This window comes from Prinia subflava, chromosome 3 (genome assembly GCF_021018805.1).
Source record: "Prinia subflava isolate CZ2003 ecotype Zambia chromosome 3, Cam_Psub_1.2, whole genome shotgun sequence".
NCBI classification, from domain to species: Eukaryota; Metazoa; Chordata; class Aves; order Passeriformes; family Cisticolidae; genus Prinia; species Prinia subflava.
In genome coordinates, this window is record NC_086249.1 from 58,727,664 (window position 1) to 58,799,752 (window position 72,089).

The 72,089-nt window shown below is 39.2% G+C and overlaps 1 protein-coding gene and 1 long non-coding RNA gene across 2 annotated transcripts; one reads left to right on the forward strand and one right to left on the reverse strand.

The window, feature by feature from the left end:
- The first annotated feature begins 1,406 nt into the window (after positions 1 to 1,406).
- On the forward strand, positions 1,407 to 30,018 carry LOC134548006 (uncharacterized). The gene is made up of 4 exons (XR_010079676.1): positions 1,407 to 1,590; positions 19,167 to 19,264; positions 29,038 to 29,114; positions 29,835 to 30,018. It is a non-coding gene; the product is annotated as an uncharacterized LOC134548006 (long non-coding RNA).
- Positions 30,019 to 30,572: 554 nt separating this feature from the next.
- EDNRB (endothelin receptor type B) lies at positions 30,573 to 48,396 on the reverse strand. The gene is made up of 8 exons (XM_063392275.1): positions 48,263 to 48,396; positions 47,571 to 48,050; positions 37,972 to 38,084; positions 37,600 to 37,804; positions 37,107 to 37,256; positions 36,037 to 36,170; positions 35,374 to 35,482; positions 30,573 to 33,868 (listed from the first exon to the last, which is right to left on the reverse strand). The coding sequence occupies exons 2-8, from the start codon at positions 48,003 to 48,005 to the stop codon at positions 33,737 to 33,739; spliced, it is 1,278 nt and encodes a 425-aa protein (XP_063248345.1). The 5' UTR covers positions 48,006 to 48,050; positions 48,263 to 48,396; the 3' UTR covers positions 30,573 to 33,736.
- Between the last annotated feature and the right edge of the window lie 23,693 nt (positions 48,397 to 72,089).

Consider the following 72,089-nt stretch of genomic DNA (forward strand, 5'->3'; position numbering starts at 1 on the left):
ATGTTCTTTGATATAATTCTCTGCTTGAAGCACTGTCAGCCTAGAGCAGGTTGCTCAGGATCTTGTCCACTTGGGTTTTAAACATCTCCAGTTTTCTGTACGACTGAGACAGGCACTTGGCCTCTTATTTGGACCTGTTAATTTGTCCATTGATGTGGCTCCTGGTTTCTTATTTACAGTGTTATGCTTTTGACTGGGAAGAATATTTCAGGCTTGTTCACACCCCCTTTGTTGGAGGAAAGATATCTATCAGATGGGCAGACCTTGTCAAGATGGATCCCTCTTGTTTTCAGTGCTCTCAGACGAGGCTGTTTTGATGGTGACACAACCCTTTATCTCACTTTGTCAGGAGGTCAGCCACAGATTTTATTATTGAGGAACAGTTTTTGATGAGGGGGACACTCTAATGGCAGCATTTGGGCTGCTCAAAGCACCTCCAAAACTCGAAGTTAGGAATGGGAACATATGAAGTCCCATATAGGGGCGAGTTCATTCGTGCCCTGCAGTAACAACATGGCACCATCAGAACCTATCTGTCATGGACAGAAAATGGCCCTGGGGAGCTGAACACCCCACAGTGGTTTGGAGAAATTAACTCAGCTGACTAGGAGGAAAGATAAGGCAAGACCCTTCTCCTGTTCTCTCTGTTTTGGGCTCTTGGCCTTTCTGAGGCAGTAAGTGCATCCTCCCACTTCCCATGATCTGTTATGACAGACACTAAAGGGACACTTTCCTGCAGATTTCCTGGTGCTAAGACCTAAAACTGTGTGAGTCAGTACAGGCATCACTTCCTGATCCTGAAGAGCATTGATGATCAGTGAGGAGATTCATGAGTGTCATGATTGTGTGCTTGTGGACTTATCTCTGAGGCCCTCATCACCATGGTTGCCACCACCTGGAGGCTAATCCTGTGGGATGTTGCACAGCTGGGCCTTGGATACTGTGGAGATGCTGAGACACAGACCTGTGTCTTGGACTCTAGCCCCTCGGTATAGGGTGTGTCCTGAGCATGTGGGATCATAGGCATGTTCCATAGCTAATTCTCCATCCAAGATGTTGTGCATATTTTAGAAATACTGAAACTTCCCTCAAATTCCAGCTTCCTTTTTTGGCTTCAGATGATGTTTTCAGAATTTGAAGTGGCAAAACCATGAGTGTTGATCTACTCTTGGCTCCAGCTTCTTTAAATGCTGTTTGGAGCCATTCTGTTCAGCAATGGACACAAACAAGACAAGTGCCTCACAATCTAACACGGGAATGTTTTGTAGCATGTTGCCAAGGTTAAAGCATGTTGTTTTTGTCTATAGCATGAGAATCAGGAAGGGCACACAAGGCCGTGAAGCCTTTAGGCTGAAGAAACCAGATCTGCCAGGATTGTTTTTAATGTTTTATATAGGAAAAAACTCTTGCCTTCACTGTATTCCAGTTCATGCTTGCACCTTTTATTTTTTTTCACAACTCTTTAGGCTTCAGCCCTTCTGACATGACCCCACAAGGAATATTGGATGATAAACAACACGCATGTGGCAGGAAGATCAATAGACTAAGACTGGAATGTGAAACGTGGGATATAGCAGCACAACAGTAAAGGTATGTGGGAGAGTCTGTTCCCCATTGCTACAAAGAGATGGCACTATTTGGAACTAGGCAGCAGCGAGGACTCCTCTATATTCAGTGCTCTTCCTAAAGGACAGAAAACACAAATCCTGTCCCAAAATTATCTGAGAAAAGAACCGAGATGGGGGTATGAAAAGATATGAAAATAAAGTGAAGCTATGACACAATATTATCCAGCATAACAAATACGCAAGCTATCTCCTTGATTATGTAAGAGACAGCAGAAAATTTCCTAGTATTGGATTCACTCCATGTGAATATCCTTTTTTCAGGCAGTCATGTAGTGGAAGAGGACAACTGAGCATTTCAAGCTACTATCAGTGCAGAAGCTGATATCAGGCCAGTAAATTAAAAATTTTGAGAACTTGTCTGCAGGAGCATGATCTGTTAGAAAAAGTGTGATTCAAATGAAAAAGTAATAGTAGCAACACATCAGTGATAAATACAAGACAAAGAGAATATAGAAAGCCTGAGCTAAGAAGAATCAAGAAAATAAATATTTGTGTTCATGTCATAAAAAATTTATTTAAAAGGGCTTGGAGAAGACAAGAGAAAAGTTAGCTGATTTCAAGTGGTTAACTTCAACATTTAATGAATATTAGTCCAGAAAACCCTAGCTCCCTTTACAAGAGCCATTAGTAGAGTGAATTTCTGTCAAAATCCAGCATCTAATACCAAAAAGTGTTAACTTATCTGCTTCAACTAACAAATAAATCAACCTACAAAAAGATTTTCCAACTACTGGTTTTTGGAGTGACTCCCAAATATATTAATGGCATGAGTTCTTTCAACTTGAGTCTTTTGGAAAGGCTCCCAATAAAGTTAATGACACAAAGTTCCTTCAACTAGTGTCTTTTGGAATGTGTCCCTGCAATATTATTGTCATTCCCTCAACGCATTCATCTTTGTAATAGCATAGTAATTACACATTCATTTTCCTATATAGTGAACTACCTTTCTTTGTAATAAAGTGAAATTTTAGATAATTAAACAGCATTTTGATTTAAACTATATTCAGTAATAATATATGCAGTGTTTGCAGCCAAACATGAAGGACTGAATTAGTGAAACAAAAATTTCATTAAACTGAAAAAAATGGAAATTTTCAGACACAGTATATGCCTTAATGAGAAACTCTATTATAGGAATTCAGGTATGCAGAATGTGATGCAAAGACTTGTTTCATGATTTACCCAGTTGAGTTGTCAAGCTAATTCACATAACAAAATAGTCTGACTTTTTTGAGTGGCTACATGGAAAAGAGTCATAAAAGACAATATATCTTTTAACAATTTTAGAGTGCCTATCTCTGAAATGCCTAAGTTGTTATGAGGTGGACTTATTCATTGATGTTGATAAAGTTGAATCTTTTGGAGTCATCCATACTGAGTAAATTGTGGTTTATTGTGGACAATTGTAACTTGCCTCTTTATACTCCCTGTCTGAATGACACCTACTGAGAACAGACTGCTTGCCTATCTGGATCATGCTTAGGACTTCAATGAAACACCAACAACGGACCCAGGCCAGGTTTTTCCTAAACATTTACTTGCTTTAATTGCTCTGCCCTGGTCTGGGGCCTCCACAGGCAACTGTCCCTCATGGGCATGTCCACACTGGCACAGGCTTATCCATGGGCTCCAGTCCTCTGGCAAGTAGTGCCTCCTTCAAGTGCCTCTCCCCCCATGCCCTTCAAAATGCCCTCTTCTCTGCCCCTTCTCCAGTCTCTTCACGTGTCCCCTCCTGTGCCTCCTCTTGGGCCTCCTCACATGCACTTTGGGTATCTGGCAGCTCCTATCCTTTCCTAAATGTGTCTGAGCAGAGGCACTGTGTGTTCCTCTGACCAGCTGAGGTTTTGGCACAGCTTGGTTTGATGGTTGAGCTGGCTGGAAGTGACTTTGCACAGGATAGTTCTGGCCTTCTCCCAGACAAGTCACTCCTGTAGCCTTCTGCTACCCAGACCTTGCCAGTTATGCCCACCACACCTCCCCAGAATTTTGGGCTAGTTCCACTCTTGCATACACACACACACACACACACACACGTGCTCATACTTACACATGCACCCACATTTTCTTGGCAAAGCAATTCCTGCTCACACAGATCCTGACATACCCATGGGCAGTGAGGTCACCCTCAAAAGGCGCTGCCTTGGTCCTACTGGCCACACGATTTCTGAGACAGGCCAGGATGCCATGGGTGCCATCAGCCTTCTTGGCCTCCTGGGCACACTGCCAGCTGATGATCAGCTACTGTCAATTGGTATTCCCAAGTCCTTTTCTGCCAGACACCTTTCCAGCCACCCTGCCCCGAGTCTGTAGCTCTGCAAAGGATTGTTGTGACCCCAGTGAAAGTCCTCACTTGGCCTTGTTGAAGGCTTGTACAAATGGCCTTGGCCCCTCAATCCAGCTTGTTCAGAGTCCTCTGCAGAGCCTTCCCACTTTCCAGCAGGTGAACATTCCTGCACAGCTTGGTGTCATTTGTGAACTTACTGAAAGTGCACTCACCCCTCATTCAGATCATCGATAAACATATTAAACAGGCCCCAGGACTGAACCCTAGAGAACACCATTTGTGACTGACCACCCACTGGATTCAACACTGTTCACCACAACCCTCTGAGCTCATCCAGACAGCCAGAATATCCATCCAATAAAGGATGAAGATTCTCTCTCTCCTTTTTTTTTTTTTTTTCCCTCACCTATTTATAGAAACCTTTCTAATTGTCTTTTATGGCAGTAACTGCATTAAGTTCTAGTCAGGCTTTGGGCCTTAAAATTTTCTGCCTGCCTAACCTCACAACATCCTTGTCTAGAATTAGTTGTTTTTACAAGCTGTATGTAATTCAGCCATATGGACTGCCAAATAAGGTATTTTATTACTAGCAAGGGTTAGATTGTTTAGAAACATGGAAAATACATGTAGGGCTTTTAACCTTGAGGTCACTGGTTTGAGCTTGGTCCAGTCTGATAAGAAACCATAAATTCTGTATGTTCTCATGCAACTCTTCCAAACAAATATTTCCTAAAATATAAGAGGGAGGTCATTGCTGTTGTTTTTCCTTCTTTTTCCTGCTTTCCCTTCTGAGTTTAAACTTGAACACTGCCTGGTAGGATGATCTGTTTTGGCTTTTTGAAGAAATGCAGCAGCAAATGTTCTTCTGTAGAAAGTATTTCTCATTCTCATATACATTACTGTATATGAATATGTATATGATTATCCAGTTGATTTCAGTGAGATACTTAAGTGGCCTTTCCCCTAGGTATTTTTCACTGTGAACACCCCTTTGTCCAGGCCATATGTTCTGGATTTATTTCGCATAAATGCAGATATCTAGTAGAATCACATAATTTAAGCAAGGTTTCCTCTATGTCCTACCATGTGGAGGAGAGAAAAGCACTAGGTTAACATGTCTGAAGTTTTACGTGTACTACCTTATCTGTATTAGCAACACATTTGTACAATTTTGTCTAATACATTTTGAGAACTTGTATAGTTTGGGATTATTCTTAGGTGCAGAAAGGCACACTCAGCGTTGGATTAGAATGTTCACACTGAGATTTGAGATGTATTCACCTGGATTCAGGTTGAGTTTTAATGCCAAGGTTCAAAAGAGAAATGAAGAATATCTGCAACAGATAGCTGACAGCCCTTGCAAGTCTCTAATTCTATTAGACTAACAACTTGTAGTGCAGGCTTCCCTAAGAACTCAGGATCCCACGTAACCTCGAAAGATTCCCAATCTAGACCTGTGGGATTGAACTCTAGACCTGAACTCCTGGAGGCTGATTTACCATGATCAGGGTGGTTAACACACCTGGAGAGAACTCATTTCACTTGAAAATGCACGACGAAGGTGGTGGCACTGCATAAAGACTATTTGAGACTGTATATATCTTTGGAGTTTGGGTCTTCTGTTACTGGCACTACTCTCAGCTTCTTATGCTTTTGGTGGCTTCCTCTCCCTTCACTGTGCAGTCCTGGGTTAAACTCCAGTATAGGCATGAACTGCAGCTTTCTTATTAGCTACATGCATACTGTTCAGGCTGTCAGATTTTCTAAGATGATTGTATAGTGAATGGCATTACAGAGGTAACTGTCCTTATCTTCTCTACTATTTTTCTACTGTTATTCTGGATCCTTCATTTTTGACACCTATTGCACTATGGCTGTTGCTTTTCATTTACAGTGGGGCATATTTTTAATAGATACCTAAGGGTGTATTTCATGGTTACTGTCACAGTGATTGTTGTATATTCTCCTTGTTTCTAAAATAAATACTGAACACAAGTCCCATTTCAGAAAAACTGTTCTCACTACTCCCACCAGTTAGACCAGTTAGACCTCCTTCCACCAGAACTCACCACTGCTTTGATCAAGGTTTTGCTTAATTTTGAACCCGTTTTTCCCGGCTGATACATGAAATACCAGTACTAGGGATGACCAGCTACTCAAACTGCTTGTGAGCCCTAATCCAAATAAAATTTGAGGAAGAAACCGTCAGCAATATCTAGGTTTTCAGCTCCATGTTCTTCAGAGTCAACAAGCAGCATAGACACAGTGCTGATATGAGCTAATGCTGATCTCTCTTAGTCCAGCTTGTATCTCCATATTGCTCAGTGTCTCTGAAGCAGCTGAGTGTGTCTGCACTACTGTTTTGCTAAGACCGTGTGAAGGCATTAGCTTTATACTCCATAAAAATGCCCACAGTGTTCAGCTGGCCTCCTTTTGTCATTTTAGCAGCTGAGTGGAGGGGAAGCAGAATGGGGATAAGAATACCTCCCTTAGTGTCTGAGCAGTCAAGTGAATGGGGTGTGTGTTACTTTCGACTACCACCAACAATAGGGTACTGTTGGTGTTACCAGAGTCTGTGATATTTCCAGAGATTTGAAAACGACATTTTGTTTTGGCATAGCAGCAGAAGTTTATCCTTTGAATTGCTTATACTTTCCCATATCACAAATATTGCTGATACAAAGAGGGAATAATCAGCTTCTTGTGGGATTTGCAACCATTAACAGAGAATCCACATAAATTTGCTTGTGAGATTTCCAGCATTGGTGGTGCCCTGTATGCAGCTCTGGGAAAGATGGGGTGGGCTGGAACGGGACATGGGAGAATGGCATCTGTCTGTGCAGCAACTTTAGGTTACTTTATAACCCAGTTAGAGCATTGCTTTAGATTACTGTAGTATGTGTCTGTGCCTGTCATGGCTTGATTGCAGACAGTGAAGATTTTGAGCTGTATTTTATCCCTGATCACAGTACTGAGCAGTTACTGTGTTCTATAGCATATGCATAAGCATTCAACTTTACATCTGTACATGTGGCATAGCAAGTTGCTTACCCTGATTGCTGATTATACTTGGGATGATGTCACATGTTTACTGCTTCAAATACTTTTTGTAATTGAGCCTTCTTCCCCTCCATCCCCACACGAAAGTATGGTGTTGAGTATACAACAGAACAACCATTGCCAAATTGCATTTTGCAGCTGGAACTGGGGCTGCCAACACTCATTTTTCAGAACTGTAAGCTATATCTCTCAGTCACAAAATAATCTTCACATAAAGGCACAGGCATGATTCAGACAAAGAATCTGTCTCACACAGTACCCTGCCCTACCAGTGTCTATGTCCATGTCTGGACATCAAAGGAAGGAAAACTTGGGCAAAATTTTGTCAGGTCCTAATATCTCTTCTACCATGAAGTCAGCAAAGCTGTACACAATATTTATTCAAGGTGTGAATGAATGATGGATTTAAACAATGACATAAAGATTTTTCTATTATGTTTGGTTATCCTTTCCTAATGTTTCCTAATATTTGACTTGGTCTTTGAATACTGAGTTGGTGTTTTCACAGTGCTATCTGGCCTAAGCTTTACTTCAGAATCTTTCTGGAGAATACATCAGCTCATGTGATACACCTTTTTACATGTGATATCAGGTCTGTTTTTCCAAATGGTTTTCCTCATGACTTCATATTTTTCTGCATTGAATTCCACCTGCTATTTTACTGCTTAATTACTCAGGATGCTTCTCTTTGCTTACACTACCTCAAATGATTTAATATCATGCACAGGCTCCACCATGGCACTGTTGGTTCTCTTTGCCAGGCTGTTTACAGAACGTATTGCACTGCACACGTGACCAAATCTGTGCTGGCTCTGAGACTGTTACGCTCCTTGAATTGAGGAGGTTGCACAAACCCATCCAATAGCCAGAAGAACTTTATTTGCAGGGACGGAGTGTCCTCTAATTACTTGTTCCCTGTGAAATAAACCAGTAAACCTGCACTGCGCTGTTCTTGATGTGGAAGATTTAGAGGCTCTAAGAAAAGATAGGTTAGATACCTTTTCCTGGATAAGCTTCAGTATTCAGATACTCTTCAGGTATCTTAGGCTGAGACCTCTCGCCTGTCAAGAAGTTTTTTAGAGTTTTTAGTGTATCAGTATGACGTGTAGCACTGGCTTGACAGTCATTCTGAACTCCCTTTTCATATTTGTGTGTCTTTGGTTTTCATCATCCCTTTATGAAATTCTGAACCAACAGAAATTTTCAGAGAAACCTAAATGACTCATTGGGCCACGATGGAAAAATCTACAACTTCCTGCCCTGAAGAACAGTGCTGGGGAGTTCTGTATGGTTCATACTGGACATGGTCCCAAATTCATCAGAAATATTGCTAGAATTGTAAAAGTGGCAAGTCATTGTGGGGGCCTGGACCCTGCCAAAGGCTGAACTGGAGAAGCTGTGGCTCAGCTAGTGTTGAGTCAGCTCGACTTTGCTGTCATCAGTAGAGCATTCCCGTTTTACACCAGCTGACAGCTCCATCACAGCTATCAGTTTGCAGACCCAAATGTGATGGGATTGGAAGCAATCACCGTAAATTACTGCTTTGTGCAGAGCAATCGGGAGGCTCAGCAACGGATGTGCATAGGTAGCACGGAAAGAATTAGGCAGCAGAGACAAAAAAGTAAAAAACAATGGCACAACAATGATCATATCAAATTATCAAGATAATGTATCTTACTGGGGTTTACTTTCCTTTGTTGACCAGCAGTTTGTTTTACAAAATGTTGTCTGGCATGCAGGAATATTCACCATCTCGTTAGCTGATTTGATTCTTTGCAATGAGAGATTATTCTGTCTGCCGTATTTGAATTCATTTTCTATTCAGTATGGAAACAGTCTCCCTGGATCTGGGTTAATCCATCTTCTGGTGGACATCATGAAATCTGAATGAACCCAAAAAAGAACAAATTGCAGCGGGCATGTAACAAGCCCCTCTTCTTTCTGTTAAACCTCCGTTAATAACGTGTGAAGGAGTGACAACAAAGAGCTTCTGTCCTCTTTATAAAAGACCCTTAAGGGCAGAGGCAAGCTGTAAGAAACTATTCTTTTGCTAATGATTGCTGAATTACTGAGAATGCTCAGTGTTAAAAACCCACGAAAAGGATCTTGTACATGGAAAGGAAGCATTTCCTTGGATGACTTTCTAATGACTGTCAAACATTTGCAGCCCGCACACAAAAGGAAGCATTGTGAAGACAAGGCACAAGCAACCTACTGCTACTGCAGTAGTACTGCTGTGGTTACATCTGCCAGTAGTTGTGAGCTGTAAGCACTCAAGTAGTCCCACAAATTAAAAATGGACTCCTGATTCTCAATTTTCTTTACTTCACTCTTCCTACTTGTTTCTTTACTTTTTTATTTTTTCCTCAAGGGTAGCTTGGTTGACAATGATTTTATTAGAAAAATCTTAGAGCCTTTCAACCACGTACAAGTCTTTCTGAGTCGTATAACAGACTTTTTCATGTTAAATTGTTCACTTGTTCAAGATCCTTACATTTCTATGTCACTATAACTCTCTCCTCAGCTGAAAACATACCCATTAATATATGTACTATATGTAAAAATTAATGACTTGAAGAACATTCTTGCTCATAGCTACACATCTTTTATGTGACTCAAAGGTTAATAACTTTTCCTGTGTTTTAACACGTATTCCAGTGTCTAGTTTATAAGGGGCAATTTAGTCCCAACCACACATTTTTTAAACTTTCAGAAATTTCAGCAAAAAAAAAATTATCTCCCTCTATTCAGTTTTAACTAGTATTTTGTGGTTTGGTCTTTTCCCCACAAATTCAAGTCAGGAAAAGAACAAAAGAATTCATGGTTCAACATGGGGTATAGCAAAGGAACCTCATCACAGTGTCCACAAGTGAACTCTCATAATAGTAAGTGTTTATAGCAGTAATATTTTGTCAATAACACAGAATTAACAGCTAAACTGTGAGGAGGAAAGATCATTCCTGCAGCTCATGTAGCATGCTAGATTCAAACAGGTGTCACACTCTTTTCAGCACTGTGGTAGCATCAAGGGACAGATTTTTGGGGTGGAACTTCTATAAAAATGAATACTTAGAAATGAGGCAATATTTCTTATCCTGGTGTAAATACTGAATACTATATATACATTAAGTTTTCTTTTTGTTTGGTTGGCGTTTTTTGCCCTTACAATAATTTTATTACTAAAGCTCTGTGGGCAAAATTTTAGGTAAATTTTTTTTATGGTCTGTGACGGAAAGTTTTTCTGTCAGTATGACGTCTCAGCTGAGCTGGGGGAAAAAAAATCACACACCCTAAACTCATTTATCTGTCCACACAATATGCAGCTCTAATCTTGGCTTAGTGAGCACCATTAAAGTAGGCGTGGTGGACACATTGGTGGAAAAACATCAGTATTTTGTTTTGCTGAAATAGCTCTGCTAGCAGAGCAAATTCACAGACTCTTCAGTGGAGAGAAACAGGTTTATAGTACAACTAATTATGAAGCATTCACTGTGGGAAAAGTGAATGTAGACCATATTACTATTCAAGGATACATGCCTTGAAAAGCAGCAGGCCTAAAAGCACTGAAGAGTTTCAGTGAACAAATTATCTATGTGCTCCTCACATACTCCTATGATTAAAAGGGTAAATGCCAGCCGTGCATGTAAGGACTCCAAATTTTTAGAGAGGATTTGCATCAAATACTGAAGAAGTTATGAAGCCCTGCCAGAGCTGGAATAATATGTTTAGTAATAAGGATAATTAGTCACAGGAATAACCTAACAAGACTTGTGATTATAGCTCTGTAATTCAAAATATGTGTATAAAACCAGTTGCTTTTCCCTAAAATATGTATTTGAGTTTAAAGAAAAAATTAATTTTCAAAACCAACATGTTATGCTCCTTGCATCTAGCCTTAGAAATGTAACTGAACACCATCACAGTAGAGGTGAATTACCTACTTTCCAGGGTGCCTCTTACAGTTTTAAAAAATCTCCTGTAAGGGGTGAGATATATCTGCCTTAATTATAGACACCTAAACATGAGATATTCGAGTTATCCATTCAACCAGTATGATCAATGGCGAGACATAAGCATCAGAAGAAAGCTGTTCATCTCAGCTGAAAACATGCGTGTAAGACAGACAGATGAATTGCCCTCTGGAGGTGACTCTTGTACTGTAAAGGGAACTTGAAGAAGTAGACTCTAATATCTAGGCAAGTTTATTAATGCAGACAAATCCCTTCAGAGGTGTAGATTTGGCAGAGTGAAGGGCTCCAAGATTTTGCAGCTTAAATATTTTCTTTAACTTTTCTTAAAGTATACAAGATACTCTGCTCTCAATAAGAAAGAGACACAAAGGTATATTTTTCACAGTAAGTTGCACTGATTTCTATCTTTCACCTCCCATTGCAGCAATATATCTACATCATGAACACACATTCATAATTTTCTGTCTGTGAATGACAGAAAGGACACAGACACTGAGGATTAAAGGCTCGATTTAAATCCCATTAAAATGGGAGAGACTTGCATTGACTTTAATGGGATTTAGATTGAGTGCAGAGGAGGCTGAATGCTGAACTGCTGTCAGGTTTGAAGTACAGGGGGTATTAAAGGGCAAACTAATAATGCTTCTGTTAAATGTTAAGTACCTGTTCTTCAGAGAGACTTGCTAAACTGGTCATTCAGTCTCTTCCAGGATGACTCAAGTGACTCAGCAAGCAATAAACAAAATTATTAATGTAATTGCTACTTGTCTTCATGTCTTTCAATCTTTGTTACATTCCAATAAAGTAAGATGGTGTTTAAGATATGATGTGATTGCTAGATGCTGCTAACTGTTTTATATGATAGTTTTTGCCATCTGATGCATCAAGGAATCTCTCTCTTCTATCGATGCATTATTTGATCAATGTACAGGCCAATGAGAACATGTAGGGCTACATTAAGGTAGCCCTACATTGAGGTATCTGTGATTCCTGTGGACTGTAAGCTCTTCTATATCTGGAAAGTCCTCAGCTACCTGCATGAAATGAAGATAAAGCCCTCTGCAGTTGATAGTTGCCTGTGCTTCACCGAGCACATGGAAAACACTTGGTTGACTTCGCTGTGTGAACGGAGACAGGACATGGAACTCACGAAATAGGAAATGCTTTGAAAACTTTATTTTCTGAGTCCTTCTTTTTACAAAGAGCTTTGAATCCTTAGTTGCTATTTTATATAATCACTGCCAAAATAAAGATGCAGGGATGGTCCTCATCTGCTGTTAAAGCTGAATCTCTGTGCAGGGATGAAGGTACAAGGCAACGTCACGAACTCAAACATCAATGCTACTCTTACTGAGAGGAAGACTGAGCACTGGAACAGGCTTCCCACAGTGGTTATAGAATCTCTCCCACTGGAAAAGCTGTCTGGACATGGTCCTGGGCAACCAGCTGTAGGTGGTTCTGCTTGAGCAGGGGTGGTGGACCAGGTGACCTGCGGGTCCCTTCCAGCCTTAACCCTTCTGTGATTCTGCGATGAATGGCAGCGCCTGTGAGGTAATGGGGGTGTCAACAAGGTCACTGCTTCTGAATCCCTGGGAGAAGAGAAATTTGTGGAAGAAGGGCATCCTGGATTCAGCTCAGTTCTGCTGGGATTGCTCAAGCACTTTTTCTTAATCAAGGGATTACAGCAGAGCTTGATGCATGCACCGTAACACAATCTCCTCTGGGGAGCATTTGCATGCCTGATCTAGGAAATGTCCTAGAAATGTGAGTGTTCCTTGTGTCCCAGGAATGGAGGAGGGGTGAGGGGGTGCATCCACAACTTCAAGCAACCTATTCTAGTGCCTCACCATGCTCGGAGTAAATCCAATATCTAATCTAAATCTACCTTCTTTCAGTTTGAAATGTGAAAATAAAGATGAAACATGCTGCAAATGGGATGTGTTCTCAGTGAACCTCCTGTGCAGCTGATCTCCAGTCATCTGCAAACAAATCCAGGTTATGTAGACAGGAGATCAGGATATCATCCAGGATTTCCACACTGAATCTTAGACATTAAAAATTCTCTTGAATCTACCATGATCAAGTTTCCAGGCAGAAAATGAAGCCGTGTGAAGCAACATGGCCATTGATAACTATGAGTATTTTCAGGAATTCTGAGGAACAGTAAAGATCCTGCACACTCCTCTGTTGGCTGCCTGGACCAGGCAAAAGCTGTGTGTAATGATAGCCTGGGAAGTAATAGTCCTCTGTCGCGGAGTAGGAATGTTGCCTGCTTGCCTGTGGTCTGCTCTCTATGACCTTAGTGAAAGACCAGATGCCAACACAGATAGAACATTGCTGGTTTTAAGGTGACAAGAGTTTCCCCTGGTTGCCGAGGCTGGATTTTCCCAGAGGTTTTGTGTGATGTTCTGCAGAAATGTACACACATATGGATTGACTATATTTGGAACTGAAAACACCCACTATATCATACTCTCAAATTAAGTTAATCTATTTAAAAGAGCCCAAAGAACCTGTATACCAAGAAGGCATAATGTTCTCCACTGATCTCATTAAAATTTAAAACATTAAATAAATTTATTAAAAGAAAAAGAACCCAGACGTGCAATTCTAGGTTTGAAATTTTAGACATTTTATTGTTTGTTTTGTTTTATGGATATATGGTACTGGAAATGAAACTGAATTAATTTTTTTTTTAATTGCTCAAAATATTGCACACACACCCCATTCCCCCAACACATTTTAGAAAATTTTCTAAGTGTAGAAGAAAAAAAAAACCAGAAATACATTGACAGAAATCCCAGATTACCAAAACAATCTTTCACATGACATTTAGGTAGATGCAGTCTAATTTTGTTTTAAGAAAAGTATAAGACCTTTTCCATCAGCAATTTTAGATTTGTGTGTATCTGTGCCAGTGTTAACACTGATTAATCTTTGCTCTCTATGTCACCCCAAAAGATATGAATTTAGAACTAATATCTAATCTCTTACAAGTTGCAGCTTAAGGTGTTTCTTCTCTTTTCATACATAACAAGAAATACAAATAGCAATCTAGCAATCCAAAGTAATTTGATTTCTGAATTAAATACTTTTGCTGACTGACTTGCCGTGACCGTACCATCCTTGTTCTAAATAGAGACTCGAATAGAGCCTATTTAGTCTCAGACAGCAAATCCAGCTTTTTTTGTGATGACTTTTGAAATGTGTTGGTGAGATATTTTTCTGGTGAAGAAAGACAGATTTCATTAGGGTTTTTTTCTTTACATTCAGGGCTTTGCAAAATTTAGCAAGAAAAGAAAATCATGAATGCACCCAGTGCTCACGCTAGCTAGTGACTGTTTCATGTCAAATGCAGACATTCGAGTAGGAATGAGAAGCCCATATGTGTGAGTGAATGTCCTAATTGCTGGAGAAGAGTAATCAGCTTCTGGTGTTTTCCAGAGTAATCAGTCTTGGCTGCTCTTATGATTTATGTGTAGTGGCACAGATGAACATCAGGGATGGATAAGCTTTGCTTCTTGACATAAGCAGCCTCCAGCCTGATGTTTGGTACATGTTTTGGAGGTGAGAAAAGGCAAACTGACATCTGAAAACTGTGTTGTCATCCCCTGCTCTTTAGAAGGTATTGTGTTTCTTGAGTTGCTCTATAAAGGGTTGGGAAGAAATCAGACTGTACATAACTTTTTCTTTTTCTTTTTCTTTTTCTTTTTCTTTTTCTTTTTCTTTTTCTTTTTCTTTTTCTTTTTCTTTTTCTTTTTCTTTTTCTTTTTCTTTTTCTTTTTCTTTTTCTTTTTCTTTTTCTTTTTCTTTTTCTTTTTCTTTTTCTCTTTCTCTTTCTCTTTCTCTTTTTCTTTTTCTTTTTCTTTTTCTTTTTCTTTTTCTTTTTCTTTTTCTTTTTCTTTTTCTTTTTCTCTTTCTCTTTTTCTTTTTCTTTTTCTTTTTCTTTTTCTTTTTCTTTTTCTTTTTCTTTTTCTTTTTCTTTTTCTTTTTCTTTTTCTTTTTCTTTTTCTTTTTCTTTTTCTTTTTCTTTTTCTTTTTCTTTTTCTTTTTCTTTTTCTTTTTCTTTTTCTTTAGTAAATACCAATTTTTTGCATAGCAAATACCCTGGTTTTGAATTTTAGAAGGAAGGTAGTCATGACTGGAGTATTCTTCATGGAGTTTATGCCTTAGAAGTGTGTTACATGTGCACAGAGACTACCTGCCAGACTGGGTTTCTGGGAAAACAGGCATAATTTAAAATCCCAATTATGTGTAAACATGAGATAATATGCTGAGCTGCTCAGCTATGCCAAAACAGTAGCAATCCTGTGCCTGCTTAGAAGCAGACTGTCACAGGACATTCACTGGTGTAGATGTGGGACTGTATCCAAAATGTCACTGCCCATGTAGAGTTGTTTGTTGGGTCAGTGACTGCGGGGGGAGGGTGGTTGGGGAGGGGATCTGTGGGAGATGAGCCAGAGACCTCAGAGAGGTGTCTCACCACGCATTATACTGAGCACATCAACTGTGCCATGCAAGAAGACACTGGGGAGAGCAGACAGGACATCTCCAGCTGTTCCAGTCACTGGTGTTTAGGCAACTGAAAACCTCTACTTGGGCCTTGGCATGACTGTAGCAATAATCTGCTCTTTGGTTCCTGGCTCCTAGCATACCTCAGTGTACCAAGTTATGCTCAGGTTGCAAAACCATAGATCTAGCTTCGGCTCTTAGACTTGGGCTTGTAACATATTTTCACAGCTTCTTAAAACAAATGGGTTAAATCCCCCTGATTTTAATCCGATTACTCCTGTGTCTAAAATGATTCATGCTTTGAAGGCTTCCTGCCACAATACATAGGCCTAGTCTGACTCGTTCTTCCTCTTTCAATTTTTCTTTTAAGTATCCTAAATGATGGTTGTCACTAGAACCAGGAATCCAGACACATTGACATCAAAAGCAATTGTAATATGGATGTGGCAACAAGGGTGGGGGAAGAGTGGAAGGAAGAGGAGCACTTTGAAGATGTCATGATAACTCAGGCATGTTTAGATTCAGTAAGTAGGTGTGCCTTTTTCTGTATCCTGCTCATCTGCAGAGTAGGATGTTTGAAGAGAGGGAAAAATGAAATGTTATTTCCAGTTAAGGGGAGGAGATTTAACAATGGCAAAATGATTATGAAAAAAACAAGTGGTGGAGGGAACATTAGAATTTTTAGCCAGGATATAACTGGGAAAAAGGTGTATGTATTTGAAAGAAAGAGGAATATTGCTGCTTTTGTTTTCCAAAGCACTGGTGCTTGTAATTTATTTGTGACTGAATTTTATAAAAGTGATGCAATAAATATAAGGCTGGAACTGAATAATATTTTCTCCTATTAGTTTGGCTATTTGCCAACAACATGACTGAGATATAAATGCATGTGTAAATTCAGCTGATACTTGGAACTAACAAAATTTGGTTGCTTAGTTGGGAACAGATAGATGGACTCTGTCCATCTCTTGGGTTTTTGGCAGAGGTATCACAGGGGACCCCTGTGCTTAGGTGGCCTCTGGTGTATCCCACAATCAGGGGAGCAGTCATTAAGCCTCCCCCAACTTTTGCTTGCTGTGCCAGCCCTCATGGTCCCAACAAAATGAGAGCCAGGATGGAGGTGCACCAGCAAGTGTTTAGTAAAAGCTCTGTATCATGTCTGCTGAGAATATGGGAGAAACCATTTCCCAAGTGGATATCCATCACAAAATTGTGATCAGTAGGACACACCACTCAGAGAAGCATTTGTGGCAACAGGGTAGTGGCACATTAAAGGCCGGGAGCTGTGATTTTGCACAATGACAATGCCCATGTGTAGCTGCAGAGAGTTTCTTCCAGCTCTACTATTCTTCAACCTTTCCAAGCCTGCTGGCAAGGTTGAGGACAACCAGAAATCACCACAATCACTGCTGGAGTGCTTGTGAACTTGGCTCCAGGAGTATGGATATCCAGTGGGACTGCAAGAAGGGGATAGAACTAGTTCAAAAGCAGTTAGTAGCTACAAGAGTAGTTTTTATTTTTCAGATGTCTTCAGGGCTTTATCTGTTAAAAAAAAATGAAAAGTGCTTCTACTTTTTTCTGTATTTTTTTCTTCCCTGAGAGTTAAGGATTTATCCTGTAATCCAGACCATGAAACTGCAGCTTCAACATATTACCCTTTTCTGAGATGATCTTGACTCCTGCCACTCATTTGGCTGAAACTCCATACTTGGACTGTTATAAGAACCTTTCATTCTCACACATGAAGAATTGAAGTATTTAAGAGAAAACGAAACAGTGTTAGTAAAAGACAATGAAAGAAAGTATCAAAATACCCTAGATATCTAAAGGTATATAAGGTATTTAAAATATCAAAATGAATTTCAAATTATTTGTTCAACAATTGCATATACATATTATATCTATGAATATATATGTATGAAAATATCAATATAAAGCTGTGTGCTGGGTGTGGGAGTTCTGCCTAACTTGAAAAACATTCACTTTGATTGGTGGCAGATCAACCTGTCCTAATTTTACTCTAAGTATTGCCCATTTGAACCTGGGCTGAAGAGAGATTCACCAAGATTCAGTGGTCTGTTTCCTTCCAGCTGTTTGATACCACTTCTATGCTACTTACTGCCTTATATCCAGCCTTAAAGAAATTTGTGAATACTTAACCCCTTTCAGGAAAAATTGATGGGATTAATTTCTTTAGTTTAAGCAGTTTACCTGATTTGCTTTTTCTGAAGTGGATTAGGAAACCCTAATATAAACTGTTCTTCTAGCAGAATTGTAGAAATGCTGAACTCTTTGGCAGTGACTTCCGTAGCAAGACCTCACTCAAAGGAGCAGGGCAGGGCATTGATCTCCAGGGACAACTCCTCAAAGCACAAGAGGACCATCCGGATGTGCAGGAAACAGCAGGTGTGGCAGGCAGCCAACTCGGCTGGACAGGGAACTTGAACTCCTGGCTGAGCTCAAACACAAAATGGAAATACACAGAAAATGGAAATGGGGATCAGCTGAGGAGTATGGAAATTAAGGCTTGAGGTTGAAGGGATGAAGTAATGAAAAAGCAAGTCAGGCTGGAGCTTAAACTGGTGAGTGATAGGAAAGGCAATTATAAGTACACTGGGAGCAAAAGGAAAACCAACAGGAACACAAATATGCCACTGAATAGGATGCATGACTTAACGATGAAGGATAAAGACAGATTTTTGCTGCTTCCCAAATCTCTGTGGCAGAGTCTGGTGGGAGAGTCTGTTACGTGTAGTGGGGTGTGAGGAATTAGAGACCACTTAAACAAATTGGACATGTGCATTCTCTCCATGGGGCTGGACAGAATGCCTGGAAATTGCTGAGGGAGATGGTTTATGGCATTGGGATACTCTTCAGCATGGTCTTTAACAAGCAGTAGAGAGTGCAGGAGGTTCCTAAAGATGTGAGAATGACAAATGTCATGAACACCTTCAGAATGTGCAAGCAGGAGGACCTGGGAGTCCACAGGCAGGTCTGTTTCACTTCAGTCTGTGGAGAAGTTCTAGAGCAAATCCTCCTGGACACCATTTCCAGGTACATGGAGGAAAATAATGTGATTTACTGAGGGTAAATCATGGCTAACTGAATCCGATTGCCTTCTGTAATAGAATGGCTGGCTGCGTGGTCAGAGGGAACGGAGTGGGTGTCCAGGAATGCTGAAAAAAGTGGAAGGGATCTCTGGAGGTACTGGCACATAGACAAGAGACTTATAAAAAGGCAAAAGAAAATATATTACATAACTTTTATAAAACATATTGCTTTTTATTTTTTAAATACATGAAATAATTTAATCTATGAGAAAGCATGAAGGGTTTTGGTTTGCTAAATTTATTATTAAGTGATGCTTGTGTTTCTGTTTATCCTTCATTTTCTTACCAGCTGATTGCCAAATCATCATATGGTAACAAATCATCAGACAGTAACAGATTTCACTGGTGTATTCTGTTCTAAGGAACTCAGATTTTCTGTATAGGCACATCATTTTTTCAAAATAAAACACTTCATGTTTAACAAAAGCTGTGGTTTTAGGTTAGGGGAGATTATTTCCACCTGGCCTCTGTCACCATGCTGCTCTGCCATGAAGCTGGTTCTGACAAAAGCAAGTTGGCATGGAAGGCTAATGGGAGGAACACCAGAGCCACACATCAAAAGAACAACTGGGATTTGTAACAGTTGAATTCATTTTTGCAGAGATGCTACAGGAAGTGTTCGTGCTGGCAGCCTAGATGTGTGGAGCCAAGAAAAAGAATGGAATGATACTCTGCCCTTTCCTGGGATCAGACAACAGGGTAAGTTGTAGCCTTCATATTTGTGTCCAAACACGCACATTAAAGCTTCTACTTACCACAACCAGAGAAAAAACAAACCAAATACTGTATGGGAGATTTTTCTTTTTATTTTGTTGTTTCCTCTCATTGCCTCAAAGTAGGTAATAAATATAAAATAAATAAAACACGTTTTAAGCATGCACAAATAGTACACATTATTAAAAAGACTACCAAGGTCTAAAACTAAATCTTAACAGAACTTGGTTTTTTTTTCATGTCCGACACTGGTCTTGTGTATGCTGTTATGAAGATGCAGCAGTTGAATTCTACATGAGTTCAATTCTTCAGTGTCAGCAAAGCTTTCCTATATGTCTTTTTCTGCTGACAAGAGGGTGGTACTGCTGTCTGGTGATGGGGAGGCTTTCACTACTTTCTGTGCAAAGCAATGGCCACTAGATCCTTCTGAGGTTGTTTTCTCTCCTTAAACCTGTGCTGGTCCACTGCCAGACAGCTGAAGTGGCAGGATGCCTGATTCATCCGGGAGTGGCAGCCTTTGCTATTCTGTCTGCATCTCCTAGTTGTATGCAAAGTACTGATTCTTATCACTCAATGTGATATACATATCCAGTTAGAAGAAAAAATATGAAAAGAAATATGAATAACTAGAAATTGCTTTGAAATATGTTACTAGAGGTTGAAAAAGCTACAGTATCCCAAAGAAAACAGTGTTGTAGCTAAGAAAAGAAGCAGTTTCTATGTATGAGAAGTCGGAGCAGAACAAATAATAAAAAAGAAGACATATTTATGAGTGATATCAGAGATATATTTATGAGTGGTGTCAGTGAACAGCATAGAAGACAGCAAATAAGGAAAGTTAATGAAAAAGATTATGGAATGAGAGACTAACCATCTGGATTAAAGATAAAGAATTTTCTGATCCAAACAAAACCAATACTAACAATAATAAAGGCAGGATGACCCTAATAGAATTGCAATGACTGACATAGAGAAGGCAGAAGCATTCCATAAGTGCTTCAGTTCTTTATTATGGACTGGGGAAAAAAATAAATTATGCCTTCCTGTTGGATGATGCTGATCTAATATCCTCCAGTGGTAGCAAGCATAGCTAGCAGGTGCAAGACATCACATGATTTTAAGTTAGCAGTTCCAATAATCTTGCAACCAAACCCTTGTCAAGATTAATGTTGAGATTAGTGTAAAGAACCTCTGGTTGCTTTTCAAGAAGCCTTGGAATTTCCAGAGGACTGCAGAGAAGATAACACTGTGCCATTATTTTAAAACAGAAAATGGATAGATGCCCAGATCTGAATAATGCAAGTCTGGCAGTCAGAGCACAGAATTAGCACAAATAATGGAGCAGTATACATACACAGATTAAAAATATTTAGATATGTTAATATAATTAATTTCAGTTAATAAAATTGAGAGAAATATATCTTGGCAAAGTAACTGAATATTTTGAATAAAGATCTGAGTTTGGTTGGAGAACTGAGAAACTTCTGGTAGAGGTCTGACTTGATACCGTGTGAGATTTTCACTAATACACCACAGAAAAACAGGTAAATGCAGCACACATTACACTAATGCAAAACTGTTTATGTCCAAACATAATTGTTAATATGAGTGTATCTGTATCTTGTTTGGTTAACTGTGTTTTCCAAGAGGTGCCAGGGGGACAATTTTTGCTCTATGTAATTGAGCATTTTTACCAATAACGGGGCAAAAGGACACCACATTTTGTCTTAAAAAAATTGGAAATGACACAGGATAATAGGAGCGAAAAATGAAGAAGAGATGGATCAGCAACAAAGAGTGTCCAGGGAGAGTGTGTAAGCAAGAATAGGAAAAAAAAAAAGGAGACACCTCTGTACAGCCAAATAGAGGATCTATCATATAGGAATAGAAAAGTAAGCCATATAAACAAGAGAGAGGACTTTCCTGTGAAATAGAGATTCTGAAGAAGACATTTATTTAGACCATATGGAAAAAAAATTAGCTAATACTATCCTTAGGTATATCCACCAGACAGAAGTGGAAGGTTACAGGGTTGCCACACTTGGCAGAGAAGCAATTGCTACTGGAATAGAGTGTCCAGTTCTAGTGCTCAGAATTCGTGATGGATGTTAATAATTTGGAGAAGGGTCAACAAAAAGCCATGGGAATATTAAGGACCTGGAAAGTCTCCAGCAGTGCAATCTACTCAGCTTATCAGCGTGATGACTTAAGGATGACTGGTCACGGTACACAAAACAAGGCAAATAGCAAAGAGCTGTTCAGTCCAGCAGTGAGAGGTCTGACAAGTTCCTCTGTCAAAAAGGTGAAGTTAAAACTCAAACACAAAATAAGACACTTTTATTTCTTAGCAATCCATTAAATTAGTGGCTATATTCACTCACTGAAGAAGTGTAGTATCACTGGCAGTTTTTAAATCTAGATTGGGTGTGTCTCAAAAGGCAAGTTTACTTATCCTGAAGCAGAAATAACCCTGTGAGACTCTGTGGACTCTGTCATTGATGGGATCAGACAGTTGAGCCCTGCTGCTCTTTATCTCTGACTGCATGGATATGTGCCCTGAGAGAGCTGGTTATCTGTGTGCCGTGACACGGGGATGATGCTACCTTAGATCTGATAAGCAGTGCAGCAGTGTTATTCTGGTGATGAGCTCTGGTTAATTAACCGTGTCTCACACAAGGGCCAGTCAATCATCTGTGGTAATGTGACTCTCCTGCTTCCCTTTGTGGAGCTGGCTCTACACAGTCCAGGGCTGTGCAGCTGTTTGATGTATGTACAGTTCAATATAGACCCTAAGCAAGTTTGTTTTCATGGACTAAAAAAAATGGTCACAATAAAGTGCTTCTCTCTTTAATGAAGGTAGAGTCATTACTGTAACTTGTACTGTGGTATTTTAAACTCTTTTATGTATCCAGATATAGCCGAGACATTACAGGGTGTCTGGTTTCCTCTGCATATTAGCCATATTATTCCTGGTTTTCTTAGCTGTTTTTTTGGCTCTGATGTTCCTATTTGTATCATTTAATGAGAAACATTGAACTGAGGTTTTATTGTGACATTGTTCATACTGAGAAAAGGAAATAGATGATGAGGGAATGAATAACTCTTCTGTGAAAAACTGTGAAATGACAAAAATCTAATGGAGACGTTTTCACAGTTGTTTGTAACTGTTTATCAAATCAGTCAGTAGCTGAGTCATTGCACCAGAACCTCTCTTATTCTTTATGTACTCCAGATAAATATTTGCAACATGCAAGTAATTATTTGTGTTACTGGGTCTCATCCCTGGACTTTTCCAGAGATGTTCCCTGATTCCATGACACCTGTGTGGGCTAGGGGTGTATACTGTATACTCTGCCTTTAACAAGGCTTTCCTACATGTTATAGTCAGTTGAAACTTTACAACATCTTTCTGAAAAGGTTTCCTTAAACAATACCAATTCACAAATATATGATGAAAACTCAAATTTAAAATTACAGCCTTCTCACTAAATTCGAACACAGAAACACTTCAGTAACCTGAAAAACTAGATTGGAATTACACAAAAAATAGGTGAGAAGGCTGAGAATGGGTGTAAAAGTACTGAACACATATGTAGGTTAAGTCATGGTAGACTAGGGAGTCATCTGTATTTAAATTTAAGATACCTCCTGAATTATTCTTCCTAAAGTAAATGCTTCTGTATCTTGTCTACAGCAGTTTGTAAATAAGCCCCTAAATGTTCTTCACTTGCTGGGGTTTGGTCACGTCCTTAGGGCAGTTTCAGTTGTTTCAAAGTGGATTAGTTTTGCAAGAAACAATATCTACCTCCATTTGAAGTGTCCTCCAGTGTCTGATGGGGATATTAGTGTGTGAACTTATGGAGTCCATGTCACACCCCATGCATATCTAACAGACAAGTGGCAATACAGGGCTGCTGAGAAATCCTATGTCATCCCAGAGCGGGTTTTGTGCTATATTAAGGGTCATATGCTGTGACTGTGCTTTTTAAAACCTGAGGACCCTGAGGTACAGAATGTATTCTACAGAGCACCTATCTGCACCAGGAAGTGTTCCCTCTGCTTCTGCCTTTAGTTCAAGAAGGTATTTCTGATACAGTTTCATGAACTGAATGAGCTGCTCATGTGGCAGCCCTGAAAAAAAATTTTTGACTTCTCCTTCCCCTTCCCTCCCCTCCCCTCCTTTGAATACTATTCGCTTCAGCACTGAGAATCCTGCCCCTCGCACACAAACAAGCCATTTCTTCAGGTCCAGAACCTCCAGCTGACTCTGCTCAAAGCAGTAGCCATGACAGAGACACCAATTCTGCTTACCTGTTGCTTCAGAGAAAGGGATATCCCAGAAATGAGCTTTTTAAAAGAGGTGTTTTGCTGGGATAGTCAGGGTGGCCACAGGACTGTTTTCAGTCCTTCCTTCTTGTGTCTCACAATCCATGTTGTCCAAACTCAGAGTGGGAAGGCAGTTTCAGCAGACAGCAGCACAGAATCACTTGGATACAGCATGAACAGGAACAGAAAGAAGGGTCTGTGCAAGAGATCTCTATATTCAGTGGTGGCTTGAGCAATGATGCGTTTGATTTATGTGAGACAGAAATAAGGACTAGCTTAGAGTTTGGACTTCAACTTTTCCTTGACCTTATCTCACGTAATGTCCTCTTGAACATCCTGAAGAAGATAAATCTAAAAAGTAATCACTCTAAGCTTGTTCTGAACTCATCATGTTCTAAAACCATTCTTGAGTAGGATCTATCTGTCAAGATGGTAGATCATTTCAAGTAAGACTTTGTGAGATTCATTTGTGTGTGGGGTTCTTGGCACTTTTGCAATTTTGGGCTGTTTATACACAGTGTACACTTAAAAACTTGAGTATGAAATAGACTCTGGAAGCAGTCTGGGAGATGGTACTAGAATGCAAAACTGTCTTGATGAATCAGAGACTACTAGGGTGGCTACAACCATCAGTGTGAAAGTTCGTAAAGGTGAGTAGTACACAATGCTGCAAGAAGCAAAGATCAGACCAATGTATAGAGATAATCCAAAGTTTTTTATCATTGTAAAAAGAGAAAAATCTCATTCTGGGACATACGGAAAGGAGCATCATATGTATGATAAATATTTTGTAAAGTTCCAGTGTGAGATAACTTTGATTTTAATATCTTTCAAATATTGTGCAGTAGTTTTCCACTGTCTGTCACGTGCCTGTTACAGCAAAATGTCACAGTCCTAAGTGCTTATGCTGCAATTGCAGCTGCAAATCTATAATCCTGTCTTACATAGAACTCTGGTGGGTTTTTAATGTGGTGTATATTTTCAGGAGTAATGTAAAAGTGTATTGATATAAACAAGGTGAAGGAACTGCCAAGACTTGTCGAGTAGGGAGCCTTGAAGAGAAAATTCCTAATCAAAGTGGACAGTGTGTTCCCTCCTCCTGTTTAATTGGTATTAAGGAATGCATCTGCTTATCTTCATTAGCTGTACTTGACATCTGTATATATGTGATGTGTGTTTCACAGCTTCCTTCCTGCTTTTCAAGAAGTGCAACAAAATCAAAGGTTTCTGAACAACAGTTACTACTTCAACGTCACTTGAAATGCATACAATTGTTTATGAGACAAAATGGAGGAGAGCGTATACACTATCACTAGTGTCACCTTACAAATAAGATATGCCTTTGCTTCTCACCCTCCAAAAGATTCAGTAGGTTCATCTTATTTAATCAGGTTATAGAAAAAAAACCTTTTCAGAAAAAGAAATTCTTGAGACATCAGGGCTTTATATTTTGTATACAATGAAATAATAATGCAGTGAGAGGCACCATCATAACTTAATTCCTGTTGGAGGATATAAAAGGGTAGACAAACTCCAGATAGTCCACAAGAAGAAGACATGCAAACTTTGAGTATTTAAATTAAAAAGTAACATACTTGCCTAGTATTATTAGTACTATACCTGATATGCATTTGCCCAAACCGAACAAAATGAAACAAAATGAAACTAAACTAAACTCAACTCAACTAAACTAAACTATTATCTAAGAAAGTTCAACATATCTTTGTCTGCCAAATGTCCATTGATTTCAGCTGTCCAGCTATCTCACAATGAAGTCAGTTTTGGTGTGTCATAAGAGAAGCTTTCCAAAATATCCACTCAATACCAGCAGGTATATGCATATCAGTTATATCCTCCCAAGCCCTCTTTTATCCAGGGTATGGAGTCCCATTTCTCTCAACCTCTCCCTATCTGTCAAATCCTCCAAAAGCATATTTAAGTAATTAGATACCTTAAAGCAAATATTGCCAGGTCTTTGTTGATTATTTCAAACAAATGCAATCAAATATATTGGAGAGGCCCTGCAGAGGGCTTCTCTATATAGCAATAGAAGCAGGAAGTATAGCTTCAAACTGAAACTACAGGTTTAGACTAAATATTAGGAAGAAATTCCTTTACAGTAAGGGTGGTGAGGCACTGGAACAGTTTGCTGAGAGAAGTTGTGGATGCCCCACCCCTCAAAGAGTTCCAGGCCAGGTTGGATGGGGCTTTGAGCAACCTGGTCTAGTAAATGCTGCTCCTTCCTAGTGCTGTTTCCTTCCAACCCAAATCAGTCTATGAAATTTCTGAATATAAGTAAGCAACTATTTTTTTTTTTTTAAATACAGGCAATAAATGGTGATGAACTCGTTATCCTTGTATAGTCTAATGGTTCAAATACTTAGTTTTGCCTTTTTAAGTAGTAACCCTCACTTAGGATCCACCTGCACAGTACCTGCACCTGTCAGCAGACTGACACTAGCTCAGTCTACCTGAGTGGAATAGGAGTTAGTCTGGTTTGCTCTGGAAGTAGTGCAACTACTTCAGCCTGAGCTTGGAGAACACTGATCTCTACAGCTCATGGCTTTCTACACTAAACCTTGCACACATCCTTAATGCCTTTTCAAATATTTGAACACTAACGATTTCCAGATCACAATAAATCTCTCCAACTATACAAATAAAGGATACAGAAAGTTTTAAAAGCCTTTTAAGACGTGTATGTAAAACTTAACAAAGTCAGTAAAGAAGGAGTGATTTAGATTCACTTAACCTTGAGTTGACATATGCTTAAAGAAACTCTCAGATACTGATTTTACATTTAAATTTCGCTTTTCATTCTGAAACACTCCCAAATACTCTACAAGCTGTCAACAGATTTGGGAGGCTCCCACTTTCTAGCGTGGAAATGTGGTCACCTCCAGCACACAACAGAGCAGATGTCTCCATGCAGAATCTCAAACTGAAGAGTGAGGCAGGATGCTCTGCTAACCCATGCTGCAATTGGCAGGAAGAGAGAGGAACAGAGGAAACAGAGTGTAATTATTTAATTTTGAATTTGGCCAAGACACCACGGCTGGCATTCCTGCTCTTTTGTAAGAGTGCCATGAAATGTCATTCTACTGCAGGTTTTGCAACTGTTTGGAAAGACTGGAGTAAGGATGGTCAAACCTTGAAGAGCTGGAAAATTTGGTTACTTCTAGCTGAAAACTGTAAGGTCTTCAGTTCAGGCAAAAGCAGAGTAGAAGTCTCAGCAAATTGCACAATTCTTGTATTTTTAAACCCAGCTATGCCTCCTCTAGTTTTTCAGTGTCTTTTATATTGTGACCATTATCCTGAATTATGTAATTTATGTATATTTGTAAATGTATATTTAAATGTAAAAAGTAAAAATGCATATATGCATGGATATGTTTATAGAGTAATTTAAAGGCATTTGACTTGCACATTATTACAATATCAATTTATTATTTTTCAGTCAACTAAAAATAAGTTGTTGAATTCTTGCATAAACTGAGTGTATAGGTAAACAAATATTAAATGGCTTCAACTATTTGTGTCATGATGTTTTTCCTCTGAAGACATTTGTGATATAGCTCAGCTTCAGTATGAACACTATTATACAGATCAAATGCTTCCAAGATGCTGAATAATGAGCTGCAAATATCAAGAAGCTTGCCATATTCTTTGTCAATTGGTTCCTTAGCATGAAATTTGGGCAAACTAATTTAACAAGAGAATTTAAGTAGATAGTTTGACTGGAAGTGTCTTCATAACCTATGTGGAGGTGCTCAATGCAGAGCATTAATGTCATAGGTCATTTCACAATCTGTTTCCATCTCCTATACAAATATAAAGTCTTTAGTTTTTTGGAAAAGTATCTTTTCTGTTATCATTTAATGGCTAAAAAAGTTACAAAATTTGATGGTATGAATTATTTAAATTATAAATTATTAAAAATACAAAATTATAAAAATACTCCTAACCAATTCTCTTGGGAATTCATGAATACCACTTAATAAATGTTTATACATATTTTCATTACATTTCATTACATTCATTACATTTCATAGTTTAGCCAGTGTGAGTAGTGCATGATTTGTCAGCATTTCAAACTTTTATTAATATAAACTAATATCCACATCAGAAAACAATAAAAATATTTCCATCAGTGCTCGGCAGTCTTTCTTATTCATGCTGATGAACACAAAGTTTAAAACGCAATAGACAAGTCCAATGGTTAGGCAGACATTCACAGATTGCATGAGTGACGTACATAGCTTACATTACTCATATTATGGCATGAACTAATGTAAGATTGTCTCCAAATATATTAAAACCCCCTTAAAATTCAAAATATGAGATTAAAGTGATAAAAAATTAAAAGTGGTGTGTTTGTGTTTTTTTAAAGACAGTGGGCTATGTTTTTTTCAGACTGATATGATTTTTAAAAAACCCTTTAATTGAAAACTTTTTCAGATAAAATTAATGAAAAGCATTCTGTATACCACACAACTTGTATTATATAATATGAAATACATTTCATTTGTATATGTACAGGTATAAATAGATAAATGCATTTGTGTTTTTATCTATATACTCATATAAATACACATCAAAAGTGTATGCACCTGGTTACCGCATGTGTTGAGCATTTGACTAAAGCAGATATGAACCTTTCATTCTGTATCTATGCTAGTACCTCAAGACCAAAGGGGCCAAGTTTGTAGGATGTGCTACCTCGTGTAGGTGCATTCCAGGAAGAAGCTTCCATTCTGGTCCTGTCAAAAGCCATTAACAATTATGATGCTCCAGTTTAATTAAAAAGAAAATTCCAGTTTGCTTAAAATTGGCCATTTCACTTGCAGCTCCAACTAAAACTTCTCAAATCCACCAATTTTGATTTTGTTAACTTGGCATGTTTCCCTCCCACTCCTGCAAAGGCTGCACGTGTTGAACCCATTTATCTGGGGAAGATGTGAGCTTCCTGGGGATCTGTCATTATTGTTTTCCTGATAGCTTCTAGGGAGAGGTATTGTCTGACTCCCTTGGTTTCACCATTTCACCAAGATCTGTTTCTTCAGGGTAATCTGGTGTATGAGTTACTCACACAAACTTTCGGAAATGAAGATCATGAAAAGTCAAAAGGGCAACAAATGCTTCCCCTCATCCCACTCACCCAAGAGCAGAACAGGTAGAAGCAACTTCTGGAGGATGTGGTTTCTGAAGAAGGTCTGGTTACCCTAATTCCCTTATCAGTGTGACCTTTCAGGTTTTACTGGGTTTTGGGATTCGACTCCCATTTTTTTCCAAAGCACTACAGATGCACTAAGGCAGCTACACCAGTTGCAAAGTTTTATAGCAACACTGAAGATATCTACTGATGAGTATCATACATATAGATATGGATGTGTCTAGCTACTTGCCACATTGTACTTTAAAATTCCTTCCAGATGCTACCTCCCACAATCAGGACATCCTTGGATCGTCAGAACAAGTTTATGAAGGTTTAGGATACTGATCACTTAAGGTAAAACAGTAATTTCTGAAGGTTTTACTTTTCATTCCAGTAGATTTTTCTTACTGATAGTAAGAAAAGGGGAGGGGTGCGTGGTGCCTTGTTACTGCCAGCATAGCTAAATGACAGTACGTAGGAAGATTGACTAGACCAAAGAGATGTCATGGTTTTATTTAATGACACCATTTTGAAGTCCTTTTGTCTGCCTTGGTTTTCTGAAGTGTTCAGCAACTTGGCTTAGAAACTTGAACCCAAGAGAGCAGCACGTACGTGGTAAACTCTGCTGCCTTCTGGAGCAGAGTACAAGAATGTTGAGGTCAGAGCACCAGGCTGCAGGACAGTGCAATAAAATGTGAGCCACTCTGTGGACCAGACCCAGGTTACCAGTTGGACCATTCTGCTCCACCAACAGCAGAGTGCCCAACCTGCCCTGCTCAAGAGTGGCCAGAGTAAGTCAGTGCTTGAAGAATGTAAGATACACGTGCATGGGTATTGCTGGCAAAGTTCTAGCATGTTTAGAAAACTGACAACAGTTATGGCCTACCTAAGATCCTACGTTAAGATCCTACAGAAGGCTATAGGATCTTAAAGAAAATGTGCAGAAAGTTCTTGTTCATAATGAGTGATTGGTGAAGGCTTTGGACCATAGCACAAGATAAAGGGAAAGGAAAAGAAGAGGCCATGAGAGATACTAAGTAGAACATTTACTTACATGGTAACTCATCTCCACAGGTGCTTCTGTTCCAGGCACAGGAAACTTGAAACTATGTCTTAAAGGTCCTGGGACCACGAAAAAAGACAAATCTACATGGATGCAACAGGCCATCAAGTAAACAAGACCATCAAGTAAACAAAAGGAAACTTAACTACTTGGAACAAAAGAGGAGTAGCATCAAAAACATTTTGGGATGTACCAAAAAAATAAGGATGTATTTGACCAGTTACAGGATATTTAGTCTGATACAATTTCCCACTGCGCCAAGAAAGGTAAATTAAAATATACACAAAATCACACTGTCAGCATACAAGGCATGATGGTTTTCATGTGGCATATTCCAGCACTGAGTGCATAAACTTCTAAATTAATGGACTAAAAGCTTCTTGCCTTTTATTTGTGATGTCCCAAACACAAGAGAATTTGTGACTATATAAGGGTGTGCAGAGAACAGACTGTGACTGATGTTCTGTGCAAAAACAAGCAGAGCAAAGATAGGCACGATTGTTCCAATAAACATCAGACAATTTTGCAATGCATATGCAAGTCTGAACTCTCTCCAATTTTCAAGCAGCTATATAAAACCATCCCACCCAAAAGCTTTGATATTTAGATTAGGATTGCTTACTTCTTTTTACATCACTGTCAATGTTTAACAGCTAAATGGGACCCCCTAGGAGAAAAAAGGTCAAACGTCTTTTTGTAATGAATCAAAATTACAAATATTTTATTAGTAATTCTGAAAGTTTACACTGCTTGATCCACAGAATTTGCTATTTTAAGTGATCACAGAAAATGAAATATAGAATTATTTTACACACCTATACAGAACAATTTTTAAAAATCCTTTAAACATTATTTCAGTACATACAACATTCTCTTGCTAAGCCAGCTGTGTCTAGATTAAGAGCTGTTAGGGACACTGAAATGTCACAGCTCACAGCAGATGCTCCACAACTATCAACTATCAATTTGATTCTCTGAGGTGAAGTACCAGTATTTCAGTCCAGTTTAGGCAGAATTCAGAGCAGCTGGGGAACTTTACTATCTGAGGGCCAAAACACAGAGTTGTGATGTAGTTTCTTACAAGTTTGGGTTTTTTTTAAGCTTGAGCCATTCTGTGTGAACTCTTCAGACCACCGGGACAGATATCTCTTAGTCTGTCCCACCACTCCGGGCAAGCACATGGAACTCCTATAGAGACACCTGTGTCTGTCTGCAATTGTTCTGCTACCTGTGACCCTCTCTGATGATTCGACAGCACTGGACTGGATGTGTTACCCCACAAGCTGATTTCACCCTCTTTTCCTATGTTTTCTAATCAACTCCGTAAAAAAATGTATTTGGCTTTTTCTCTTCTTTTAATGCAAAGTAGCAAATGTCAGGCAGGTTTTTTAAAGAGCTATGTTGGGCCACAATTCTGCTCGAACTGAATCGAATGGTTAAATGTTTAATGATTTCAGTGAATGGAGGAACAGACATGTACTGAGGGTTTCAGAAAACACCTGTATGGAGTATTAAGAGATTTAATCTTAAAGCTGTATAAGAACAGAATTTTGAAATGTTTTATTACAGGAAATGAAAGCCCCAATAAAAATGCTTTGAATAATACTGAAAAAATGACAGAGTGTGCCTATATTTATATATGAACCCCCAAAAGGGGTGCAATATATATGGTCTTTATTTGCAAAACCTAAATATCTGACTTAGCAGGACTTAACAAAGAATTAGTCCAGGAAAAATGAAAAGTATGTTACATGGTTGCCAATACAACAGCTATACTTTAAATAAAAATAACAATAATATACATGTACAATATTGTAATGATATAACTTGATGAAAATAACACTGATCAGTATCAAATCTAGGATTTCACTTACTATCCATCCTTAACAGATGAAATGCATTTCACAGAAATAGATGCAGGTAGGGTGACGTGACGTGATATTCATGGCTTACTGTGAGAAAGTTACCATGAAAATTAAGGTAAAAATGTAAAGAAGGAAGGAAACCTAAAACAGATTTATATTTATGAAAGTTCAGCATTATAGCAGCTGAGTGGATGTGCTGCAGCAACATGGTAACAACAACCTTATGGTACACACCACACATGCTTGCACACACACACACACACGTGCCCATGCTCAAATGCATGTGCAGAGTCCTCCTCAGTTGGACTCTACAAGCATTCAATTACAAGCTTTTAAGCGGGGGCAACATCAGGAATGGGGCTCACCACTCCGTTTTTAGCTGTCTGCAAGGCAGCTGTAGCTACCTAAAGTCAGAAACCCATCTAACATCAGCTGAACCTTTTAATGGAAGCTGTTCTCATCCCGCGCACATTTAAGGCACTTCAGTAAAAAATTGGAAGTTAGTCGAGACTGGAAAAAAAGGTAAAAATCCTTACATGTGAGATCTGGAAATTTAAAATAAAAAAATTCCTGAGTTTTGATAAATAATTTTATTATAATAAAATACCAAGCCTATTGAAAACATGTCTTTTATAAAGGCATGTTATATGACAATTTTTCTTGAAAAACTCATGCCTTAGTGCATGAAATATGTTAATAAGTCTTTGGGGACATCTGCAACAAATTAATAGGAAATGAAAAGTCAAAGAATGACCTGTCATGTATATACAAAACATGTATTGCTCCCGGCAACACACATCATGTTTACTGCAGGCATCTTTATCTTTTTCTGTTCTTGCAGGGTCCTGCCCATATCTTAATACTTTACAATTAATTACATTTCACTGACCTATTTACAGAAGCAGAAAATAATCACACGTCTTCTTATGCCCATAAATATAGAACTACAGAAGTAGAATGTATTTTAAAACAGTAGAAGATGAGTATGCTACATAGTATTGTTCTCTAGAAGTACAGTTCATGAATTATTTTCTTTATGAAGGTTTAAATCTAAAAAAGATGGAAGTTCAAATTCTCTCTTTTTACCCTGGTTACATTTTTTCCCACCATTTCCAACAAATGTTGCCCCAGGACAGTATTTGGATTGCAAAAACAGTTGTAAATTGTCACAAAAGTATCTCCAGTAAAGAACCATCAGGCTCTGGAATGCCCACTTTATACACAGATACAATTCATTTGTTTTCAACTAAAAATAGCTAAAATAATAGCTGTTGTGTATATGTTTCCTTTTGTATTAATTTTTTGCTTTTGGTGTGTTTTTCTCTCCTTTGGTATCAATAAACACAAATACTAATACCCAAAGTGCTAGCAAATGCACTGAAGATGCACAGTGGCTACAGAAAGGAATTTATAGAGCCCTCAGGAGGTTCCTTCTGACAGTAATAGGTAAAAACAATCATCAAAGTAAAATGCATTTTTGGCTTTACTGCATCCTTTAATATTTTCAGTAGCTACCCTCTATAATACACCTGATAAAAATTCTACTTTTTAACATTTAGACATCTATTACAAAGTATTTCATGTTTTATTTAAAAAAACCTCACAATAGTGATGGTGGTTAATTTGCTTTATAAAAGATAATACATTGAGTTTATATATAATAATGGCTTTGATCCAATTAACTTGATATTATGGTGCTTAATAATTACTGTGACATCAGTTCCTACAACTGTTACAGAGAATACAAACGATCACTTAACGTACAGGAAGTGGGGATCATTTGGAAGTGCTGATTCAGAAGTATTCAAGTGCTAACAATGACTTGTTCTTTTTCTATGCTTTTCTTCATGTCCCATAAATGTAGATTTCATAAATGTCCATGATGTTCAGCGTGACACAGTTTTAGGGCACTTTTTTTAATGTTCTTTTTTTTGTGCAAATACAAAAGTAGATTTTTCTGGATGTTACCATCTTGTTAAAAATAACTGCCACTTTCACTTTAAAAGGCACCAGCATTAGTGTACAAGAATATACCTTTTATGCTTCTTTTATGAAGAGCTGTACTTGTTACTGGAACGGAAATTATCATATCCGTGATCATTAGCTTTGAACTTTAAACAGGACTGCCTTTCCTCCAGGGACAACGGATCTTTGGATTGGCACCAGCAACACAAGCATGACTGTGAAAATAAAAGAAATAAACATTTTACATCACTCTGTTTTTGCACACGTGGCAAAATGCACTGAAAAGTTGCCCTTTCTCAGGGGTAGAGTAGGAAATGGCAAATGTGCAAGCTGCTGTTCTGGGATTTGAGCATAGAGCACAGAAATTGGATTCATCTCTGAGCTGCTCAAATGGCCCCATTAGCAACCTTACTTCTGGAGTACAGGCCGAGTTATACTGAGTAGTTGTATCTAGTAACAGCCACACACATACCCCTTCCAATATGGTCTGCAATTCTAAATGAATCTGACAATAAAATTATGACTCCTTGTTGTCCTTTCTCTGAGAATCGTTCTGGGAAAAAAACCTATTCTCATCTATGCTTTCTAAGCAAGATGCTGCTATTTAGCTCATTGTTCTGAGGTGGAAAAAAGAGAAGTTAAAAGAAGGGTGAAAACCTACCTACAATTCATACATTTACTAGATGTACTGCAGACCTTTTTCTCATGGCCCTGTCTGGCCTTTGGGTGCTGGAAGTGCCTTCCTCACACCCACTTACTTCCATGCACCAGGATGCTGGGGATCTCTTACGTGCACTCAGCTTCAGTGACTCTTTCAGGGAGTCAGCAGCATAGACAGGGAAGACAAGACCAACACTTAAACCTCTGCAACCTGTGCTGGCACAATTATGTGGGAAATACATTAACACTACTAGATGTAGAGCTGACTGGCTTCTGACTGAAACATTTTTTCATCTTGCTAGTAGGGAATTTAAACAGCCAGCAATAACCCTAGCTGTGGAGAGTGGTTAAATGCTTGTTGAGAAAAGAAAAATCTAACATTTTGCCATAGGCAATGTAAGGACTCCAATGCAGTGTCTAAAGATAAAAAAAGCCCAAATCTTCATGTTTTCCAAGCAGACATGACATCTGAAGGACTGATGGGCTGCAAACCATATGCAATCCAGAGCCTGAAATCCTGTGGGGAGAATTAGTGCCCAGCTCTATTCACTCAGACCAAGCCAGAACTACAAACAGGTCTGTCTCATAAAATGTTGGTGCTGGAAAGGGACAAGTACAGACTTTCACCCTGTGCCTTACACGGCTGATTGAAGTGCTCAGTCAGGACGAGGGAGCCCAGGGTCAGCACCCTCCCTGTCAGGATGCAGAGGATATGGCTACGTGAATCTCTGCAGCACAGTCCAAGTCTGCTTTGTCAGTGCTCTGGAAGTAGCTGGGTGCCAGCTTCAGTTAGGAAGTGATGTAACACTGATTAGCATGATCCCCAGAGGGTTTATTGTACACTCTTTTGCTCTCTTTTGCTTTCTCTTTTTATTCCCATCAAACCTTAGTTTCTTCCTAAGGAGCTTCAGCAGGAGAGGGAGAGAACATTTACCATAACCCAACTAAAATTTAAAGTAACATTTAATGACTGTTTAAAACACTTTATGCATGTTAAGGAATGAATTTTACTACTGACATCATCTTTTAACCAGAGGAGCAACTCCCAGCAGCCACTTACCTTAAAGCAGTTTTGGAATCTTTTGCTCACCAAATACAGAGCTATTGGATTGATGCAGGAGTTCAGTGAAGCCATGTTAATACCGATGTAGTCCATCACAAGGAAAAAGCTGTGTGGAAATTAGTGAGACACTTCTCAGTTGCTTTGAAAAGGCTTAGTAGAGATTTACAACCATGGAAATTTGACATTAAATCAAATCTAGTTATTAAATGTAATAGTAATGGGGCCTAAATCAATAGTATTAACTCATGCAGGTAACAGTTATACTCAAGAAAAAAGTCTGAATCAGAAGACTATTCTTGTAAAAGTAATTTCAGGATATCCAACCACCTTAACTTTTGGAAGAAGGTGTTCACAAGGTCTTTTTGCACAAATTAAATCCTAGCTGCTCTGTTGAAAGGGAAAACAGGGACAGAAATCCCCTTTCTATTCTCACAGCACCACATGACCGAACAGTCCCAAAAAGGATCAGAAGGAAGATGGGGAAAAGAAAGGGAATTCCTCACAATTTTCTTTCTCTGCCATTGGAGTGAATCCAGAGGATCCTGGATGAAGAAGCAGGGACAACTCTAGACATACAGAGTAAGCTAGTTCAATAGGAAATCCAAATATGCTTATGGAGAATGCCCACAATATACAGACATTTTATTTCTGTATCCTCACCTTAAAAGTTCACATCTGTTGGGGTCCTTCTGATCATAAATAGTGAGTTTCAAGATTCTGCTCAAGTGGAGTGGAAGCCAACACAAGGCAAAAACAAGTACTAGACAGAACACAGTTTTGGCCACCTCACGTCTCTGAGAAAGAAAATTGGACAAAACACTATTACAGTTTCTCTCTCTCTCCCTCTTTGGGTTGTTGTTGTCTTCTAATATCCAAATGTTTAATAAACAAGATTTAAAAAGCCTATCAAAATAGGAGTTAGGAAAACATCAAATAGCTTATTTTCTTGGAATATGTGCTTGATCTTTTCTATTGTTTTAGATGTCTCATACTGATTCCATGTATCTCTTATTTCAAGAAGTATGAGTAATAATATGAAAAATCGAGGTCATGGAAACATTAATTTAAGCTATAATTTAAATTAAAATTAAGAACATGTTTGTCTCCCTGATCACTTTCAAATACCAGCTTGTTTTCAATTGCATTTCCTTGTGCTTTGATCTCACATCTTATTTTAAATGCCTGAAGAGATTCCAGTTACAGCTCTAACCAGGTAAGAGGAAAGGAGCACAAATTCACATTATAGAACAAACACACTTAATTCTAGTGATGTCTGATGTTTGTGTCTGGGGCACTAGTACCTTGGAATGTGTGCTGGAATACGTTTTGTTCTGCTAACATACACTGCTAACCTCACTAGGGTTCAACAAGAACTTGCTTCAAAATAATTAAGTTTTATAGCACTACCTTCTAGACTAGAGCATGACTTCAGTTTGCATTACAAAATAGCCAACTCTCATTATAGCAAAGAAGAATTAAAACCTATAAAACTAACATTAAAACATTAAAACCAAACAAGAAAGAAACATTTTTGTGATTTTCAGTTAAAATCTTTGGTTCCTTGGGGCTCTGATATATACAAATGTATGAGTTCAGCAGCACCACTGCTAGGAAAGTTCTTTGCTTCTAATCCTGAAGTCATACAAGACCAGAATGATGTGGCAGGAAAATCAATGAAATTATTAGTTAGCCTGTCTACAGTTAGAGAGTGGACAGGGATAAATTTTCACCTGTTTTAAATGGTCATTTAAAGCAATCTGCATCCCACTTTTCTTCCGTAACATCTCACAAGTCATTAGAGTGTAGAAAAATGCTGTGATAGCCAGTGGCAAACAGAAGTAAAAGCTGAACAGCCACCAGTCTTTAGCTTGCTTGTAGAACTGTAAAGAATAAAGCAAAGCAAAAACATGGTTAGGAATTAAATGCTGAGCATCTTGCTAAGTGTGCTGTAACTAATTGGCCAGTCTGTTCTGAAAAGCATTTCTGTAAGGTGTACATTGCAGGTGAGAAAACAGGACAAGACATAAGCATGTTCAAAGCCCACAAAAAGTCAAAGATTTCTGAATGCTCTTCTTTGAAGCAGTATGCTTCAGAAATGTCAGTGTTTCATTTGAACATTATATTCACCTACATGTCACACACATCTGTGCACATTGTAATCCATACAACACTGTGAAGATCCAAGGAACTCTCCCAGAGATTTCATAAAAATTAGCGACTTACCATCATAAAGGATGTTTTCTGCGTGGGGTGAAGCAAACAGATTCTAAGATACCTTCCTCTGTACTCCATCGTAATCATGTCAAATGCAATAGCTTCTGGAACAGCCAGGACCACTGATATGACCCAGATCAGGACAATTTCCACAGCAGTCCACTTTGGCACTCCAATTCCTTTAATGCGACTCCAAGAAGCGACTGCTCGGTACCTGAAGCAACAGCACACGTTCACAAATTTGAAATATGAGAAAACTCACCCAGTTTAACTGGCTTAAATTCATCTTATTTGCATTGTATCAGCTGAGTGGAAAGGTGAATTTGAGCCAAGGCTGGCACAAAAAACAAATTAGAGACTTAAGGGGAAAATGGGTCTCACCTGTCTATACTGAGGGCACATAAACTCAGCACTGTGATGCCCACAGATGCCTTTTGAATGAAGGGCACTAATTTGCACATTTCGACACCAAAGGGCCAGTCCTCTGCAAGTAGCTGTGAAAAGAAAACAAGAATTATTAAAAAAAAATCATTCCCAATTCTGTACTATGGAGTTCTATCTTGACAGGAGATACTGTTTTCCTTTTCCACCAGGTCTGCCCTATGAAGACAGGCTGAACGGGGTTTGTTCAGACTGGAGAAGGCACTGGGGAGACCTTGTAGCAACTTTCCAGTACCTAAAGGGGGCCTGAAAGAAGGCTGGAGTGGGACTTCTTACAAGGGCATTTAGTCATAGAACAAAGAGGGAATGGCTTTAAACTGAGATATTGTGAATGTCCCACCTCTGGAAGTGTTCCGGGCCAGGTTGGACAGGCCATTGAGCAACCTGGTCCACTGAAAGGTGTCCCTGCCCATGCCATGCCATGGAGATTTGAACTAGACAACCTCTAAAGTTCAAGTCAAACCGTTTTATGATTCTATGCAAAACTTAGTCAAGAAGAACATTTTCACAAGGGAGCCCCTGAGGTGTGTGTCCCAAAAACTAGACAGTAGCAGCAGTCATTCCCCGGTGGGACAAAGGTATCACTTAAGTCTTAGTCCTGCCTCCTTAAGCCCTGAAAACTCCACTCCTTTTGCTTCTAATTTCATCACCCCAGTGTTTATGGGGAAAAAATGACAGAGCAGGTGAGGATCTTCCTCATCTTTGAATTGTCTTTATCTGCCTTGTGTGTTCATTGCTTTTCTTACATGTTTCAAATAACACACCCTTGACCAGAAATACAGAAAATTACTTGAGGCTAATCGGAACAGGGATAAAGTCAGTAGGTGCATGTCTGGGGTGTGGTTTATTGAAGTTTTGTGTCTAGGCTCCATCAGCTGAGAAGTCGGGTAACACTGGAGAGAAATGTATCCCCCACAGTTTTTAGCTGACCATCTGATAACAAATGAAAGGACCTGCTGGACACTCAAGGAGCATAGGCAGATAGTTTGATCTAAACGTTTTGCAGCAGGTAAAAACATCAGATGAATCCCTCACTAATGGTCTTCATTGACCAGTTTACCAACATTCTGTATAATAGTACCAAAAGGACTATCAGCACAATTCAGCATACTTCTAAGTACTAAGAAATAAAGAAAACAGCACAATGTATTTCAGGTTGGCTCACTTACACTTGAATCATACACTTTAATGGAAAACTTGTCACATCCCCAGCTGCACATTTTATCTGATTTAGGCGAGAAGATTTACTGGACGCAGAAAGCACCTTCCTCACAGATGACTCTATGAAGAGACAACGTCTGTAGCTTCAGTTTAGCAACATTTAGCCTTTGAACTCTGCTGTGAGCTTCTTTGATGGTCAAATACACCAGAGCAGCAGCCAAATCTTTCAGTTTTCATTAAAACAACATTCTCCACAACAAGGGTTGTGCCAAGAAATAGACGCAATTGTTAGATAGAAGAGTAAACTTTTGGAGTTTCTGTAATTAGTTAGATTATCTAAACCCATCTCTGTTTTTCATAAATTTCTTCAAATGAGGTCTTTGGAATCTAATGCAGATAACAGGGCTACAAAATGGAAAAGGAGAAGGAAGAATGAGGACTACTCAGAAGAGACTGAAAATCTCTTCCTTGGCTCCGGTCTCTTCAAACAATTCATTTAAGAGGGCTGTAAGAACAGAAGAATAGCTCATCATACTGCGTGGATGTTTCTAGGAACCAGAAAGGCTACAAAGTCTCTAAGGAGGGTTCTGGACAGGCTGGATTGATGGGCCAAGGCCAAGGGTAGGAGGTTCAACAAGACTTGGGTCACAACGGCCCCATGCAGTGCTACAGAGAGGAAGAGTGGTGGGAAGTAGCTGGAAAGATCTGTCAGAAAAGGACCTGGGAATGCTACCGACACCTGGCTGAACATGAACCATCAGTGGCTCATGACGGCCACTGGCATCCTGGCCTGGATCAGAAGGACCAGGGCAGTGATTGTCCCTGTATTTAGCACTGGTGAGGCCTCAACACCTCCATTGTTGTGTCCAGTTCTGGGCCCCTCACTACAAGAAAGACATTGAGGTTGAGGTGCTGGAGTCTGTTCACAGAAGGGCAACAAAGCTGATGAAAGATCTGGAGAATAAGTTGCATGAGGAGCAGCTGAGGGAGCTGGGATCATTTAGTCTGGAGAAGAAGAGACCTTGTTGTTCTCTACAACTGCCTGAAAGCAGGCTGTAATAAAATGGGGGTTGGCTTCTTCTCCAAGTGAAAAACAACAAGACAAGAGGAAATGGCCTCAAGTTGCACCAGAGAAGGTTTAGACTGGGTATTAGGAAAAATTTCACTGAGGGCTGTCAGGCATTGGAACAGGCTGCTCAGAGATGAGTTCAAAAGAAGATGCACATGTGGCTCTTGGGGACATGGTTTAGGGATTAACACAGTGGTGGCAAGGTTGACAGTTGGACTTGATGATCTTATGAGATCTTTGCCAACCTTAACTATTCCATGATTCTGTAACTGAGGGCAGCCACAGAGTTGCCTGCTCACATTGGTTCGGTTCAGCAAAGTTCTTATGCAAAAATACATGTCCATCTAAGGGTAAACACTTCCATTATTCATGAGAGTTTTTTGAAGAGTCTTGATATAATTTAAATATAATTTTATTTGAACACAAAGGAAGTAAGAACATTTCATAACCACGGGCTTTTGGGAATCGCTATGAAGTGCCCGCCAGTATTTTCAGATACCAGAATACCTTCAAATACTTGCTTTAGCTCTGTGCTGCAACGGAACCCTTAAAAGAACAGCAGTACACAAACTGCAACACAGCCCAGCCTTCTGTTTCTTCAATGATCTACTTAAGTAAGACAAAAAATATAATGCCTCTGCAGAAATGAAGCAGAGAAATAAATTCAAAGAATTTATGTTTCTCGAGAATTTTATGGGAAGTAATAAAGCAGAGGAAGTAGGGATAAGGTTGTAATAACCATACTGTATCTTTTGCTCATGTGATGTGGGAAAATAACACAGTCTCTAATTAAAGTATTTTCAGTAAAGCTTCTTCCTGAGATGACTTCTGAATTCCTGTAAGGGGGTGACAGTAACAATCCACTACTAAAACTGTAATGTGAATAATTACATGTATTCTAAATTTACACCCTACAGAATTGAATGACACCTAGACTAATTTGTATCAATCAGGCAGTAAACCTTCAGCCTTTCACATCTATTTGCCACAGAAATCACGGACCGGGTAGCAAGTGCATTGTATACTTATTTATGGTACCTGCTGTTCATTGTACATGAGTGTATATTAGACTGGAGAGAACTCATTAAAAAAGCACTTTGAAGTAAAATTTCTTTTCTTTGTAACTGAAATGCAGAACTTTGGTCAAATCTCTATTGGCAGGATCTGTTGAAATCCTTTATTTACACCTAGCTGGTGTGTAGACACTCTCTGTCTCTGTTCCCTAAAATCACAACGGTTCAGCCACGTGTTGTAGATTTTGCTGAACTAATACTTATCTCTCAGGTACAGACAGTCACACCTGAGCTCCAAACTGACTGGATTTGAGCCAGCTCCAGTTTGGGATTATAGAGGTGTGGCACACGACTGAATGCAGTCTACTGAGGGAAAGCGTGCATTAGCTTCTGTTTACCATAACTTTCATTCAGCCATCTTATATCAGGGCAGAATGGACATGCAGCTGTCTGCACTGGATTGCAAAAACATGTGCTTTATGTCTTGCAGCTGATGTATTGTGAAATTTGACCACTTTAATGCATGAGTCACAAGTTTCTCTATCATGGTATTGCAAGTGGTTAATGATATGCTTTACACCAAAAGCTTGAAAACATTAAGAAAGTAAAAGGAAGGGAAAAAAAAGAATGTTTTGATTGCTGAACTGTTTCCTTGATGTTTCTGTTTGTTCTCTGTACTGCTATCCCCTTCAAATACGGCCTTGAAGTACAGGGAAGATCCAACGTAAAGTATCTGGGAGCATTACCTTTGTGGACAATGGTAATTCTTAGTGAAATACAGATGTAACCTATTGCAATTTTGTATGAGTAAAATTATTCTCTTATGCGTCACAATAGGGTAGCTGTAAAAAGATTGTCATTTTACAAATGACAAATGACTTGGAGCCATGAGAGGAGATACTGCCAAGTGGCAGCAAAGAGAAAAATAAAGTGTTTTCATAAGTAAGATGCCAAGAGTAGTCTACCACTGGCTGTATTCCGAGTGACCTTTCCAATGTTTTATAGTCATTTATTTTACGCAGGCGAAGTTCTAACTGCTGAGCAGCAGAGATGTGTTTAAGATGAAATAGATCAAAAGGAAAGCAAAAACATTGCAGAATGAAGTTAAATCATGCTTAAAAGAACCAATACATCCTACGCACGCCTAGCCAACACTTTCTCAGAACAGACAGATCTGAGCCTAAACTGATGTGCAAGCTGCAGAGCAATGAAAGAAGCCCCAAGAGATGCTGTGACTCACAGACACACCTGTGAATCACAATTCCCACTCTGCTTCCTCTTAGTTGTGCAAGAACTGAAAGATGTTCTCAATCTGCTGCTGGAACGAGCCAGGCTGCGAGCCCGATGTGCTGCTCCAGGGCGCAGCTGCTGGCTGGTCCCCAGCCAGAAGGCTGATACCTGGCTCCAGCCCACTGCTGCTCAGGGGCTGCAGCCGCGCAGGAAGAAGCAGCAGAGCGTGCGAATATTCCCGTCAGTGTTCAGTGCCGAGCAGCGAACGCACAGGGGAAACACAGAGCAGGAATCAGCGCTTCCGCCAAGCTGTGCGTGCACAGCAGGGCTCACTCCCAGGACACTGCACTCGATTTTTATCATTATAAACAGCAGGTACAACAGAAACCAGACAGGCAGCTCTACACCTAATGCAACAGGCATTCAATGTATCTCTGAAATGCCTCGCAGATTTTCACCTCTTTTTTTTTTTTTTTTTAACACAGGGAGGTCATGCAGTTATTTTACAGGAACAAGCATTTATCAAAACAGAAAATATGCCCAGGAAATTAAGGTTATGGTCAGGGATAAGTCAGACAACACTACAAACTTATTACTATTTAGCGATAATTATGTCAGGGAGAGGATCTCCCCTCTAGACAAGAAAACATATTTACTGCTTTTAAGCATAGCTAGGAAGGCTTTACTGATTTATCCAATAAAAAGTGTAAAATCTTAATATGAGCCATGCAATTACTTTCCTGTATCTTTAACTCCTGCTAGAAACCTAATTTAAAAAATTAAGGTAAAGTATTTTTACACAGTCATCTTGAAAATGACAGAAACCTCGTAATGTGCTGTTGAAGTAAAAAATTTCTGTGATTTCACAACTCCAGTGGACGGACTGCATCAAAAGTAACCACTTAGAAATCCATGCTGCTGTCAGATTGGGATGCATAAACACAGGGTATGATGAAAATGTTGAAACAGGTCAAAACTTGCTTTGAAATTTGTCACGTGCACCTTTTATACATGTGAATGTATACACAACAAATGTATACATAAGGGAAAAAACTACTTTCAATTTACAAATCTATACTAGCATCACCTAACTTACTTCAGTTTGGAGATCCACCATGAAAACTATGTATGTGTACTTGTAACAGCATTCAGACATCTCTGCTACTCCATATACTGGACTTGACTGTTCCCATCTAAAGTTACCCCTCCCCACCACTGCCTGCAGAGTCCGGGCAGGTTCCTCCACTGGACAATTCAGATCCTTCTTAAGTGCCTATAACCTGCACTTGTTCATCATAGAGGGTTCTTAAGCAAAGCAGACTTCTAGCTTAATATGGTCAGAAGTCAATAAACTTTGTGTAAAAAACTCCGAGATGAACTTTGCAAGACCTCAAGTAAGTGGTTCAGATCTTGAAAGAAAGGAAATAATGCATTTCTTTCAATAAAATGGCCACTATCTTTAGCATCAGAAGAACCAGCTACCAAGAGTTCCAATATGGAACATTAGAGAATCCTTTCTAAATAGAAGCACCTTGATTAGAAAGTTAGAAAAAGGTTGGCTTTATCATAATGCACGGCCTACAGGTTCTTGCATTACATGAGTTAGTAAATTCATCACAAATAAATTTCCATGAAAATCTTTTTCAGAGCATTTTTAGAGAATAGCTGCATTAGAAAAGGGGCAAATTTGTGTCTGCATGGAATACAGAGTCCCTAATCTGGCCTTTCTTGTATTTCCAGTGCTTGATATTATGCCATAATTATGTTAACCATAATTTTGATGTAATCCCTAAATTAAGTTAATGAAAATAAATCAGTGCCTACAAAGGTGACTCTGGCCCTTGATTACTGGCTTGGATAAAGACCAGTTTTTTTTTCTTTCTCTTGAAATTTTTTTCTCCACTCTTCCATTGTACTCAGAGAAAAAGGAACCTATGACAGTATTGCCAGGTAGATATTCTTCCACAGACTTTTGTTGGTAGTCAGAGTTCAGAATGTCTTTCAATAATGTGCAGAGCCTAGATTGCTCCCCTTGTTAAAAGTCCACTGGGATATGACAATAAATTGGATTTAATATACAGGAATAAATATCACAAAATAATAGAGAGAGATGTTGCTTGTGTATCAGAAGAGAAAGGATGTTAGTGTGTGATTTAATTATGGTTTTATAAGCCTATGAGTGGCAAAGCTAGTGTAAATTTGGAATTTCCAGTCTTGATGTTTTGGTGTCTTAGACACGGGACTTAACAACTTTATTTACTTGGGAAAGCCAGCACAAACTGTCCAGAACTGCAGACCTGTCTTGTCAGGTGCAGAAGCTGCCACTGTCTTGTCTTCCAAAGTTTAAGTGCAGAGGACATGAAAAGCTCACTGACCACCTACTCTATCCTTCTGCTCCTTAATTACTGTTTGCGGCCTCAAATTAACAAGGATGTGCTTGCTTAGTCTGTTTAATGGAGCAGCACAGGACCACCTGCACATTCAATTAGTAGCAATTTTGCAAAGTATCTACTCTGCCAAACCATTACACACTGCAGAATGACTGTCTCAGACTTTCATCTGCTTCTCATCCTGCAGCTCGGAGATCCAGGGAAAGCCAGACCATTTACCAGCACCCAGAATGCCAAAAAGGTCTGCCAGATTTTACACGTTGGAACTGCACACCCTTCAAGCCCTCATTTCCTAGCCAGTTTCCTGACTGTGTGACAGATTCTGATATTTTCCATATTCTACTAAACATAGTGCATGATATGCAAATTTGGCAAGTGCAATGGACTAATTAGCATCTTAATGCATTGGACTGCATTTGCCTCCCTATCCAGGTAACACCTGGCTTTCTTTAGATACCCTTGATTTAGGAGACATCAATTGTCATTTGTGCACTTTTTCAGCTACTTATGTATTCACTTAAATAGTCACAAGGGGACATCTTTTGCAGTTATCCCTTTTAATACCTAATAAAAAGCTTCTTCTAGTGCAGCTTTTGAATAGTCTCCTATGGGTCTGTCTGGAAAGCATTCACAGACACTTTCACACTTTCTAGGGCAAGTGTGGAAAGAACTGCTGGCATTTCATTAACATGAGAATTCTCTCACACTGTTTAATGCAGCTGCCTTACTGACTACTGTGGTAGCAAATTCTGAATCTGGATCTGTTTCATGCAGCCTAAAATTGTTTCAAACTGCAAGTTACAATTGCTAAGTATATTTGATTTACTGAGGGGGGCTTTGCTTCTGGTACTGCTGAGTGATCAAAGCCAGGTTTTTACTGCATTACTGTATGTATTCTCCCTGTTGGTCTGGGATGAAATGGGGTGTAGAGTTGATAAAAAGTTATCAACTCAAACTGCCCTTAAAATTTTGATTAAATAAACACACTATCTAATGGGTGTTTTTTCTTTTTTCTTTTTTTTTTTTTAACTTGGATTTATTAAAAAAATCTGTCTTAAAATAGCAAATATTTCACTCATCATTATATGGAATAATATAAAGTGATTAAGGGCTCTTCAGTAAGATGAGTAGCAGTGAGGGAGACAGCACCTGAGAGCTAATGCACAGCTCCTAGCATTATCAGTAGCACAATAAAAATCCCAGACTTGCAGCTGGTGTAATATGTATTGGTTAGCAGTCTGACCCTTTATTCCTCCTGCTCCAGCCTACTCACAATGATACACTTGGTGACATTCAATCAAGATAAGAACTGAGGTTCATTACTGCATATTAACATCAATTTTGAAATTATCACTGACATTGCAAATTGTCCCACTGAGTAGCTGTTATTGATTTAATCTTTTTGATTTTTATGAGAACGGACAAAAAGAATCTTTTTGTTCAATATATTTTTTTACAGGAACGTATTTTAAAGCTGTTATTTTGTTTTCTAAGTTCCACCTTCACTCAAAAGAGCACACTCCTCTCACAAGAATTAAGAGAGTGTACAGTATAAAAACCACTGAAACTTCAAATCTGAGAACTATCATGTAATCCAAATTAACTGGATCATGAATTTAACACAATGATAACATTCCCTGCTTTGTAATACTTGAATATCTTGTAAGGATAAAGAGAGAAGATTCTCTCATCTCAGCAGCTTCTGGGATAATTACTGTGGATTCAACGTAGCTTTCTAAAAGTACAAGTAACAATCCCTAGTTTACAATCATGCATATAAAGTGAAGAGGTGATAGATGAAGACTCTTTCATCTGTTCACTTTACGAAGTCACTGATGAGTGCTTAGGGATCCAGACTGTAAACTTCCAAAGCAGAAGGAGCTCTATTATTCCCAGTGTACCTTCAAAGAGTGCTAGGTTACAACTAGAGGCTGGATTCAACTGCCCAGCTAATTCCTCAGGACAAATGGGTTGCACAAGCTGGGTAGAGAAGACAGGGGTTTTACTCCCTCCATGCCAAGTCTTATCAAGTCAAAACACTGACTAGTGGAGGTGCAAGCAGAGCAGGTGAGGCTCATTCCCTCTCGGCTGCCCATGCTGCAATACTGGCAAAGCGCGAAAGGGTTCACAGCTCAAGCAAGCATCGTGCCACCCAACCAAGAGATGTATAAAACCGCTTAGCTGAACGATCTGGGTTCCTCCTAGAAAAGCCCCCGTGCCAAAAGGGACTGCACAGACCCATGTAAAGTACCACGACCAAGCTTGCCGCAGCCGAGCACAAGGAACCTAATGGTACCCACAGGAGAGGGTCTTCTGTACCTCCCCTCCATTCCTCGACCAGCCCACTGAACATTTATCCACTGCATTTACTTCTTTTATCCCCGACAGCACCTGCTTCCACATTTTCAGAGCTTGGCCACCTCCATTCCGTCCCATTCCTCGCCTGGACCGCTGAGAGGGATGGGACTGAGGCTCAGAGAAGCTGCCATCTGCACCACATCTCACCACAGTACCACCCTCTGGCAGGGCTGAGTCGTGAGGTGAAGCCCACGGGTGTCTCCCGGCCAGGGAGGGCCGCGTCTCCCGGCGGCGGGGATGGGGTCTGGCAAGGAGCGCCCAGGGGCGACCGCCGCAAGCCCGCGCCCGTTCCCCAATCCATGCCCGGCCCCTCCTCACCTTGTAGACATTGATGGGGATGTCGATGATGATGTGGAGCAGGTCGCCCAAGGCCAAGCTGGCGATGAGAATGTTGGGGCCGTTCCTCATGCACTTGTTCTTGTAGATGATCCGCAGCAGCGTGGAGTTGCCGATGATGCCCAGGACGAAGACCAGGCAGGACACGACCGTGTTGATGTACTTGAAAGTCTCCTTGATCTCGGTCTGCCCGGTGCACATGGGGGGCGAGGCGGAGCGCGGCCGCCCGCCCGCAGCCCCGGCGCCCTCGGGCAGCGCGGCCGGGCGGGACTCGTTGTGCTCGGCGCCGCGCAGCGCGGGCGTCGGGGCCAAGGCGGCCGCGCTCTGCCGGCCCGGGCCCGGCCGGAGCAGGGAGCCGCCGTCCTCGGCGGCGGCGCGGCAGCTGAGGAGCAGCAGGAGGAGGAGGAGGGCGGGCATGGCTGTGCGGCACGGCAGATTGCCCCCGCCGCCGTCAGCGCCGACCTGCGCGGAGAGAGGGGACGGGGAGTCAGCGGCAGGGACACCGCGCCCCGCCGCTCGCTGCCCCGGGGCCGGGGCGCTGCCTGTCCTCGGGCGGTGCTGGCGGCTCAGCCGGCAGAGCAGCGCCGGGGCCAAAACTTGCTCGGCGGCGGCCGCGGCCAGCAGAACCCCCCGGCCGGACCTGCTCGGCGTCGCCCCGCTCGTCTCCCGCTCACCTCGCCGAGCGGAGCCGAGCGGATCCTCCCCGCCCGCCGGCCGGGCGAGGCAGACGCGCCCCGCTGGCTGCCGCCGCTCGCCGGCGATGGGCGCTGCGCTCGGGAAGGCGGCGGGGACGGGCGCTTGCGGCAGAGCCCGGTGTCCCTCAGCCGCGCACCGGACCCCGTGGCCAAAGTCGCGCCGGCGGCGCAGAGCCCCCCCCCTTTTCTAAAACATTCAAGCGCATCTGGCCCATCAGTCACAGCCAGACCCCACCCGCGTCCCCCGCCCCCAGCGCGGCCCGGCCCAGCCCCCTGCCCGCCGGCCCCGCGGAGCCTCCCATCGCCGCTGTCAGGAGTGCCCCCGGCCGAAGGGCTCCCAGCCTCGGTACGACCGGGAGAAATGCCCTGCGACCTCCCCTTGTCTCGTACCCGGCCTTGGCAGCCTAAAGAAGCAGACTTTGCTGGCTTTGAAACAAATTTTCGGGAGTTTTTTTTCTGTTACAAGAGGTGTGGGCATTGCTGTCCTGTCCGAGGCTTACTCCCAGTAGCTGGGATTCTCCCCGCTGCAGAGATTCCCTTGCACAGCCAAGGGGCGCACACGCTGGAGAATATGCCTGTACAACAATCTGCCTGTGAGTTTAGTGCCACGTTTTAAAGCGCTTCACAAAACCTTTCTTACATCAGAAACAGTATTTTGTCTGCTCTGAAGCTGCGGTTCGGTTATCTGGTTGGTTGCTGCTTTGGGCAGCCTTACCAAGGCGTCTGATCTCGGTGACCTCGTTCCAGTCGTTGCACCCTTCAGTGAAGCATAAGGAAAGGAGAAAAGGAGAGATTTGTACAGGATTTTGTGGAGCCTTTGCAAGCTGGAGACAATTGCATTCTAGCCAAAGAGAGTTGAATTTAAAACTGTTTTTCAGCATCTCTGTGTACATCTCCCTGATGTTCTTTTTTCTTAAATCATTCTGGATGCTAAATCTTGAATATACACATGCTTTGTTACAGAGACAACCTGCTCACCTACGTTATTGACATACCCTTATGGGAAAACACTGAAAAGCACATGCTTTTTTCCAAAAATTGGTGACCTGATTTATCTAATCTTTCCGGCATCTCCTGCTAACATACCCTTGCGCTACTGGAGCAGACAGCCTTTTCTTGTCCTCATTTAACTTCCTTTTCACATCCTCATCTTTGTTTAAAAGACTTCTCTATTAAACACCTTTCTCATTCAATCATTCTTGATCAGTTTCCTCATTTATGTCACAGTGATTTTTCTTCCCATTTTAAATTACAGTATTTGTGGAATAAAGCCATTAAAGTCGCTTCTAAACCATACAACAGTACCTGGAGGCTGATTGTGCTCCAGCTGGAAGACTGATCTTTCCAAGTTCAGGCTTTTCAAGACTGCATTGTGCAACAAGATTCATTTTTAAACACCATGGCTGATTCTTCTCCCAAACATAAAAGTATGAACATTGAATTCTGTATTATATTCTGAGCCCTGGGGATTTAAACAGTCTTTTCAGTTTTCACGTTTTCATTTTCTCAATTTCCAATTTAGCTGTCCATAAGTGAACAATGTTTTGCTAAATGCAATATTGATTTAGAAATTCTTGCCAATTAACACAGCATTAATTCTAATCTCAAAATGCTTTTTTAATTGCAATATTCCAGCTGAGTCTCAAGGGCTTCTATGCTGATCCAGAAGATCAAGAAACATATTGTGACTACAGTGAGATATGTTTGCTAACATTTTTGCTATCACAACTCCGTAAGATGTTTGCTTCTAGTGGCATCTCCATTGCTGCCACTTACTTCAGCTTCAGAAGTTTTAGTAACAGCAATTTAGTTTCTGAAATGTTTAATGTCAGTATATACAAACCTAGTATATACAGAACTTTGGGCCGATGCTGATACCCGAAGCACATTGCTCTTTAATATTACACAAAATGAGTCTATGTGAGAAAGCATCTAAGCTACTTCTAGCTGCAACTAGCTGAATTTACCCCCTTTTCAATTTCTAATATTTTTTCAGATGTTTGAGGTATTATTTTTCAGAAATTCCCAGCATATGCTTTGGAATAAGTCTGCTTTAATTAATGAAAATATAAGGAAAACAGTTTCACATAAATTTCTGTGAGGATTAAGATAATACTGTATTAAATACCAAGACCATATCAGATATCTTGGCAAGTTAACTGTAATTTGAATGAAGATAACAAGGTTAATTTAGACTGCAAGAAGAGAAAAACATCTGTAAATATAATAAACTTGTGTCCTTTAAATGGCCTCTGCTAATTAAGCTATGAAAGAAATTCTTTACTGAACTGTATAGAATACATTATGTAAGATTATGTAAGATGCTGCTAATGTGTCTGGCTATTTTTTTTTTTCCTGGGAAGCAGAAATACTTCTTGTCCTATGGAAAGTTCACTTTTGTACAAAGCAGGGAAAGCTGGACCCTCTAGACTGCCCATGACTCATTTTATTGTGTTCTGCACTTCCACTGCATTTCATCCCACCAGATATTAACAATTATATGAATTAGCCAGTCGCTGTTTTAATTGTAAGTCAGATGCAACATTTCTATCTATGGCTGATAATGCTCGGACTTTTTTTTTTTCCTAATTTGAAATGCCATTTACAAAATAAAAAGACTGGATAACTTGTAATCATCACCAGGATGATTTTTAACAAAAGAAAGACTAAGTCTATTATGTTACATGTAATATAAATAATGAGAAATGGTCACAATTATGGCATCAGAAAGTCCTTTAATTAACAAGCTTATGAGACACACTGCAGGATTTTGTATTATAATTCATATAATACTTTATGGAATCAATGAGAATTTTGTTATGAGTTTGAAGGTACTTTTGCAAATACCATTAACTTTCTGTTTATGTTGTTCAGCAACTAAAGCAGCCTCAAAAGTCTGTCCCATCAGGCCTGCTTTTCTTTTTATTGAGTCTGGTGGAAATTTGCCCACTAACTGAGGCAAGTCTGGGATGAATAGAAAGAATAGCTGTCTCAGTGTGAGCCACTCATTAGATGTACGGGTTGAATTAAAGTCGGAAAATAGTCCTCTGTGTTACAGAAGTTACTATAGAAACATTACCAGTGGCAATTTTGAAAGAATAAAAATACTTTGACAAATTGAGATATTAGGGTATTGGAGTCTTGTAACTGCATGTGTTCATGTGCTGGGCAGATGATAAAGAAGAATGGCATTATGTGTCTCATTTTTATTCTTAGCCTAAACTTACACAAAAATATGGAATTCTTTTTAGTATGATGTATAGCTACGCTTTGTCTTTTTCTGTTTCATAAATAATAGTGTTGTCTGTCAATTGCAGTGCATTGACATTATACTTAATATATTTTATCATAAAAAGTTACAATAAAACCCAACCAGTAGATAGAACCAATGAAATATGAAGTTCGGATGGGGATACCTGTTTTAACATGGATTATATTGTATATGATTGCAAGATCAAAACAATGAAAGACAATCAAGTTTGTACTAAGAAGAAAACATTTGTCTGTCTCTTACAGTCTTTTTAATAGGAGCTTGAGGATTTTTAATGGAATTAAATTCAAGCCTTTGAGTCAGACTAGTTGATAACTGAAATGTTTCTTCCCATCTAACTCTAAAATTAAAACCAGTATGCCACTTAGTAAAATTTATTCCCTTCATCCTTCCTATTCAGCAGCAGCAAAGGAAATCACATGGAAAATTACAGTTCTGAAACTGATATAGCAAGATGTAATTAAATTGAGGTTTAAAACACACTGAATCAGTCTATTCAGGGAAAAGTTACTGCAATGGGTTTGGGGAAGTAGCTGTAGGTTTGAAAGAACAGCTTTTCTGAATTTTATGGAAGGATTAAAATGATTTTGTTTGTTTGTTTGTTTGTTTATTCCTCATTATACTTCAATAGAATAAAGGTGAACAAGTTTACTTTTAAATTCCATCTGTAATAGAAGTTTCAATCACAATCATCAAGGAAGCCTAGATAGGATCAATTGTTACAAAAAAAGTACACGTTTCAGCTGCTGTGTAATATATGCATTTATACAAGGGAGGTGATAACTGACCATTCATTGTTTATGTTGTTACATAGAGATTACTCCAGGTAAGCTTTTCGAGTCTGGATTAAATCCATTTCCAGACAAAATGCCTGACCTCCACAAGAAGTGCAGTGATTCACTCATCCATGCTTTTCTGCAAGTGTGGCCAGGTAATACAAACACTGTGTTCATCTTAGAGCAAATCTGCCACCACATTTTGGCTTTAAAATGTGCTGATAAGCTGCACACCAATAAAATCATTCAGTTAAGAATCCTCAGAATAAGGAAATCCATGCTGTGAAGTAAAAGAGAGATTTCATGGGCCAGAGAGCTGGCTGTCCACAGGCTTCTTGTTTACTTCACGCTTGGCTCTGCACAGGATGGTTCCACCTAGCTGCAAAATCAAATCTGTTGCTGTGGTGCCAGGCCTAAGTGGTGATGAAAGCTGGTTCTTGCTACAAGGTACTGGGGTTCCTTCCAGGCAGTAACGTAGCTGCACTTCTTAACAACTAAAATAGTCCCTGGGATCCTCTGCTTGTGTTGGAGAGGGAGACACTTCCATTTCTAAGGTGAGAGTTGTTCCCTTGAGGGGACTTAATAGTCTTAAGGGTCTTTGCCAACCTGAGTGATTCCATGATTCTGCGACTTTCACCAGACTGCACTGACAGACTCAAGGAGGTAAGCAAGAGATAATGTTTAAATGCCATATACCAAAGAGGTAGAGGTACTGTTTATGTGGTTCACTGGAAGCTACTCAAATGCTCAGAGATCTTGAAAAGTCTTTCTACAATTTGTGTCGTGACCTTGGGCTCTAAGATTTTCTCGTATAAGGCATAAAAAGATCTCACATGTGTAAGTAGGTCATTACTGATCAGATCTTTGAAGAAGGTCTTCACTTTTATTTCAAACAAGTGTTGGATTGAGAATGAAACTAGTACTTGGACATTTTCTCAGTTTTGGGTGTTGGCCACGGAAAAATCTTTGTAGCTCATCAGCTCTCAATTCAGAGAACATCAGAGCACTGTCCTCTGCAGGTCAGCAAAGACTGATGCTGGCTATTATCTTTTGGAAGTTCCTAACAGTGTTGGTTCTACTGGAAACCACATTTTTGGTAGGAGGTGTTTGAGAGGCCTAGATCTAATGAATTGAAACCACACTCTTTCAAATCAGTGCAGCTGCTTGATGACATGACTAACCACATTTTTCAAAGTGTTGCTGAAGGGCTTGTAGTCTATGTAGACATTCTGTAGTTTCTATAGATGCATGTCCTCTCAGGACATTCACAAACAGAGCCCTTAATATATTGAAAACAGGTATGTATTATTGTTACCTTGTGCATTTTGCAACAAAATCTACCTTCTAGCATTTAAAAATGTTGTAATGGAGTAATGTTTTCTCCTTCTATATGGTAAAGGCTCAAACTGTTAATATCCATTTTTACATAGATCTATATTTAGTGCTAGAAAATTGTATGCTGTCAGCCAGAGCAATACAGGGATTCTGTCTGCAGATGCTTGTTTATTTGTAGAAGGTGGCCTCTGGAAGAAGCTTCAGCATCTGACTTTTTATTGATGGTACCAAGATTTTCTGGGTTCAAAAACTTTCCTTCGCTTACAAAAGTGTGTCGCATTATTTTAACAGACTAAGGAATCTGGGCTTGAAGACCTAAGAGGTCCTTTTGTTCAGGTGTATGGTCACTATTAAAATAATCCTTTAACATAACCGCTACAGGTATTGACTTGCAACCTCAAAGTTCCCCATAAAAGACAAACCACTCTGTTGCTACATGATGGACTCTTCTCTTAGTTTGCTGTCCTTTTTTCTCCCAGGTGCATTGGAGTTGTTTTGCTTTGTATTTTTTCTGGAATTGATTTTGACTTCTAAATTACTGTGGTTTGTGTGCCATTTTCTCCTGCTCTCTTTGGTCCTTCAGTTGAGTAGATTTGGTAGCTGCAGATCATCAGATCATCAGAATCACATAAGGGTTGAGACTGGAAAGGACTTGTGAAGGTCATAATTTTTGTGTCTCTTTGCTGCTGTCTCTCCAGCCTCTCTGTATCTCTCTTGGACTGAGGATCCCAGAGCTCTGGTATCCAGCTGGCACAAACGTGAATTTGGGACAGCCATCCACTTGCAGCCCTTAACAGCGCATTACCTTGCTTGTTTCTGAGGTCACAGATCTACAATACTATTTTGTAGATGCTCTAGAAGCCCAGTCATATATTTGCTCCTAGATCAAGCCACCATTCCCTGAAGTGGACTTCTTTGCTCCTGACAGCAATCTGTTTTTTATCTCCAGGAAATGGAGTATTCTTGTTTCAAGAGGAACTCTCCAAAGCTACTTCCTGCTCAAAAATACATTTTGATTTCTCCAGGGAAAAGTTCTCCCTAACCTGTTTTTAGCTCTCTCCCATCCTTGACCTTTAGGTACCATTTTGTTGCGATCTCCCCTTCATGACCCTTTCTCTGTTTTGCTAGTGTACTTGTATCTTTTTCTTCTAAGCTTCCAGGCCAGTGAAATAATTTTCCCCTCAATGTCAGTTAGAAATAAAGTCTTTAAACTCTTCCCATCACTTTTTTAAGCTGGACACCTTCTGCTACTTCCATTCATTTTTTTTTCCAAGTAAATACACTATTATGGCTCAGTATCAGCACACACTTCATTTTCCCCTAGTTCTCATGGGGTACAAATGTAGGTTGTTCAAGGTCCGGTTCTATCTCTGTCCCATTGTTTACTCTTCTCCACAGCTACTTTCTTCAGTTTTCCCTGATCTTTTTGTTATTGTTTGTTGGTTCGTCCTTTTTTTTCCAAATTATTATTTTATTTTTATAACCCTGTCATTGAAATCCTGCTGCGGCATATCTCTTCCTGTTATACCTGATATGCTTTCTGAAGCCTTGACCACATCTATTGAAATCTTTCCACAGAAGAACTTGAACTTTGCTGGAGGACACAGACACAGAATACTATTTCTTCTCAAGGCAATCCTCTGGTTTCTTCTCAAACTCTCCTGCTTCAAAGCTTCTGAATATGGCATGAATATATTACTCTGAGAGACCTTCATATTACACATTCTCAGCCAAACAGCATGACTCAGATATCTGTCCTGACAAAACTGATATTCAAATATTGCTCCTATTGTCTCACCTTCCTTCATAGGTGAAATTTGCTGACTTTTTCTTTCACTGTTTCATTTTTTACCTCTGGAAACTTGATCTTGCCCTCTTACTGTTTGCAGAAGCTGATACCTCCTGTCCTTCATAATGCTATTATTTTCCTGCAGATGTATTTATAGTCTTTTTACTGTAACTGAATAAGGTTGTTATTCCATATTAGGTGGGCAGAATAAAGTGTGTTTAATTTTGTGCTGAAATTTCAACTTCAGGTTTCAGAAAGACTATTCAAACAGGTGAGGAGTTCTTAGAAAGTTTATTTCAAACTTAGCTGTGGTCCACATGATTCTATCTTGCTAAAGGCTCTTTGTAAATGGGGAGTAAATTCTCCAGGGTTTTTTACCTACAGATAATGATAATGTCCTTAAATAAATAAATAAATATTCAATTTCTTTAAAATGACAAGTAGATGTTGTATTTTCCAAGTTTCTTCTGCATCATTCTCACCATTCCAGGTCCATAGTGTTCATTTCTCATTCTCCACCATGCCAGTCTCCTGGTGACCCAGAAATTCTACTCTAGCATAACTTTATCTTCCTGTGCTTGCTAATCTGCACAGCAGATAAAATGATTTGGGGATCTACTCCCATGCCCTGTGTTCCTTTTTTCTGGTGTGGCTGACATTTGTATACAATTGCGTTTTGGAATGAGACCATGTAAAATGCGCAGAGTAACTGAACAGAAATTCACAGTTCTGTATTACCTCATGTTAGCTGGCGTGTGCATTCAGTTTGGGTTAGCACATGCAGCTCTGGGCACTTTTTGGAAACAGCTTTAACCCTCTAGAACTCAGTCTATGTTCATGTCTATTTAATTTGTTTGATTTTGGGGGGTTTTTTGTTTGTTTGTTTTTGGTTTTGTTTCTAGTCAGGAATGAAATTGTGCAATAACTATCTTGCACTTGCTTCTTCATAATTTCTTTTTCTGACCAGCAGTTGAGGAGGAAAATTGAAGAAAAGCAAGTGCAAATATTGCATCTTCCAAAAGGGTCATTTGGGTGAAATGTCAAAGAGGATTTTAATATATCTTAGCCATTTCCCCTATGTCTCTTCATAGTCAGCAGAATGAGCTAGCTTCTATTATGTTAAAAATAAAGTACCAAAGTTGTATTTTTAGGTTAAATATAAAAGAATGATAACCCATTAGCCCATGTTCTCATACTGATTCCTTGCCCATCTACGCTAATGACGTGAATGAGCATCATTCCTTTGTCTATTTTTAAACACAGAATGCTCTTGCAAACAAGACACTTTATTTTAGTGTGAATTTCCTGGTTAAATACAAGTTACATCCCTCAGATATTATTCCTGTGCATTTAGACTGATGCAAACCTTCCTTTGGATCACTTGACTGAAAGCATTTCTTTCATAACTGTGTTATGCCAGAAGTTCAGATGCAAAAAGCAAAAAGCCATGAGAATTAGGGCAAAGATAAGATACCATAACATTTAAGAATGTAACTCTAATTTTCTCTGCTTTTGATAATTTTTGTAGTAACATCCAATTTGCAAAAAGTATCTTATCAGTACAAATGTTAAAATTAATTCCTACTAAATTTGAATCATTTGTATGGACTGATAAGCAGATTTACTGCTGCTTATTGATGACATAAGACAGTTGGGGTTAGCTAACACTGTTATGCTTCAGACCAATAATGAGACTGCCAATGTATCTCTGTGCTTGCCTCACTATTAATAAAAGATACGTTCCACTCCCTTTCTCACCATTCCTTTTTCAGCTGCTATTTTAAGAGAAACTTTTACCCCTGTTAATGCTTTAAACCTCAGCAGGCTCAATAGGTGAAAGATGAAACTGGTATATATATTTCTTGCATCTGGAATAAAAGGGAAGGGAACAGCTAAAGAATCAGATGCCTTCCCTAATTTTTCATGTTAGCTATAAATGTGTAATCAGTGGTTACTACCACATATCAGCAGCTGAGTAATCAGAGAATCATGGAATATGCTGAGCTGGAAGGATCATTGAGCCCAGTCCCTGGTCCTGCACAGGACCAATTCCAAGAGTCACACCATGTGCCCAAGAGCATTGTCCAAATTCTTCTTGAATGCAGACAGATTTGGTGCTGTGACCACTTCCCTGGAATCTTGTTCCAGTGCCCAAACAACCTCTGGGTGAAGAAATTTTTTCTAATGTCCAACTTAAACCTCCCTTGACACAACTTCAAGCTATTCCCTTGGAGTCTTATATGTTCCTAAGAATGTTCATCAATCATAATTTCTGAGGGCTTCATGTCCCATTTACTGCCACCCTCTTGGCAGGTGACTTGCTTTGTGAGCATGCCAGCCCATTGAACACCATGAACAGTTATGGACTTAAACATTACTGTTCAAGAGCAAGTTTTGGGGAACAGGAAAGTGTAATTCCACATATTTCTGGATGGGTGGGTGAGTTAAATTCACCAGTCTTGAGAGAACCTCAACATAGCACTGTGGTTATAACTGTTCCAGCTAGACCTGGCCTAGATAATGCCTGGGTGTGTTATGGATGGGATGACATATGGTTTAGACTGTTCCAGTAAAGAATCTGGGCATAGCCACTTTTTTGGTGTAGATGTGATGGGATGCATTTTGGAGAAGAGGGTTTAGACGTGTGCAAGTAAATTACAGCATGCCTGAGTTCCTGGCTAATCCTATTTACTGATACAGACATATCCTGCATGTTCCAGGGAAGCCTTGAAGACAGAGTTACAGTAGACCTTGGAGTTGCATCCTGCCAGCAAGGAATGACATGCAGTTTGTGAGTCAGTGCCCCAATGTAAGCAGACAAAGCTCTCACAGAGTCAGAGCAGGATCTCCTTGTAATACAGATAGCAGAGAATACCAGCAGCTGATGGAAAAGGGTCATCTGGCAAAACAATGGAGCATGGCAGTCTGAACTCTAAGGGAACTGCAGATGTGGAACGGAGAAATAAAAGAACCCTTCCCTTTCTAAAGCTAGGTGGAGACCTAAGTAACCTAATGAGCCTATGCAGGTTGGCCATAGTTGGGCATAAACAGCACTGTGTTAATGCTACAGGAGTAGGAGGCAAATAAAACTTTCATCAATGACTAGATATTGGGCAGATGTTTTCTGGATAAATGGAGCTCTCTTTTTCCTGATCTCCTTGTTTACCCACAAAAAGTGTGCTGGAGGCTGTACTCTGCATTAAAGTAATTTCCAAGCTAGGCATCTGCATGATAGATGCTACACCTGAAGCAGCTTTTATAAGATTCCTTTGCATGAATAAAATCAGTTGTCTCTGAAGGTGATTAATTGCATCTGGACTTTAGGGTATAAGATTGCTCAAAGGATTTATCTTCTGGATAATCTATTATTCTCTCTCCTTTGAGGCTGGTGAGAGTATAGTGACTAATTCAGATTTAATTTTCAACCTTTTAGCAGTTTAAAACTAGATGAGGTGAAGCTTAGTGTCTGAGTTTTAGCTCAAAGAACGTTTAGGATAGGATAAATAAGCTAAATATAAAAGGTATTTCCTACATCTGTTTATTGAGTTTATTTGGATTCTTTAAATTTGTCTGTGTCTTGTCACATAAATTTTAGATACAGTCAAGGACAAATGATGTCATATTGCCTCTTTTATCATTCATTCCTCATCTTAACATCTGTTTCCTAACCAGTTATTTCTCCACGTGTGACATTAGTCACCACTTAAGCCACTAGTAAATTTGGATCATCTTTTCTAGACAATGGTTTGGTGCATATTCAATTTCATAAATCACATTTAGAGTAACACATACTTTGATTCAAATGGGTTAATATTAATGATCAGGATGAAACATTCCCTTTATCTCTATTTTTGTCTTAAGCAATTAGTCATAAGCTCAGACCAAAACAAACTTTTCCTTGGCATTGATTCAGATGTCTTGAACCTAATCCCCCTCCTTGGGAAATCAATAATAGCACTCACATTGGTCTTCTGGAGGGACAGAAAGGGCCATTCATAATAAATATGTTTTGTGAATGCAATTATCTTAAAAACAGTGTTATCAAAATAAATAAATTCACATCAGTCGTTTATTTTTCTGGACAAAATCCAGGTGTAATAAATATGTCATGAGTGAAGGACACAGGATACTCTACATTACTGAAGAGACTTTGACATTCTAACTTTTTTGTACTTAAAAATGAAAAATGATGTTTTCTGATAAATGGAAAATTTTTATATGAATTGTCAAGATGATTAAATTTATTGAGGCTATCTGAAAATCTAAAAACAATTTCTGTGCAAAAAAAGAGTTGACTGAATTTGATGGCCTAGGTCTTGTTGACTATGCACAAACAGCAATTGAATACAGGTTTTGACCTAAGAGCTTCACATTGTTTGATAAATGTGAGTGAAAAAATTTGAACTGCTTTACTTCCAACTTCCCTTCCCCTTCCCCTTCCCCTTCCCCTTCCCCTTCCCCTTCCCCTTCCCCTTCCCCTTCCCCTTCCCCTTCCCCTTCCCCTTCCCCTTCCCCTTCCCCAAATGCTGAGAGAGAATTACCCACTGGCATTTGCTAGAGTAGGAGAAAAGCATTTTCCTAAAGGTTTTGCTGTGATTAGTTCACTTTAAATGACTAGTGGCAGAAAGGAGGGAAAGAAAGATATCAGGAAGGAAATGATGAATAGGTGTTTTTGCAAAGCTTGACACATCACCACTTCAGACTGGCTGAAAACTTAAAAAAGAAATGTTATGAATATAACAGTACATTGCGGTTATTTAAAATTTTTTTTTTTAAAAAGAGTGGGATATTTCACTTTTCCACTGCAATTTCTGCCATGACAGAGTTTGTTGTTTATCTTAATTTATTACAAATCTCTCTAACTCTGTGCTTTTCTAAGAAAAAGAAAAAGAAAAAGAAGAAAAAGAAAAAGAAAAAGAAAAAGAAAGAGAAAAAAAAAAAGAAAAAGAAAAAGAAAAAGAAAAAGAAAAAGAAAAAGAAAAAGAAAAAGAAAAAGAAAAAGAAAAAAAAAAAGAAAAAGAAAAAGAAAAAGAAAAAGAAAAAGAAAAAGAAAAAGAAAAAGAAAAAGAAAAAGAAAAAGAAAAAGAAAAAGAAAAAGAAAAAGAAAAAGAAAAAGAAAAAGAAAAAGAAAAAGAAAAAGAAAAAGAAAAAGAAAAAGAAAAATTAACTCTACATCAGTGCTTGTGAATGTCCCCAGATGTGATAACCTTAGGCATATGTTGTAAGTTTTCATCTCAAGCAACTGATTCCCAAAGTACAATGACAGGAATTCAAGTTGGTAAGTAACAGGGCCTTTATTTCCCCAGAGATACAAGTGTGGAAGTCAAGGGAAATACAATGACGTTGTTAATGTTTTATTTATAACTGTTGGTAGTCCCACCCTTGGCTACATTGTCTGAGCTGCTCTGTTATTTTCATAAAAAACACAACAGGCAATTTCTATTTTATACAGATGATTTATTTCTACACGTGTGAGGAGGAAAAACTCATTTTTATTGGCTGTTTCTGATCTATTAAAAGAACCTTGTCATAATAATTTATGCCTTAAAACACTGATTAGGTGAGCCAGATTAATTGGATAAACTTGGAAGGTGTAAGATTCTGGGCATTCCTTTTCATCTCACAAAAGATAATCTGACTTTAACCATTACTTCTGTGCTGATAAATACTCTAATGTTGCAAAGGTGTTAGGGACTTCAAGAAGTCATCACAGGTTTTTGCTTGCTTTAGCATAACTGATTGCCAGTTGCTCAGTATAATTCCTGGTATTTTATAAAAAGAACTTCTTTTGTAAAAAAGAAGTAAGACTATAGGAAGCACAGTTAGACTCACAATTCATAATGCCTTTTCCAAAACCAAACCAATTAAATGTGTTTAACATTGTTTTTAAATGGTTACAGGGCATCATTTGCTGAAGAATTAGATATGCATCTGTCAGTATATTTTAAGAAATTGCAATTACATTCATGTATGTTTGGCACCATCACAGTTAGGAAGTATTTGAGAGAAACTCATGCCAGATTGTCACGAAACACAACTTATTAAGTTCAAACAACATTTAAATATTTGGGGATCTGTTGGCTTATCCAAGCTTTCCAGAATTTGCCCATGATTTTCTGTATGAAAACACTTCATTAAGTACTTAGCCAGTTACCAAGTCTGAACTGAATGCGACCTGACAGCAACATCACAAATCTTTGTAATGTGGTTTTAAATGTCCAACTAAAGTAATCTAAAGTCAATTAATTGCAAATTGTGTGAATCAGTTGCTAATCAAGTAAACTGTTACTTGGAAAAGTAACAGAACAGGGTTTTGCTTTTAAGGTGTTTTCCAGATCAAGCAAGATATTTAACTTACAAGACTGCTTAAAATAAAGGAAGCCTTCAGGTTCCATCTCAGAGGACTCTTGTGAATGCTGGTGGGATGAACTCATGCCAATATTATGAAATATGACTCTCTCCTGAACTGATATATGAATGAAGGCCTGGAAGGCTTCTTCAAATGGTATCAGAGAATGAGTACTTAAAAAGTAACTAGGAAGTGGAAAAAAGTGTCTAAGTTACTTTAGATCATGCAGATAGAGACTTCAGACATCCCTACAGATATCCAGGACTGAATACAGGAAGATCCTGTCTGAAAAGCAGTCAAAGAACAACCTTAATTAAGGAGCTTCTTAAGAGCTGTGGAGCAAAAAGGAAGACTATATGCTATAGAGTGAAGAACTATTTGGACTTTTCCTCATGAGGCAATAAAGAACCATGAAGGAAATAAAATTTGACTTTACGAGAGAATGAAGTTGTTAAGGAGAGAAGGGATTCTGAAAGAAATGCTGCATCTGACAGTAGGTAAATCTCACTGCTACAGAGACCTGATGTGGCCATTTTTCAGATTTATTGGTGGGGATCTGATCTTAATGGCTTTAGTAAGGTTTCCAGCTCTTTAGCAGGGACCAAATCAGAAAGACAGAAATGTAATATAAATGTGGCAGATATTTCACGTTTGATGTGAGTTTTGTTCTGCATTATCATGCAGAAGTCCAAGCAGTGTGTTTTGATGTGTCTTCATGTGCTCTTAGCTATCAGAAAAAGCAAATGTGCAACTGAATTTTAGCAGGCACATGAAGCAAAATGTATGGTAAACTGGATAAGCTGAAGAGCTATGATAATATGTAACCTTAGATATCTTTTCTTACTAAATACTTGAATTTAGGTGAATTTCCTTTTCTGTCCCATCTTTTTTCCCCCCATTCTTACCAGTTTCATATCATCCTTCCTTTGAAAGTCTTATTTTCTTTCCTTTGAAAGATTTTTTTTTAATTTATTTTTTTGCATTGAAGATTACACTGCCACGGAATGACAGAAAAGCTGATGTTTGGAAGGGACCTCTGCAGATCATCTGGTCCTCTCCCTTGCTAAACAAAACCATGTTCAGCTGGATGTCCAGGACCATGTCCAAGTGACTGAAATATCTCCAGGGTTAGAGATTCTACAATCTCCCTGAGCAACCTGAGCCAGGGCTCAGTCACCGTCACCTAAAAGATTGTGTCCTGATACTCAGATGGAACAGGTAAGGATGCAGGGAATGATCTGGATTGCATGCTTCTGATGTTTGAGAGTAGGTAAGGAGAAGCCTAAGTGCCATGATGCAATCTCATAATGTATGCAGTTTTAATGTGTGCTGAAGATAAGGCTGAGAATAAGATTTCTACCTTTCACAGAAACTAGATAGTGAAAAGCTTTTTTAGGCAGTTAAGCAGTAGGAAATTACTGTCTGAACTAGAATTAAATTTTGTCTCAATTTACGCAGATGTGTCAATGGAGTGGAATAGATGTGAATTGTACTGATCTTTGTAAACACATTTATGCTGCCACTGCAGAGATAAGACCTATTAATAGGTACCTTTTGCCACATGCCTGTGCAGCAATAATCAATTTGCTGTCAGAGGAAAAGTCATACAATCAAAAATGGTAAGTCTGGAAGATCTGATAGGTCTTTTTCGACCCTGTGAGATACACTGCTTTTTACCTAATGTGTTCATGGAAATATTTTCTTCCACTACCAATAGCACAAGTGTTCCCTTACCTTTTTACTGTTAAAATCATGCTAAAATTGAATAATAGCTGTCTGGGGGACTTGATTATCCACCACATTACTAATGATGTTTTAAGTGTAACATTTAACATTTGATTAGTTAGTTATGAATACACTATGTGTCAGTAGTTTCCTTCTGTTTCCACTTCTGAATTTCTAAATAGATTTGATTCAGTTGTTCTTTCTTTTTGTATTAAGCTTTTTTTTTTCCCCTTGGTTGTGACTGAAATGCAGAAAATAACATAAGAATTATGAGCCCAAAATAATAAGATATGGATAATTTCTGAAGCACGAAGGGCATGTTAGAATGTGTCCTATATAAAATGCTGGTGGTGCCCTGTGCTCCATACTTTACCCTTCAAAAGTGATTTGAGTTCTTCATGAGACACCCAGGGTTTTTGGACAATTTATCTTTTCCCAGGTGTAACCTTAAGAATATTTTCCTGTCTCTCCAATAGCAGCAGAGAGAAAGTTCTTCCTTTATCTTCCATAATAAATCCTGAATTGTTTGTTCCAGGAGTGCAATGTACATTAACTTTAGAGGTTCCATATGTTTTTCTTCCCTATCAAACTATCACACAGGCAGATTTGATCTGCCAATATGCTGACCACTTTTCCTGACCCAGTAGTGTGGTTAAACAAATATTCCAGTGGATTCTGGTCTGAATTTCCCTTGTTCTAAGGCAGGCCTAAGTCCTCATGTTACTGATGAGCCCATATCAAGGCATATAAACAAGTGCTTCTGTCTTAGCCAAAGAACAATGAGACAAGCAAAAGAACAAATGAGCAGCCAGCAATCTGATCCAAAATATCCCTCATCAGTGTGAAATACTGAGTACCCTAGTGTTTTTAATTATATGTCACTTACTGTTTTGAATAAACAAGCCCCAAAAGATAGTGATAATCCAAAACCAGACCACACGAGTGTTTGGAACAATTTTTGTGACAAGCTGTAATTTGTTCCAGTAGAGAAAAATAATAAATCATTCTTAATTTGCGTTGTTTTGATTTGTCCTTCTTGACATCATTCCTTTTAAGATGCTTAAGTATAATCCTTCCTTGTTTTTTCTGCCCATACTCGCCTTCAAGGGACCACTGAGAGAAGATGAAGTTTCTGTAAGGGACTGATTGTCTGGTGAGAGTCGAGACCATGCCATGGCTGGAGAGCAAAACAATGATGTTTTTATCCAACTTAACTTCAAAACTTTAAAGAAGAATTGATAAGAACTTGCCAGGACAATCCTGAGGCAAACTGCATGAGGTTTTAGTGCTTCAGCCTGTCATGCACGTTGCTTTTGCTATTGCACTGAAGGAGTTTACTGGCTACTGACTGCTCACAAACCAGTGCAAAACAGAGACAAATCTGGGGCTTGGTGAAACTGTCTGCTGTGCTTATCAAAAAGGTATAGCCTACTTTTATGTCATAACTTAACCTAAAAAACCATCATGTCTAGCTAGTGGGTAAAAGCAGGTAAGCATTTTTCAAGAAAGTGATTTTTATTAGAAAACTGCAGTTGAAATCAAAAGTCTTTTGAGAAATGTGCTGCAATAGATAACAATTTCCAAAGGAACCATTTCTCAAAGCAAGACAGAACCATTTTTGGCATGGGTTTTAGCATGCAGCATGAGCAATTTTGTTTTGTCCATGATATTTACACAAGGTCAGTTCATCAGCATTTATCTTGCTCCTTTTAAATTACTGCTTTGAAAGAACTCCTAAGTTTGGGGGGCTGGGTCAGATAGGAGTTATCATCCTAGGGCTGTGTGACCAGTTCTATCCTTATTTTGTTGGTATCTGCCATAAAGAGAAATGAAAGAAGGCAAAAGAGGACAAGAGCTGGTGTAGGTACATTGAGAACTAGATCACAACTCAGGAATTATGTAGGAATTATGAAGAGTTTAAGCTAAAATGAAATGCATCCAAATAAAACTATACTCAGGTACCGCACAACTTGAAACACTCAAATGACATTGAAAATTCAATCTGTGACTTTCATGTTTCCAGCTACATCCATGTTTACTCTGTTTTGGGCAGAGCTGAGTGCCTGAGCCTGAGCTGCAACCTGGATAGTGAATATTCCTTTGCCTCTGTTCCCTGATAGGCCCAATACACCTAATGTATTCTGGGCATGTATAACACACTGACAGGTTTGGCTGACACTTTGTTTTTTTTTTAATGACAGCCCAAGGCTTTATAATTATTCTTTTTACACAACAACTCAATGGGCTTTGGCACCATCTGCCAGGACTTTTGCTGTGTTTCATTTCATGCAGTCACTGAGTAAACTGGAAACAGGGATGGGAAATTTTGCCTCTTCTCACACTGTTTCTGACCATTTAACCAGACCATCATGCTCCTCAGCATGCTTTTCCTTCCTGGACTGAATATTTGTCTGCACAGAGCAGAAGTATTTTCATTATAGATCACTGGGTTTTTTTGTAGGAGTCCAAGTAGCAGAAAGAAAAATTTAACCTTGGAAGAGCAGCACTCTGAATGCACACAGGCACAACAACCCAGCAGGTACCTTGATTCAGTCTCTGCTTTGTTGCCTAGCTTAGACCTCATTTTAATAATGACCAAAATACAAAACTGGCATGCCAATTCCAAAATATATTTTCTCTGCCCAAAGCTGGGAAACTTCTGTAAGGAAATTGTAACTCCCCATCCAAAGCAGAGGGCAACCAGTTGCCAAACACTGAAATCTTTTAACCAGTGCTTTTCAAAAGAAATGTCATATTGCTGGTTTAAATAGGTCTTCTAAGTTTCTTATTATAGTTCAGAAGATTTCAGATATATTAGAAATTGTTTTAGCCTGTCAGCTTAAGGTAATTATTCTTTTTAACTGCTAACTGCTGGGATAGCAACTTGAAAAGAGTCATGGAAAAGAAATGTGTTGTACCTGTCAGAACTGACTGTGATTGTTTTGCTTTGGGATTTTTTTCTGTTTTGTTTTGTATTTCTCATTTCAAATTGTTGTATAGTTTGCCAAGCCTTGCTTTAAGATGCAGTACACTATTATTATTACTATTATACACAACTGTTACTATTATTAATATTATTATTCCAAACAAGCCTAGACCCATCAGAGAAAACAAAGCTGGACCTAAGTGGTTTTTCTATTATGTGTTTTGTAACTTTACAGCCTGGTGAGTTTGAAAGAGCTCTCAACAAAAGTATTTAAAAAAAGGTTGTTGGAATGTTTTTTCCATATCAAGGAAGATGTGATGTACAGAGCAGGAAGGACTGAGAAAGATAAAAATCGAGAGAGGCAAAGAAGGGTGAAAGCCACAAGGGAGTGAAGGAACATATTATGGAGTATAGTTTTACATATGATTTTAATAGAGACATTTGTTTGTGGTATGCAAGTCTAAAGAGGAACATCTGAAAACTCTGCAGTGTTTGTGATGACAGGTTTAAGTGAGAGCTCTTGTGTATTAAAAATGCATACTGGATTGAATGGCCTTTAAAAACAATGTTCCCACCCAAATTCTATTCTTAGCCACATGTGCAAAAGATGTAATTATTCAGAACTGAGGAATCATCCACTGGACGGCCACCAGAATGCTCAGGAGAATGGACATGTTAGCACTTTGGGAAAAGCCTGAGGGATGTGGGCTTGTTCATCCTGGATAGGGGATGGTTTTGGGGGGTTCTAACAGCAGTGTCTGTGTATGGAGCACTCATCAGGAGACAGAGACAGGTTCTTTAAGGAGATGCATGGCAGGTGAAAAAGAAACTACAGTGGCACATTGGAACAGAAGAGCTACAAAGCAAAAAGAAACCAACACCCAGATGTCTTGGGGACTGTCAAGCAGTGTAGCAGGTTGCCCAGACAGGCTGTGCTATCTCTGTCAGGCTCTCAAACCCCACAGTACCCAGCCCTGAGCGACTGATCTGATCTCAGAGCTACCCTGCCCGGAGCAGCAGCTTGGACTAGAGACCTGCCAAGGTCCCCTTCCACTTGAACAATACTGTGATCATGTTACACTGTGGCTGCTTCCCAGATGCCAGTGCCACTCTTACGGGTGAAGTCTGGTTTTGTGCATTTAATCAGAAAATTGTCTGAGAATATGACTAACTGTTAAACTAAATGGAAACTGAGATACTGTGTCATGTATGATTTCTAGGACTTCCTTCTTCCTTTTCTCAGTAGGTGTTTTATTTTCTAACTTGCAAGCAGACACATCCAGTGGCTGGATTCTACACACCACAGATTATTCTCCTACAATAAACCCTCAGAAGAGCTTCACAGACAAAGACAATTGTGCCACTTGACCTGAGAACCAGTTCCAGCTGTTTTATGATCTAGGATAGATTTAGCCTCTGGGCATCATCATTCACTGCATGGCAACTCAGGGCAAGGGCATGCATAGGTGGGCTCTTCACCCACGTGGCAGGGATTTGAACATTGGATATTCTGAAAGTGAAGCATCTTCCCATGCTGCTTTTAAGATGATTATATCAAAGGCAGCTATTGCACCAAGCTATTTCATATATCCTGAAATCCTTGACAGCCCATTATTAGCTTTGTAAAAATCAGGCAAAAGTAAAGGCTTACAGGGAAAAAGATGACCAAGGTCCTCAGGCCTTTGTGAAATCAAGCCACCGCATTTTACCAGTCTCTAGTTAGTTCTCTCTCTTTCAGATTACTCTGAGAAAGCATATGCTGCTAAGTTAACACTGTGAAACCCCTATGCAATGCATTTTCTGTGGAAGAACAGAATATGCACAAAAGAAATCTGTAATTCTCAACATTTTTTATGAGCAGGGCCCCTTTATGGCCTCATTTGTCTCTATGTAACCTTTGATTGCCTAACTAGCTTTAATTGCCGGCTCTATTTGAAGTCCTGCTGGGCTGGAGAGTTAAGAAACAAATGTACTAGCTGTCTCTAGTAAATAGTCTCTCTCATGCCCTAGGTTACTTGAATTGCTGCTGACTATAAGCTGGCATATTTTATTTGATTTCTTGAGAATTTTTTTCTTATCTATGTAGATAATTTGATCAATTTATTTATTTAAAGCAACTAAAGCGGTATACATGATTTGGGAAAACCAGAATTAGATTCTTGCTCTTTTTCATCACATTAAACAAAACAATATAAGTGCCATAGTTTTAAGAGTCATATGTTTGTAAGTCATTCCCTGGTATCAGAAGTGCTCATGTCATCATAATGTCTCATGAATCATTTGTGTACTCTCAAGATTTTCTTTGGAATAGAACAGCAAACAAAAGAAGTATTTTTAAATTTTTTTTCTTAATAATAACAAGCAGCATCCTTGTCAAATGTAATGGATGAGCAATTAGTATTTCATTTAGTCTGACCATGGAACCAGACATAGTTAGTCAGGAATGTGAGGTTAGAGAGACTTTTATGTGTTTCCATATCTTGCTAAAGAAAGAAAGTCTCTCTAGGTTCATCAGCCGATGTCTTCACATCTTCTATGTGGATTTTTTGTATCCTGTAAACCCTGCTTCAGATCTGAATTTAACTTTGGATTAATAATGCAACTTTATCTTCCTGACTGTTGCTTATGTACTTCTGGGTTTCCTCTTAAAAAAAAAAGCAGTAAAATATAGATGCAGCATTCTTTGAAATAAAAGGAAAGTAAGAAAGTGAAAAAATCCATTTCTCCTAGAAAATGTTTTAGAAAATTTTCTTTTGCTACAATTTCTAATTTCTCTGAAATATATTTATAAAACAAACAAGAAAAAGAAATTGAATTATTGAATCCTTGTATACTTTTTTCAGGAACATTATACTTGTACATACTACTGTAGTAAACTCCATTTAACCACTCAGCTGTGCTGGGTCTATATGGCTTTGCTCAAACTGTGCCAAGCAGCCCAGAGAACTCCACAGATATTCACTAGAATACTTTCATCTACATGCTAGAAAGTCAGTGAATGTACTGTAACTCTCTTCCCTGGATATCTTGGAATGTTATTACTTGGCACAGCATAAAAATACCACTCAAAAAAGAAAAAAAAGAAGTGTGATTTAGGGCCAGATTCACTGACACATTCCAGTTGCTTTGTGCTTGTCTGGTGACAGAAAACAGCAGTAAACTAACAAGCTAAAGTGGATTTATGATTGCTTTGCATATCTGACATGGCATGAGCTATTAGAGCATACCAGAGGGAGTGCTCTCTTCCTTAGTGATGGGCTGGAGATAATGGGAAAGGGTATTTGTTCTTGCTTATATCAGAATTCCTGGTGATATGAAATAAAATCATAAATCCAGTCATATATTAATGGTATTTTAGTATTGATTAAATTGTCTTCACCTGCTAATTGTTGGTGGATATTAAGACAGCAGAAATGTCCCTTTAAGACTAAAATGGCAATGAACCCACTGATATAAGAAATGTTTGAAAGTTTTTTTAAGCAAAGATTATGCGTGCATCACGTTGTAAAATGCACGTGGTGTGGGCTTCATATCCTTCCTGCTCACATAACTCAAACTGATCCAGGCTAAATGAGAAAGTCCATTGCTATCAGGAAGGAATGTCACCAATGTCATGCAGAGCAAATACTTTGAGTATGTCTGTCTGCCATGTGACATAAAAGGTTTCACTGAGCCCCAGCAGTGTGAATTGCGCAGTGGAGGGCCTTTGTCATCTCAGCTGAGGAATGCCTCAGACGTTCAATTGGCCTTGGCATCTCTGACACAGTGATAAGTGTGTGCAAATATTTCACCTAGCACCAATTATATAGAAAATGAAGTACTTGTATGTTTTGCCAGACTTCCCTGTCAGAATTCCCTCATTAAGGTTTTTCTTCCATGCATTTGGAGTGTTTTCCTTGAGACAGAGTCAGTACTAATTGAGAACCATAGATCTATTAACACCATTAAGAATTTTATACTCTGTAATATGGCTTTTGTGTGATGCTTGCATAGACCCCTATGAAACAATAAAGTTGTAGGACTCTGTCGAGATACGGAGAGCTATTCTCCCAGCAGCTGGATGGAGTGAATCTTTCAGCTGGGAAGGAATTGCATTGAAATATTTCTCAGAGTAGAGGGGTCTGTAAGTAAGGACTAAGCCATTCTGTGAGGGGGCAAACTGAACTTGCCACGTAAGCAGCCATATGCACCCAGGAAAGATGTGAGGATGAATGATACCCGCCTAAGAATTATGCTGTGTAAGATCTACAATCAAAGCAAGAAGAAGCGGGTATGATACAGGCTGAGGTGTATTTGCCTGGCTCACTCAGTTGATTCTGTGTCTATATACTGGCAGACACATAGATATATTTCTGACATTGGTGCAAGTCACATAATTCCTGGCTGGATGACATACTCAGCTCTTCTCTAACATGTTTTTCAAGCAAGGACTATGCACATGGGCCAGTATCTCTAGATGAAGTGCAGAAAAGTTGTATTTTTCTGGTGGCTGTCTCCACTAGTAACTAAAATCAAATCAAATTTAAACCCTGAGACTCCAGTTTGAGCACAGCTATCCTTAGAAAGGCCTCAGTTGTCAGATTGTGTTTTCTTGTGGCATTTTACAAGAAAGTTTAATTCAACATTTAAAAAGCTAATTCTCAGATTATTCATTGAAAACAGTGCAAACTCAAAGTTTAGTTGACAAGTATTATTTAATCAACAGTTCTAGGAGGAAAACATAAATACCTCTTATCTCTGATGAAAATATAAATAGAAATATCTCAGTATTGTGAAATAGCTGAATGGTATGATGTACATAAACATCTATGGCATTTTTGGCCTGTTTTTCAAGACCTCTTCTGTCTTGTCAGAATGCTCAGGGTGATATATCAGCAGTCTGAATGAAAATAGATTGCTGTTGCAGATTATAAAATTTCATTATGTTAGAACTTTAATCTGAGATAAACTTGAATGTCTCTGATGGGAAAATTAGTGACCACCAAAGCAGCCTGGCCACCCAAGCCAGGGTTGATGTGCTTACAGATACTTTGTTGAAAGCCAGATGTAATGAAACAAATTCTTAATTCTCCTTGTGTCAGATAAGCTTGTTGGGAAAAATATTTTCAGAGTCAGATATTTAACAGATAAGCTACACATTTTCTAGATACGCTATCTATTGTGGTCTCTTCCTTCATCTTCCTCCCTCTTTACTCTTGTAAACAAATATATCTTTACACAGTTTCCATCATGTATGCATCAGTCTTGCCTTTCCTGTTCACTGATTTGTCACCTTATCAACATTGGTGATGTGTCCATAATATCTAGTGGACAACTGCAAAGTAGCTACTGAAAATGATAGTGGTGGCGTAATTCTGCCTGTAAGTGCAGTATGTGCACTTTTGAGAAATGTGCCATTATGAGAAATGTGTTCCAATGCTGCATATTAGCAAGGGCTGCAAACAAAGCAGGGCTGCTGCTCAAAGCTGTGGCTACTTCAAATCTGGTCCTGAATCTGGGAAATCATGTATTGCTTTGTTCCCATTAATCATACGATATTTCATTTGTAGTAGGAAAGGACAAGATAAATTGCAGTCTGGATCCTTGGAGGAAGAAGGACTAAGTGGATCATGAAAGCAGTTAATATCTGCATGTC

What these genes read in the sequence shown, in the direction of transcription:
- EDNRB (XM_063392275.1), bottom strand. Translation starts at nt 48,005, where the DNA reads ATGCCCGCCCTCCTCCTCCTCCTGCTGCTCCTCAGCTGCCGCGCCGCC. An exon ending in TCCCCATCAATGTCTACAAG is followed by an intron (nt 38,085 to 47,570) that starts GTGAGGAGGGGC and finishes TTCTTTTCACAG; the next exon opens with CTACTTGCAGAGGACTGGCC. An exon ending in GATTCCAAAACTGCTTTAAG is followed by an intron (nt 33,869 to 35,373) that starts GTAAGTGGCTGC and finishes TTATTTTCACAG; the next exon opens with TCATGCTTGTGTTGCTGGTG.